We start from the raw sequence: 72,089 nt of genomic DNA, 5'->3' as shown, positions 1-72,089 counted from the left end.
GGCACAAAGGGACTTAGGAGTCCTTGTGCAGGATTCCCTAAAGGTTAATTTGCAGGTTGAGTCTGTGGTAAGGAAGGCAAATGTGATGTTAGCATTCATTTCAAGAAGACTAGAATATAAAAGCAAGGATGTACTGTTGAGACTTTATAAAGAACCGGTGAGGCCTCACTTGGAGTATTGTGAGTAGTTTTTTGGCCCCTTATCTTAGAAAGGATGTGGTAGTCGAATGGCTTGTCATATGAAGAGAATTTGCTGAGTCCTGTATTCACTGGAATTCATAGGAATGAGGGGTACCCTCGTTGAAACTTATTGAATAGTGAAAGGCCTCGATAGAGTGGATGTGGAGGGGATGTTTCCCATGGTGAGAGAGTCTGAGACCACAGTTTCAGAATAGAGGGGCATCCTTTTAGAACAGAGGCCTGCGAATTGGGAATCTGTGGAACTCTTTGCCACAGGCAGCTGTGGAGGTCATGTCTTTATGTATAGTTATGGCAGAGGTTGATAGATTCTTGATTAGCCATGGTGAGAAGGGATACAGGGAGAAGGTAGGAGATTGGGGCTGAGAGGAAAACTGTATCAGCATTGATGAAATGGCAGAGCAGACTTGATGGTCCAAATGACCTATTCCTGCTCCCATGTCCTATGTCCTATGGTCCTATAATTGATCAGTTGGTAAGGCTATGGGTTGAAGTTACAATTCAGAAATGGAGAGCACAAAAATCCGAAGGAATACTGAGGGAATGAATGGAGCGACAACATCTACATACGATACCAAACTCTGACTCCAGCATCCGATCTCAGTGTTATTATATATCCAACTTTTACCGGAACATGTGTAGAAGTCCAAAACAAGCCGATCTATGAATGCCTTATGGCTGGAATTTCCCTGTTTATATGTCAGGTGCATATCACCTTGACCGATTAATTTATTCCTCACCGACGTTATAAAGCAGATTTTCTGATCATTACTTTAATTCTGTTAATGTGTATACAGATGCTGCATTTCTGACAGTTCACCAGGAGACACACATCATTGGATGTGGAGTTTCAAGCCTTTCAGATGAAACGCCAAACCAAAATCCTACCTTCCTCAGAGGATGAAAAGGAGTAAACAAGCTTTTCTAGTGTCCTGTCCTATTTAAACCTCCCCTTGTGGTTACTAAACAGTTAAGTAGTTTCTTCTCCTTGTTGCTTCTTGATCTTGTTCCACAGAAACTAGTTGCCACTCTTCCTACAGAAAAAAATTCCTTAGCCAAGAAATAAAACACATCTGGATCATTGAAGTTATAAAAGTCATTGAGCAAATGTAAGTTTATTTTCTTAAATATGTTCACATGTAAGACATCTGATTTTCTTTTATAATGCTAAGCAGACTTATGAACACAATACTTGTTAAGGGGACTCACTTCATGATTCTGTTCCCTACTGTTAATTTATACTGTTTGTCACATTAATGAAAAAGCAATTAAAAATTCCACTTTGGACTAATGTCAGAATTTATGATGTCATGCCAATTCTTTACAAACTTCTAAGGAAATAGAGGTGCTGCCGTAGTATTGAATGCTGAGCTAAAGAGCAACCTGATGTATGTATCTTTGCTGTCCGTGTGTTCAAGATGCCAAATAATGGCATTTGATATGGACCTGTTGTGCAGATCCAAATCACTTCTCAGGCAGGAGTTGTTATGTTTCATCATTAACCTCTTAAAGCACTTCATCACAGTGGATGTAAGTGCTACTAGGCAATCGTCACTGAAGTAGGTTACCATGTTCTTCCTAGACAGTGGTATAAGTGGAGTCTGCTTGAAGCAGGTGGGTATCTCAGACTGCTGAACTGAGAAGTTGAAGATATTGGTGAACACTCCTGCCAGTTGATCAGCACAGGTCTTTCAATCTCTGCCAAGTACCCCATTTGGGCTGGATGTTTTCTGCGTGTCCACCTCTCTGAAGGATTCTATCACATCGGCCTCAGAGATTGAAATCAGAGGGTCATCAGCGGCTTTGGGAGTGTGTCATGTTTTGATAGTCAAGGTGAGCATAGAAGGCACTGAGTGAGTGGATTCTTCTTGTCACCTATGTCGTTTGATTTCACTTTGTAAGATGTAATAGCATTCAAGCCCTGCCACAGCTGTCAAGTGATGTGTTTGGTCTGGAATTGCCAAGAAGCACTGAGATGTCTTCCCAGAGGTTATACCTGGTCCTTGGTTGCCCGACCTGAATGTCACTGATCTGGCTCTCGGTAGATTGCGGGCCTTATGGTTCATTCAGAGCTTCTGGTTGGACAAGACTCTACATAACAGCATAAGAAATAGGAGCAGGAGTCGGCCGTCTGGCCTGCCGAGCCTGCTCCACCATTCAATAAGATCATGTCTGATCGCCATGGACTCATCTCCACTTACCTGCCTTTTCCTCATAACCTTCAATTTCCCTACTATACAAAAATCTATCCAACCTTGTCTTAAATGTATTTACTGAGGTAGCTTCTACTGCTTCAATGGACAAAGAATTGTACAGATTGAATGATTTTGTGAGGACACACTTGTCTACAACTGTTTTTATAAAGTCCTCTGATGAGTCCTTGAACACAGCCCTGTCTATTGACTTGAAGCAATACTGTAACTGCTCTATTGCCTCCTGTAACCACTTCCTTGTGGTCCTGTTCTCTGGAGCTTTGCTCTTTAGCCTCTGCCTGTATGCAGGTAGGAGAAGGATGGCCAAGTGATCAGATTTCCCGAAACGCAGTCTAGGAATGCACCGATAGGCATTGTACTCTAGCAGAGGTCGAGTGTGTTGTTACCTCAACAATCAGGTTGATAATGCAATAAACTGGAACTGGGGCATTATGGTCAGCGAGGACCACCTGGAGAAATGGGCTGAAAATGGCAGATGGAATTAAATGCAGACAAGTGTGAGTTGCTGCACTTTGGGAGGACAACCAAGGTAGGACTTACACTGTGAGCAGTAGGGAACTGATGAGTGCAGAAGAACAGAGGGATCTTGGAATACAGAACCATAATTTCTTGAAAGTGTATCACAGGTAGATAGAGTCATAAAGAATATTCTTGGGATATCTGCCTTTGTAAATCAATGTATTGAGTACAGGAGTTGGGATGTTATGTTAAAATTCTATAAGACATTGGTGAAGCCTAATTTGGAGTATTGTGTACAGTTTTAGTCATCTATCTGTAGGAAAGATGTCAGGATGCAGAGAAAATCTACAAGGATGTTGCCAGGACTTGAGGACCTGACTTATAGGGAAAGTTTGAATAGGTTAGGTCTTTATCCCCTAGAGTGCAGGAAAATGATAGGAGATTTGATAGGGGTATACATAATTATGAGGGGTATAGATAGGGTAAATGCAAGCAGGCTTTTTCCACTGAGGTTGTGTGAGACTAGAACTGGAGGTCATGGGTTAAAGGTGAAAGGTGAAATGTTTAAAGGAAACATGAGGGAGAACTTCAGTCGGAGGGTGGTGAGAGTGTGGAACAAGCTACCAGTGGAAAAGGAGGAAGTGGGTTTGCTTTCAACTTTTAAGAGAAATTTGGATAGGTACACAGTTGGTAGGGGCATGGAGGGCTGTGGTCCATGTGCAGATCCATGGACTAGGCAGATTAATACTTCGACATGGACTAAATGGACATCAGGGGACGTCTCTGTGCTGTAGTGCTTTTTGTCTCTATAACTCAGACACAGCAAAGCATTGGGATCAGATGGTGTGAACCCGAGGTCCTGAAGAAGTGTGCTGAGCAGCTGTGTGGAGTTCTCCAGTGCACTTTCAATTTGAGTCTCAACCTGGAAAAAGTCCTGACTGTGAGAAAACATCATGTGTGGTCCCAGTACCCAAGAAGGGCCAACCAAAAGTCTTGAATGACGTCACACTTTATGAAGATGCTAGAGAGGCTGGTCCTGGCTTCCCTCTGAGCCCTGTTCAAATCAGCCTCAATCCCCTGCAGTTTGCCTACCAGAGTACGTTGGATGATTGTGTCATGTACCTGCTGAATAGAGCTAAATCCCATCTGAACAAGCAGGACAGCACTGTGAGGATCATGTTTTTGATTTTGCCTTTAATACCATACAGCCCTCATTGCTGAGGGAATGCAGCCTGGCACTTCCATTGTATCCTGGATAATGGACTATCTGACTGGCAGAGCACAGATTCTGTGGCCTCAGACATGGCTGTAAGCAGTATCGGGGCCCCACAGGGGACTGTATTGGCTCCCTTCTGTTTACCCTGTATACCTCAGACTTTAGATACAACACTGAGTCACGTCACCTGCAGAAATTTTCTGATGACTCAGTAATATTTAGATGTATAAAGGAAGGACGGGAGGAGGAATACAGGGACCTGGTGGAAGATTTTGTCAAATGGTGTAAACTGAATCATCTGCAGCTTAACATCAGTAAGATAAAGGAGATGGTGATGGACTTTAGGAAGACTAAACCTGTACTGCTCCCCGTTGCTATTGATAGGTGAGGATGTGGATGTGGTGTGGTGCACCTGGATGACAGACTTGAGTGGAGCACCGTCACAGAGGCTGTGTACAAGAAGAGCCAGAGTTGCCTCTACTTCCTGAGGGGACTCAGTTCCTTTGGAGTATGCAGGCCTCTCCTTCACATGTTCTACCACTCTGTCGTCGCCAGTACAAACTCCTATGTGGTGGTGTGCTAGGGCAGTGGCATCAACACAGGTTATGCCAACAAGCTCAATAAATTGATTAGAAAGACTGGCTCAGTTATAGGAATCAAACTGGACACACTGGAGGCTGTGATATAACAAAGGGCCCTACGGAAAATCCTGGCAATTCTGGACAACGTTTCTTTCCCTCTGCATGCCATCTTAGCTGAACAGAGGAGCATTTTCAGTAATAGACTAAGACAACTGCGCTGTTCTAAAGAGCGCTATATGAGGTCATTCTTACCGTCGGCCGTTAGGCTCCATAATGAGCCAACCTATAGCCAGGGAAGTAATGACGCCCTACTGTTAGAATGTTTGACGTAATTTTTTTTTATTCTTTCTTAATTCTTCTCTAATACTTGCACATCTGTGCACTTGTAATGCTACTATGACACTGTAATTTCCTTTGGGATCAATGAAGTATTTATCTACCTATCTCAATTGGACAGTGGAGTTATATTCTGGACTTGGCCCAAAACATCCATAGATGATGCTTGGCTTGCTGAGTTTCTCCAGCAGTTATATGTGTATCAGTATGTATTTATGGGAGTGGATTTAGTGTATCATTGAAGCAAGCTCATTCAACAATGTCTTACTGACAATATTTGATGTATATTTGGAAGTCCAATATGCTGTTGCTGTGTGTTCAATCTTCAGGTTATATGAAAATCACTAATCCTTCCACTTACTGCAAAAGCCCCATGCTTCCAACAGATTGTGTACATAATCATGCAACTGAGCTATGCAGATCAGGAAGATTCTGTTTTCATAATTTTTAAAATTTTCATTCACAAGACCCTGTTGGCAAGGCGTGCATTTACTGCCATCCCTGACCACAATACAGGAGGTGGTGGAAGGGTTACCTTCTGAACTGCGACAGGCTGTGTGATGAAAGGATATGGAAATAGTGCTCTAAGTACTCACCTCCTCGCAATGAATCTAAAACCTTGACGAACTTCTATAGGTGTGTAATGGAGAGTACACTGACTGGCTGCATTACCACCTGGTTCGTTCGGTTGTCCATCGGAATCCGATGTCGACGTCCACTCCTTTAACTTCCATACCGCCTGGTATAGAAAACCCAATGACTTGAACAGAAAATCCTACAAAAAAGTAGTCGATATGGTTAGTACATCATGAGTAAAGCCCTCCCCACCATCGCACAGATCTACATGGAATGTTGTCGCAGGAAAGCAGCATCAAGCATCAGGGAACCCAGGACATCTCACTGGTGCCTTCAGGAGCCACAGAACTCACACCACTAGATTCTTCAACCATCATGCTCCTGAATCAAAGGGGACAACTTCACTCAACTTTATTTGCCCTATTACTGAACTGTTCCTGCAACCTAAGTACTCACTTACAAGGACTTTTAATCTCATGTTCTCGATATTTATTGTTTATTTACCTATTATTAATATTATTACTGTATTTTTCTTTTTCTTAGCTCAAGCTGATAAAACATGAGGTACAGGCATAGCCAAGTACACAGATTTTTCAGTTGCTAGGAATTTACAGCCTTTTCTATGTTAATGCTATTTTGTAATGACTTTGGGATGATATCAGTTGTAGATAATTACTATCAGGACAATGTATACGCTATTCATGTTCTACAGTCCTTCAATTTCCTCTTTTAGTTCAGCATATTTCCTGTGTTTTTCACTTACTGATTTCTGTATGTTGTGTGTGTCTGGAATGGCTATACTGTGTCTATTAAGTAAGTTGTTCTAGTTTGTTTATCCTGGAATATTCTATCCGGATGATTATTATGGATTGTCCTATCTGTAATAATAGATCAGTGGTAATACAACCTGTTGGATTCTGATTCTAAAACTGGGTCAGGCTTTTGTTTGTAGTAAGGTATGAGGTATTTTATGAGTTTGTATTTTAAAGCAAGAATTTGGTGAATGATATTTGCCACTTAATTGTGCTTGTATAAGCAATCAGATTGAGTTAAACTGCTGCAAGATGCTGTAATGTGTTGGATTGTTTCTGGTTTCTCTTGGCATTTTTTACATTTATCGTCTTGAACTTGTTGGCATTTTATTACGTGTTTTTGATAATTATTTGTGTTAACCACCTTGTTCTCTATTGCCGCAAACACCCTCTGTTTCTAGAGAGAAGTCTCCAACTCTGAGCCAGGTGTTCGATGCTCCCTTGTTGAAATCTTGTCTGCTCAGATTGTGGCGAAGTCTTCCTGCTCTTCCATTGGTTAACGCTTTCTTTTATAGTGATAACTTCTTCATTTTTCTGGGTTGTGCTTTCATTTAATTTTAGTTGCATGCACTTATCAGAATTGCATATGCTTACATGGAGTGCTGAATCCTGTTATCATTGAGGAAAATATATTCTTATAAGCTTTATCTTATGGTTGTGTAATTTTTTATGTCTGTTGTTCCTCTTCGTCCTTCTGTCCTAGGTAATGTTAATCTAAGTATGATCGAGTGTACATAATGTTTTATAAAATTTGTCATTTCAGTTCTTATTTTTCTTTGTAACTTTTCCAGATCGGTTTTGGACAAGATATTATGCAAAAAGAATATGTTAATATAGGTATAGTGAAGGTGTTTATTGCCTTTGTTATATTTTTTCTATTGAGCTCTGTTTGGTGGATTTCCTTCAACCTTGAAAGAAATTCTGTCAAATGATTTTCCTTTATCACAATATTATCTATTTTCCTTGCTTGTTGATATGCCATATATGTCTATGTTTCATATTCATCCATCAGTTGTGTTGTATCCTGTTGCTCTGTTTTATATTCGACTAGCTTTATTGTACCTTTCTTTATGTTTAATGTTCTGCATTTACCCAGTCCAAATTTCACGTTTATATCTTTCAAAAATAGTTCTACTACTTGAATTAATTGTTTTAGCTTTACTGATGAAGGTGCATATAATTTCAAATTATCCATGCAGAGAAGGTATGTCAAGGTATACTTCCTTTGATTGTTTCTGAGACCCTATTTTTGTCCCATTCAGTAAATTAGAGAGTGGGCTTAAAGCGAGACAAAACTATAATGGGCTTAGAGAGTCGCCCTGAAAAGTTCCTCGGTTTACTTTGATAATGATGGTTGTTCTTTTTTGGTTGTTAATAGATAGGATGATTATAGTATGCCAATGCTTCATCAAATGCTGCAGGAATTTCACAAGTATTGGATATATATTTTATATGTATTAAGAACTTTGATTAACCATGAGTCAAATGGGACAGAATCAAATGCTTGTTGGTTGTCAATGTAACAACATGAAAGATTTCTGCTTTTCATCCGGGCTTGATTTAGAATTACAGAATCGATTGTCAGATGCTCTTTACATCTTTTCATTCCTTATGGTATCCTTTATGCCCTTCTGTAAGTATATGGTGGTTAAGTTATCTAAGTGAGTGTTGATTTCTTGTGGGATGCATGATGTTACAATCTTTTATATAGTTGGTAAATAGTTGATAGGACTGTATTTTGATAAGTGATTTGTAATTTCTCCTTAGGTAAGAGATACTTCTACTTTTTGTTGAAGATTCGGGCACTTTTTCAGGACTTTTAAGAAAATTGTTGATATGTATTAACAAGCACAGATGAAAGCAAGTAATTTTTTAGACAATTAATTATGAATATTATCACTGCTGGTAATTTTCTAGTTGTGGGTATTTTATATAGCCATTTTTAGCATATCTATTGTAGTTTCAGGTGTTTGCATTTCTTCAGTCGTGCCAGTGCATTCTTTTTTCTCCCTAATCCAGTTTACTTCTTGATTGTGTGTTACCCTCTTTGATCAGATATTAGACCAAAAGTTCATTATCACTGTGTTTGCTGGTAATTCTGTGCTAGGGTTGGAGGTAGCTTGGTGCATCAAATTTAGTTTTAATGTCCTGTTTAAACTTTTTTCATTGTTCCTGAACTGTAATTCTGTTTTCTTCATCTGGTGCATTTTATGTAACAATTTAGTTTGGCCTTGTATACACCAAGCTTTTGTTTTAGTGTATCTATATTAGTGTTCCCATTTCATACTCAGTTTTGGGTTTCTATTAATGAGTGCCTCTATTCTGGAGCCATTGCACTGCACCATTTTAATGCCGCGTGATACGTTCATTGTGTGTAGTTCTTCAAATGTTTTAAGTTTTCCTAAATACTGTTGAGAGTATTATCAATCTTGATATGTTTTGTTTTGGTATGTAGTGTCTTTTTGTTAGGTCAGTGGCCATGTATTCTGTTAGTGTAATGTTAAATGTTAGGATTATTTTGTTGGTAAGATCAGCTTCCTCATCTGCATTCTGTGGCAGATCTACAACTCTCTCATTGCTATTAACGTCAGGCTGTAGAGCAGTTCTCTTGAAGTAATTCTATTTTCATCATTGCTTTGGGTTAGCATCTTCATTATTCTGTTATATAGCACTGTCCTGGTCTTCAGATCGGTTTCCTTCTGGCTCTTGGTCAACTTCATGTTTTATTTAGTTTAATATGTCAATAGGGATTAAGTTATTTTTATTATCACTCTACATTGATCTACAATTACTGAGCATTTACTTGCATAAAGGGATATTGTGCTATAAACTGTCGATGAAGTTTGTCCCTGTATGCTGTCGTCAGTCTCGAGTTCCATTACTCAATAATGTACACGCATTATGAATGCGGTTACATCTAATGACCATTTCATGCATGCCTTTCTTCTCTTAACTGTTTGAGTAGCTTCAGTTGTGAGTGGATGCTACCCTGAGAAACACTTGCAGCAGTCACTGCCTGTGGTGTTGGTGGGCAACTTTGAACACTAGCTGCATCTTTTTTGGGTTTCCCGGTGCCTGCTGGTCTATTCAGCAGTGCACCACCGGTAGTTCACTTACTGTCACACCCAGTGCTAGCTCCAGGTATGCCCTGGCAATCCCCTGGCAGCGGCTGTATCACACTTTTCCATAGCCATCTCTGTTTCTGAAGTGAAAGCATTTTGCTTTTTATACCTGTACCCAGGTTTTGATTCAGCCACCCCTAACATGTAGAACAGACGCTGACCAGAGCACTGCCCAATCTGGGTACAGACATGCCTGGATTTGTTTCTGTTTTGCTCTGCAGGGGGCATTTTATTTCCCACCTGCCCTGCATATCAGCAGAGCGTTCCCCAATCCACCACCTGAGGAGGAACCCGATGGGGGACAGAAAACCCTTCACGGGTTATTATTACTTGCTTTTTTTTCTTTCTTTTTGTATTTGCACAGTCTTTTGCACATTGGCTGCCTGTACTGTTGGTGCAATCTTTCACAGATTCAATTATGGTTATTGAATTATTGAGTATGCCTACAAGAAAATGTATCTCAGAGAGGGAGAGAGAGAGGGAGAGATCTAACTGTATACAACTCTGAGATTCAATTTCTTGTGGCACGCTCAATATATATAAATTTACTTTGAACCTGATTGACTGAATCCCATAAATCTAGCAAATTTATACCATGCCAATGTCTCTGAATGCGATCCCGTTAATTTAAAAGGTGGTTAAAGGAAAAGGAGAACATGGACTGAAAATTGGAGAACTGATCTATTTTATTCTCTCAGCCACTAACTAATTCAGGACGAAATGCACTTTAAGCTTTTAACATCTCCAGAGTCATTAGTTCAGATCAAGTCAGAGCAGCACTGGAAACATGGATCATTTACATGAGTGCACATTTATGCAAAATAAATAAAAGTGAAGTTGTGATAACGCGTTGATCTTCTGAATGTCAGCTCTACATGTGGAGGTCAGAATAATGATTCAGCTGCACACAGCTGTAAGGGAGTCAGGTATTTAATAGCACTTCAAATAATCATGGATGAAGAACAGTGCAATGTGCAACTTTTAAGTGGATAACTTTCTTGGAAATTTTCTAACCTCAACAAGTATTTCAGAAGAATTGTCCAGAATTATCAAATTCTGATATTTAATTACGTATATCCAACATCAATTATTTTTCCAGATTTTTACAATTCATTAATATTTAAAATTACACTTTTATTTGACATTTTAAAATATTTGTAAACCCTTCTGCTTGAAACATTAAAAGGCAGAGAAGTTCATTCCCCTGTAGGCTGTTATTATTTTGCCTCAGTTGATAAATAAACCTAGACATGTAAATGTTTCTTAAAGCCAATATTGACAGGAATCCCCTTGTTTATATACTGGAACCTGGGTCTGTCTGAGAAAAGAGAAGATATTATCTTTGAACTGCAGGAGCCAACTGAGGGCAAAAGGAAACAATAGGAACCCAAGGTAGTTTATATACCCACTGCTCAGTGCAGACACAGCTCTCCCTTATTTCCATCTCAGAAAGTTAAACCAGCTTTGAAGTCATCAAGCTTTACAATTTGACGACTAAATCACTTTAGCTTCACTAAATGGTCACAACAGACTACAGCAATCAGCAGTTTGTTTGATGTTATGGTTTGCCCCAAATATCCAAATGCTTTAACTCCTGTGGACCTGATCTGGAACCCTAAAAAACGGTATAAGAAGTTCAGTAAAAAGGTCCAGTCTTTGTTACAAAGGCTTTTAAATTTAATAATCTTTCATATGAGTTAAGTAGTATTAAAAAGTAATTCATAAAAGTATCTTATTGAAAATGGTTATGATTAATGGATATGCAGAATTGCAGCCACATTTGCTTGGTTAACTCCTAAACTATTCACAATGATTGAATGTTAAACAACAATGAGCAAGTACGCATCGAAGTGCATTTAACTCATTGTAACATGCATATGGTATGTATTAAATTACTTGCTTTGCTTTAAAATAGAGCATTCCAACCTTTTTCATACTGTGGGTCAATGCCATTAAGCGAAGGGTCCGCGGACCCTCGGCTGGGAACCCCTGCCTGATGAGGGACCATTAAGGGGTTTGCTGTGGAAAATATGAGCAGTTTTAAGTTCTTGGATGTCATCATGTCAGAGGACCTGTCCTGAGCCCAACACTTTGATAGAATCACAAAAAAAAAGCATGCCAGTGACTCTACTTTGTTTGGAGATTGAAGAGATTTAGTATGTTACTAAAAACTCTTGCAAATTTCAGTGGGTGGCATGCTGATTGCTTGCATCACAGCCTGGTATGGAGGCTCCAATTCAGAGGATCGCAAGAGGCTGTAGTGCGCTATAGACTCAGTCAACTCAATCACATGCACACAATGGAGGACGTCATTAGGAAGCAGTGCCTCAAGAAGGCAGCATACATCTCTAAGGACCATCAACATGCAGGACATGCCCTCTTCTTCCTGCTATGATCATGGTGAAAGGGCCGGAGCCTGAAGACTCAATACTCAACAATTTAATAATAGCGTCTTCACCTTTGCATCAGATTTCTGAATAACCCATGAAAATGTGAACACTGCCTCATTATTCCTTCTTTGCACTATTCATTTATTTTGTAATTTATAGTAATTTTATATCTTTGCACTATGCTCTGCCACAACAGATTTTAAATCCTATAAGACAGTAATAATAAACTTGCTTCTGATGCTATAATACTTTGAAGGATGTTACGAAAGTTTTCTTTTTTCCAAGAAGATAAATGTCCTTCTCCTGAATTCATTAACTAATTAGACTACGTATGAATCCTTCCTCTCAACAGAGTTCTTGAGCTAGACCTTGATGATAGGACCAACCTCCAGGCAATGGTTGAAAAAGCAGTAAATTCCAGATGTTTGTCAAAAGTGGTAGTCTGAGAGTTAATGATGGATTTGGAAAGCCGAATCAGTCAGTTTGCCCACTGCTGAACTCCACGTGGAGTCCAGAAGCAGTACTCTGTTTTGCATGGATTTTCCAGCGTTGATCTGGTTTTGGGGGTTAGGTGGGCAAATAAAGTGAAAGCTACCTTGTTTAGGTTAGAACATTACATGACATAGGAACAGAATTAGGCCATTTGGCCCATTGAGTCTGCTCTGCCTTTCCATTATGGCTGTTTTATTATCCCTCACAACTCCATTCTCCTGCCTTCTCCTTGTAAATGTTGACACCCTTACTAATCAAGAACTTCTGTTTTAAATATACCCAATCATGGCATACAAAGCCATCAATTGGTTTCACCAATGGAAAAAGTAAAGTAATATTGTTTAACTTACTTTGATGATTTTCTTAGTTTTTTATTTTATTTTATAGTGGCATCAACATTAGACTTCAAGGCCAGTGGTCCTGCGGTTGAATCCAGCTGGCTCCTTGCACGCTTTCCAGCTGTGCTGGGTTGAGTGTCGAACTTGGCCTTGTAAAAAACAGACAAATGCTGAGGAAATGGCAAAAAAAAAAGCTGCCCGATGCACTCCAAGGTGCGAAGAAAAACAAAATCAAAATAAATTATAGCTTTCCCAATTGGTACAGCCCTTTCCCTAGCTTATCAGGCTATCAAAGGCTACTGGGAAACTCAGATACAGCAACCTGCAGGACTGAGCCTTATAGAGAAAATGCATGAAGACAGCATGGTACATGTGTCCCATATGGACTTTAGCAAGGTTTTTGACAATTGATGAAATGGACCACACTATTAGGACACAGAAGATTCAAAAAGTCTTGGAAAACTTGTCCCAAAATTGACTTGGTGCAAGGAGGCAGAGGATACTGGTCAAGGGGTGTGTTTTTTTCTGACTGTAACTAGTAGTGTACCACAGGGATCAGTGCTGGGACCTTTGTTATTTGTCACACATATGAGTGACTTGGATCAGCGTGTAGGTGGACTGATTAGTCAGTTTGCCGTGACACAAAAATGAGTAGAATACTAGATAGTAAAGAAACGTTTGTGTAAGTGCAGAGAGGAAAATAAATCAGTTGGAAAGCTGCGCAGAGCAGTGATAGATGGATAGTTAATGCATGCAAGTGTGAGGTAATACATTTTGGTATGCCAAATAGAAACCAAACATACAGTCAGTGGCTACTTTATGGGGTACACCAGTACACCTGTTCATTAATGCAAATATCTAATTAGCCAGTCATGAGGCAGCAACTCAAAGCATAAAAGCATGCAGAAATGGTCATGAGGTTCAGTTGCCTTCAGACCAAACAGAATGGGGAAGAAATGTGATCTAAGTGATTTTGACCGTAGAATGATTGCTAGTCCTAGACGAGGAGATTTGAATATCTCGGCAACAGGTAACCTCCTGAGATTTTCAAGCACGGCAGTCTCTAAAATCTATAGAGAATGATGCAAAAAAGGAAAAATCATCCAGTGAGTGGTATTTGTGTGGGTGAAAAAGCCTTGTTAATGAGAGAGGTCAAAGGAGAATGACCGAACTAGCTCAAGCTGACAGTCAGGTAACCACGTGTTACAATAGTGGTGTGCACCTCCGAATGCACAACAGGTTGAACCTTGAAATGGATGAGCTATAGCAGTAGAAGACACGCTTTCCATCCGTGCCGGGTTGAGTGCTGAGCTAGCCACTCGGCCTTGTAAAAAACAAGGGTCGAGTCAGGAACGTTCATACCGTGACCTGGTTAATCCAAAAGGAGCCCAATTCTGACACTACGTGCCAGAGAAGAATGGCTGACTGTCTGGTGTGACAAGCTATGAAATGAACCACAACGTGTTCCACTCCTAATAACGTGGCCACTGTGTGTGTATGGTAAATGGCAGGGAACTCGGGGAGTGTTAATTATACAGGGGGATATTGGGTTGCAAGTTCCCAGCTCTTTGAAAATGGCAACACAAGTGGACTGGATAGTAAGAAGATGCTTGGTATGTTTGCCTTTATATGCCGATGCATTGAGAGTAAGAGTAGGGATGTCATATATGAAATGTTGCTCAGGCCACACTTAGAATATCACATACAGTTCTGGCCACCACACCACAGGATGTAGTAGCTTTAGAGTGCAGAAGAGATTCACCAGGACGGTGGATGCACTCTTCTATCCAAATCAGAAGTTTCCTGAGTCCAATTTCATGCCACAGATTAAGCTGACATTCACACACTATCAGAGGTGTCCATCTTTTAGAAGAGACATTAACCCACAGTTTGTCCATTCTCCCATGTGGACTCTCAATTCTCACCTGTCTCACTGGAATTTAGAATAATGCAGGGGGATCTCATTGAAGCCTACTGAATGTTGAGAGGACTAGATAGGGTGGATGTGAAGATGTTTCCTGTAGTGGAAATATCCAGAACTAGAGAGTACAGACTCAAAATTGAGGGGAGACTTTAGTAAGGAGAATTTTTTAGCCAGAGTGTAGTGAATCTGTGGAATGCTCTGCAACAGACTGAGGTGGAGGCTAGGTTCATGGGTACATTTAATACAGAAGTTGATCTTCTCCTGATTGGTCAGGGCATCAAAGGATATGGCAAGAAGGCAGGTGTATGGGGTTGAGTGGGATCTGGGATTAGCCATGACCAGACTCGATGGGCTGAATGACCTAATTCTGCTCCCATTTCTTATGGTCTTATGGACACAAAAGCCTTTCAGAGGAAGAACAGTGAGTTATCTCTGCTGTCTCATGCAATATTTATTCTTCAATAAACAAGTTATTTGGCTAATGTTCTTTATGGAAGCTTGCTGCTGTATTTCCTGTATTATAAGTTTCAGAGTACTTGATTAGATGTAAAGTGTTTTGGAAAATTGTGAAAGGAATCTCTTATTTGAGATAGGGAGATGTTTGTTAAATGATGGTACCAGGATTGTTCTAATCATGGAGCATGCTTGAATAGCTAAAGAACTTAAAAGGACTTACGATCAAGACGTTTTGATGTCCCATCAAAATATCATTTTTGTAAGATGCTGTCCACAGGAGAAACTCCGGAAATGTGGTACCAATGGGAATAACATTTATTTAGGAACAATACATGCTTCAGAGCTGAATTGCCATGGGCTCCCAGTGAAAGCAATAAACATTTATTGTTGGCTGTAAACTTAAAGTAGAAATATTTAAATCAGTTTTCATGGGAAAAGATGCACTTACATACAAAATGTAAATACAAGCTACACATCAGGGTCTACCAGTGTTAACAGTTTACACACATTGCTTATCAGGTATCTATTTACAAGGACTTTTCTTCTGCCTTTCTAGATAAAGATTCTCACCCTCCAAGAGAGGATGTAAAAGCACGTCAGAGTCTAAAATGGGCAAATACTTGTTTTTAAATTGTGACTGCTAATTCTAGATTCTCTTATAAGAGAAAATATCTTCTTCGTATTCACATTCTCTTCAGTTTGAACAGGATCCTCTTCAGTTTGCGTATAAGGAGAAGGTGGGAGTGGAGGATGCTATCACGTATTTGCTGCACAAATCACTCTCTCACCTAAATGGGGTCAGTTGTGCTGTGAGGATTACATTCCTTGACTTCTCTAGTGCCTTTAACACCATCCAGCCCAAGATCTTAAGGCACAAACTAACGGAGATGGGAGTAGACTCTCACATGGTGGATTGGATAGTGGACTACTTGACAGATAGACCTCAGTATGTGCGGTTGGGAGACTGTAGGTCTGACACGGTGGTCAGCAGCACAGGAGCGCCGCAGGGAACCGTACTCTCTCTGGTCCTGTTCACCCTGTACACATCAGACTTCCAATATAACTCGGAGTCCTGCCATGTGCAGAAGTTCGCTGATGACACGGCCATAGTGGGGTGTGTCAGGAATGGACAGGAGGAGGAGTATAGGAAACTGATACAGGACTTTGTGATATGGTGCAACTCAAACTACCTGCGACTCAATATCACCAAGACCAAGGAGATGGTGGTGGACTTTAGGAGATCTAGGCCTCATATGGAGCCAGTGATCATTAATGGAGAATGTGCGGAGCAGGTTAAGACCTACAAGTATCTGGGAGTACAGTTAGACGAGAAGCTAGACTGGACTGCCAACACAGATGCCTTGTGCAGGAAGGCACAGAGTCGACTGTACTTCCTTAGAAGGTTGGCGTCATTCAATGTCTGTAGTGAGATGCTGAAGATGTTCTATAGGTCAGTTGTGGAGAACGCCCTCTTCTTTGTGGTGGCGTGTTGGGGAGGAAGCATTAAGAAGAGGGATGCCTCACGTCTTAATAAGCTGGTAAGGAAGGCGGGCTCTGTCGTGGACAAAGTACTGGAGAGTTTAACATCGGTAGCTGAGCGAAGGGCGCTGAGTAGGCTACGGTCAATTATGGAAAACTCTGAACATCCTCTACATAGCACCATCCAGAGACAGAGAAGCAGTTTCAGCGACAGGTTACTATCGATGCAATGCTCCTCAGACAGGATGAAGAGGTCAATACTCCCCAATGCCATTAGGCTTTACAATTCAACCGCCAGGACTTAAGAACTTTTTAAAAGCTATTATTAATGCTTTTTGAGATAATGATTTAGATGCATATCATATTTTTTACTGAGTTAAGTATTTTATGTAATTAGTTTTGCTACAACAAGTGTATGGGACATTGGAAAAAAGCTGAATTTCCCCATGGGGATGAATAAAGTATCTATCTACCTTCCTTCCTTCCTTCCTTCCTTCCTTCCTTCCTTCCTTCCTTCCTTCCTCCCTTCCTCCCTTCCTCCCTTCCTCCCTCCCTTCCTCCCTCCCTTCCTCCCTCCCTTCCTCCCTCCCTTCCTCCCTCCCTTCCTTCCTCCCTTCCTTCCTCCCTTCCTTCCTCCCTTCCTTCCTCCCTTCCTTCCTTCCTCCCTCGATTCACATTTTCAATCAAATCACCCCTCACTCTTTTAAACCCCAGACTGTCCTACCCAACCATTCCTCTTACATTAACCTTCCATTCCAAGTATTAGTCTAGTACACCTTCTCTGACGCTTAATGAAACAAAGAGTTCAATACTGAATCTACTCTGGATGTGATCTCATTAATGTCTTGTGTAAGGTAACAAACATCATGATTGTTGAAAACAAGCATCATACATTGATTCATCTATATCAATGGTCAAGTTATACTGACCCAGCCAGTCTTGATGGCAGAAGCCAGAGTAAAGGACAGAATACAGCTCTGCAAAGATACACTTGCTAATCAGACACAGCTCACCTGTTCTAAGAGCTCTTCCCTACAGTATACACAAATACATGTAATATCAAGGCTTAAAATCATTTAAAATTGATTAGGTGTGAAGGTGTTTACAGAAAATCATACCAAATGATTTTTGGTGAAGCTTTTACAAATAAGATTAGAAACAGATAAAGCTTGCGGATGTTTCCTACTGGAAAGTCATTCCAGGCAGGACTTACACAGTGCAGGGGAAAGTGTAGAACAGAGGGTTCCTGGAATACGAATACTTGATTGCATGAAATCAGTCACAGGCAGATAGAGTGATGAAGAAGGCTTTTGGCACATTGGCCTTCATAGGCTAAGACATTGAATGTAAAGGTTAGGAGGTCATCGTGCAATTGTACAGGATGCAGATGAGTACTTGGAGTATTACATACAGTTTTGGTCACCCTGCTATAGGAAGGATGTTATTAAACTGGAAAGTGTGTAGCAAAGATTTACAAGGAAGCTGCCAGGCCTTAAGGAACTGAGTTATAGGGAGGGTTGGACAGGTTAGGACTCAATTCCTTTGAGCATAGGAGTTTGGGAGATGATGTCAGAATACAAAGTCATGAAGGGCATAGATATGGTGAATGTACATAGTCTTTTCCTCATAGACTTAGGGTATCAAGAATTAGACGGCATAGGTTTAAAGTGAGAGTGGAAAGATTTAAGAGGAACTTGAGGGGCAACATTTTTCTTTACACAAATGGAGGTATCAATGTAGAATCAGTTACCAGAGAAAGTGTTTGAGTCAGGAGCAACAACAACATTTAAAAGGCAGGTACATGGATTGGAAAGGTTTAGAAGGTTATGGCCAAATTCTGGCAAATGGGACTAACTTGGATGGGGCATCTTAGTTACCATGGATGTACGGGGCTGAAGCACCAGTTTCTATTCTGTGTGGCTCCTTCAGTATCTGCTGACAGTGCCCCACAGTGAAACATCCTGCACCATAACTTACTTTACAAGCTCACACTCCAAGAATAGATAAGTAAATGCCCTGGAGTTGTACTCTTGCTAAAGTTCTTCCACTTAAATTCAGAAAACAAATCAACTATTTTAGTGTTTTATGGAATACCATAAGGGCATTTTCCTGCAACTCACCTGTGGCTTTAGGATTCATTCGCAACAGAACCGATGAACACCACCTCATTGTTCCTCTTTTGTGCTATTTATTGTTCACTGCAAATTTTTTATAATTTTTTAATGTCTTGCACTGTGCTGGTGCTGTGAAACAAGAAGTTTCAGGACATACGTCAGTGTTTAATTCTGATTAAACATTCCTGTTTGGGGATGACCAATTGATAACTTGTTATGGATTTGGAGTACATTCCATAAATCCAGGTTTTATACGAAGGTCAAATTTAACAACCAATAAAAAGCTGATTAACGAATAGATCAGGGAAGGATAGACTAAATAAATCATTTGCGTAAGCAGTAATCCAAGCTAGAAAGCGGATGCAGAATGCATTCAGTCCTGATGTCCTACAACATCCCAGCCAACTGAGCAGGCATTTCTATTATTTATGTTAATGGATAAAAGAAAAATCACAAGACTGGCTCCTGCTTTATCCAGATACAGACAAGCATAAATCTTGTTTTCAGGAAAAGAAATGAAGGAAGGAATAAAGTGCAAGGTGGACAAAATGATTAAGATTGAAGTAGAAATATGCATAAATGAATGGTGGGGTTAAGCAGGATTGATGGAAACCATTGAAGCTATTTAAGTATTTTTCATATCAGAAAAATTCAGGAAAACATGATTCAGGAAATTCTGAATTACCGAATGTTGTGTGATCTACCCAAAGATTCAAATAACATCAAAAGAAATGTAATATAACAATGTTCTATTCATTATACTTCCTATTTTTCAAATTGTTTTGCAGAGAATGATCACTTCAGGAATTCTTAGCCAACTATATTCTTTAAAATAAATTGGTACAGTGTGCAGCATGTATAATGAAAACTGAGAGCCAATGTAACATCTGTTACTTCTAAGTAGGAAACACTTTAGCTGCAAATTTCATGGTAAATTTCTTTCTATCACATGGTGTGGATATTGCTAGCAAGAAGATGAAAGCAGTTTTCTTTGATCCAAACTCAATGTATGGCTACCGAGGAAAATAGGATTTACCCAGAAAAGCCTCAGGGAGTGGCAGGAGGTGGGAGACTTTCGGGACAGGATGAGATGAAAAGATGAACTCAATTTACCAGTCAATGTCCTTAATGCTAAGTTAAGTAGTTAGACAAGTTAAACAGAGGAAAGATTTAATTTAGTCATGGGTAGATAGGAGGAATTGTAGCTAGCTAAAAGAAAATGTGAAAGGAAATCTCTAGAGTAATGATGGTTATAAACTGCTTCCATTTTATTTTTAAGTCAATTGAGTTGGTCAATTTGAGAAATAAGTATCTAATTCAACATCAGTAGCCATATCCTCTCAAGAAACTTAAATAGAGAAAATTAAAAACAAAATGTGTAAATCTCTCCACTTCATGGCAGATTTTTGAAAATAAATTCATCATTACTTAATCTATATTGTTCTACATGCTGTTGCCATTTATTTATCCCTAAAATTGTTTATTCTCTGTCTGAATTACTTTTATGTGTTTACCAACTTCGTGTGACTTTACTTTTTGTTGGTACTTCAATGTACTTTCTGTTTTCATTCTCTCCATAATCAAAATCTTAAACTGAAGAATCTTGTTCCAGACACTGGAAGGATTTTAAATCAGCAAGAATTAAGGTCAGCACATGTTTACCAAGCAGAGAACATTGGTCAGAAGGAGGCAAGGCTGAAGATTTCTTCTTGGGAGTGATTAATATCAATAATGATTCCACTTTGCGAGGTCTGGAGAGTGTATTGGCTAACTTTGGAATAGGTTACATAAGAGCAGTGGGCACTTCTGAGATGTCATCAAATGAGGAAGTCAATGATTATCCATGACTGTAATATCAAGCTCTGATGACTTAAGCTAAACAAGAAGTGGACAGCAAATGAAACAATGCGGAATGTCCTAGATCATGCAGAAGTCAAAAATTAAACTATTACTTCAATGGAGAAAAACTGCCAATGAGTGCCTTTCAAAGTTCTAAGTAAGTTTATTAATTAAAGGTATGTAAGTATCATCATATATATGAGATCGGATTTCTTGCCAGCATGCTCAGTCAATCCAAGGATCAGAATAGAATCAATGAAAGACTGCACCCAATAGGTCAAACAAACAGCCAATGTGCAAATAATAAACTGTACAAATACAAAAAAAGTAATAATACTTAAATAAGCAATAAATATTGAGAACATAAGATGAGGATTCATTGAAACTGAGTCCATAAGTTACGGGAACAGTTCAGTGACGGGGTGAGTGAAGTTATCCACTCTGGTTCAAGAGCCTGATGGATGAGGGGTAATAACTGTTCCTGAACCTGGTGGTGTGGGTAGTAAGGCTCCTATACCTTCTTCCTGATGGAAGTGCAGAGAGAGCTAGATGTGCATGTATATGATTCACAAAAAGGTTAGTAGACAGTTGTATCAAAAGCAAAGTGTTGGAGTATAGAAATTGGGAACAATTATTATCATGCAGAATAATGGTGAGGCCACAGTTCAAATCCTATGCAGCTTTGGTCCCTTTTAGATAAAAGATATACTGGCTTTGCAGCAGTCTGAAAGAGATTCATAAGGCTACCTCCTAGGATGAGAAAGCAACTAAATTAGTCAGATCTACGTTCATTCAAACTTAGAAGGGGGGTGATCTTATTGAAACACATGTGATCTTTAGGGGTCTTGACAGGGTAGGTGTCAAGATGTTTCCACAAGTAGGAGAATGTCAAGAAAGGGTCATAGTTGGAAAATATGGAAGTGGTCATTTAAAACTGAGGTGCACATGAACAACTTATTGGTGAACAACTTGTTAGCAATTATAAAAACAAATATCAGTAACTTAACTTGCTGGCAAATACTATATGCATACCATGGTGGTTTTAATTACAAACTTCTATCTCTACTGCTTCTATTTGGTGAATTATGTGCAATAACATGGGTGATAAGATGGGTTTTTTGGCTGCCTAATGATTCTATGATTATGTCTAACCTCTGCCACTTTAAGACAGTGATACATCTGAGCATTAACTTTGGAAGGCAAATGCTGTCATATCACATTATGGCTCAGTTTTACATTTTGTATAGGTATTCTGCATAGATGATGTTTTCTCCCCTATATAAGATTAGAGAATAAAGGACTGCTAATGATTTTAGCATATTCCACAACCAATGATACTGGTGAAATATGGAAAATTGCCTTTGTACATGGTATGAATTTGATATTAACAAGAGAAATCGCTCATTGATGTTTGTTGAATGAGAAAAAATAATACAGGCCCCAAATCCAGCATCTTAAAATCAAAATGATATGGAAGTATCGTAACTAATGTTGAGTCTATCTGTGGAAAGTTGGAAGATTTTCAACAGTGAAGTGCTTCTTTATAATTGACACTAGAACAGCAGTCCAGATAGTATTCAAACCTCTGGTGTTGGTGTTAAAAAAAGTTCATTTAGACCATAAGATATAGGAGCAGAAGTAGGCCATTCTGCTCCACCATTCAATCATGGGCTGATCCAATTCTTCCAGTCATCCCCACTCCCATACCCTCCTCCCCATACCCTTTGATGCCCCGGATAATCAAGAACCTATCTATCTCTGCCTTAAATGCGCCCAATGACTTGGCCTCCACAGTCACTTGCGACAACAAATTCCACAGATTTACCACCCTCTGACTGAAGTAATTTCTCCGCATCTCTGTTCTAAAAGGAAGTCCTTCAATCCTGAAGTTGTGCCTTCTTGTCCTAGACTCCCTTACCATGGGAAATAACTTTGCCATATCTAATCTGTTCAGGCCTTTTAACATTTGGAATATTTTGATGAGATCCCCCCTCAATCTCCTGATCTTCAGGGAATACAGCTCAAGAGCTGCTAGATCTTCTTCATATGGGAACCCTTTCATGCCTGGACTCATTCTTCTGAATCTTCTCTGAATCCTCTCCAATGTCAATATATCCTTTTTAAAATAAGGAGCCCGAAACTGCACACAATACTCCAATTGTGGTCTCACGAGTGCCTTATAAAGCCTCAACATCACATCCCTGCTCTTATATTCTATATCTCTAGAAATGAATACCAACATTGCATTCGCCTTCTTCACCACCAACTCAACCTGCAGGTTAACCTTTAGGGTATCCTGCACAAGGACTCCCAAGTCCCTTTGCATCTCTGCAAATTGAATTCTCTCCCATCTAAATAATTGTCTGCCCGTTTAATGCTTCTACCAAAGTGCATGACCATACACTTTCCAACATTGTATTTCATTTGCCAATTTTTTGCCCATTCCCCTAAACTATCAGTCTCTCTGTTTCCTCAATACTATCTGCTCCTCCAACTACCTTTGTATCATCGGAAAATTTAACCACAAATCCATTTATCCCATAGTCCAAATCATTGACATACATCGTAAAAAGCAGCAGTCCCAACACCAACCCCTGTGGAACTCCATTGGTAACCAGCAGCCAGTCAGAATAGGATCCCTTTATTCTCATTCTGTTTTCTGCTGATCAACCAATGCTCCTCCCATGCTAGTAACTCCCCTGTACTTCCATGGGCTTATATCTTGTTAAGCAGCCTCATGTGCGGCACCTTGTCAAAGGCCTTCTGAAAATCCAAGTACACCACATCTACTGCATCAGCCACGGTAATGTCCTCCTTCTATTTGAACATTTCTTCTTATTCCGATTATATCTGTCTTTCACTTCCCTCATTTTTCGCAGGAACTCCAGCCATTGCTGCTCTGCTGTCCTTCCTGCTGGTGTCCCTTTCCAGTCAACTTCGGCCAGTTCCCCTCTCATACCATTGTAATTTCCTTTATTCCACTGAAATATCGACACATTGGAATTGAGTTGATCCTTCTTAAATCTTAAAGCGAACCCAATCATATTGTGATCCCTAAGGGTTCCTTAACCTTAAGCTCTCTTATCAGATCTGCATCCCATGTGGGCTCAACAACAGGCTGTTGTAAAAAAGCCATCCCTTAGACACTTCACAAATTCTCTCTCTTGAGGTTCAGTACTGGCCTGGCTTTCCCAATCTACTTTCATGTTAAAATCCCCAAAAATTATCATAAATTTTCCCTTCTGACATGCCTTTTCTATCTCCTTCTGTAATTTGTAATCCACATCCTGGCTGCTGTATGGAGGCCTGCATACAATTGCCATTTGGGTCCTTTTACCCTTGCATTTTTCTTAACTCAACCCATAGAGACTCTACACCTTCCAATCCTACGTCATCCCTTTCTAATGATTTAATATTATTTCTTATACACAGGGCCACACCACCCCCTCTGCCTACTAACCTATCTTTCTGATACATCGTATATCCTTGGATGTTCAGCTCTCAATGGCAGCCATCCTTTAGCCAAGTTTCAGAGATGGCCACAATATCATACTTGCCAACCTGTAGCTGAATTTCAAGATTGCCCATTTTATTCCTTTTGCTGCGTGCATTCAAATATAACACTTTCAGTCCAGTATTTGTTGCTTTCTATTGAAAATTGTCTCACTGGCTGTGATTATGCCTCATCTCCTGCCTGTCCTTTCTATCATCTCTGTTGTACACTATATTTGATTTATTTCTGTTTTCCCCTTCCTTAGCCCTATCACTCCAGTTCCACACTATCCACAGGGGTGCTCTCTACTATCTGAGCTCTTCCAATCCCTTCCCTGACAGTCACCCACTTATCTAACTCCTGCAGCCTCTGGGTGACTAACTCCTTGTAGCTCCTATCAATCCCCTGCTCACTTTCCCTAACAAGCTGTAGGTTATCAAGCCGCAGCTCCAGATCCCTAACACGGTTTCTCAGGAGTCGTATCTTGGTGCTCCTGGTGCAGATGTGTCCATCTGGGAGACTGGAAGATTCCCAGGATTCCCACATTTGACACCCAGAGCCAAGTACTAACCCTACAGACATGCTCTCTATTCCTCAAAAAAAAAAATGCAAGGAGAAAAACCGAAGTCCACTTACCCACTTACCTCGCCGAAGCCGAATGAGCCAAAGCCCTACCACTCTGACTCAGACCACTCCATCGATGACCGCTCCTTTGATCTTTGGGGAGCTATGTATCACATGCTGGTCTGGAACTTATTACGGCTTTCTTTGAAATAGATGACAAAAAACATATTTAAGATTCTAAAGCAACTGTTAAATGCTCCTACATAAAGTTTTGCTCAGGCAGGAAGTTTTGCTTTATTGGATAACAATTGTTTGGGGTATATGTTTCCAACGTTTAAAAGTAAATGTACACTATGGAGACTTTTAGAAATTTACTTATAGATTTTTCTTTCTAGAAAAATCTCTAGAAGAATATATTCAACTGCTATACATAATTCTGAAAATATTTCCCAAAAAAAAATCTGGATCGCTTTCTGTCAGTGCTTCACAAATGCAGCAATGAATTGTTGGAATTTTCATATCTTTGTCCTGAAGGAATGCTCAGGTTCTGACTAATAACATGAAGAAAGGAAGATGCCTCATTAACTTGTCCTTAACACTTACATTGACATGCACTTTCCTGGGGGAGAGTGGATTGGATAGAACTTGTTCTGCAACTGCAATAGGGGCAAGGCAATATCAAGAAACCATTGTGCTGTCACCAAAGTACAGTACTGGAGTTTACAGGCCAAGCTAAAAAATATTACAGATTGAACTCGTTTGACTGATTTACACTTCAATGGACTCTAGAATATAAGTTCAAATTTAAGTTTAATTATCATTGAAACATACATGAATACAGCCAAATGAAACAGTGATACTCCTTGGCCAAGGTGCAAAACACAGGACCAACAGTCATACACAGCACAGGGCACATATAGCACATATAAAGTAGCAGTAAACATGCAGTTACTCAAAAAAAAATATAGCCCAAGTCCCTGAGTGAGATATCTGGCAAATTGATGGAGCATGGGTGGTTGTTAGCAAGAACAAGCAGTTCTCAGCAGTCTGCAGACAGGAGTACACACACATGCAATCCAGCTTGTCCTACACTGAGCGAACACTGGAGAGCAGCACCAATGGGAGAGGACAGCCCCCAATGCAGCATGGACACCGTCACCGCCAGCATGGTCCTCCATGCACATCGCCTCCAGTGTCACCCCTCCTGGACTGCTGAACAGGAAAGCCCATGACATGAGACCGTGTCCTCACTACAACTGAGGCCATAAAGCTCCTCTACCATTGGTCTCACCAATAAAACCAGTGAACCGGACTATAATATAATATAACCGGACTAGCAATATTTTACAACTAATTCAAGAAAAACGTCCAAGACAATTGCTCGCTACTACACTGCCCACTGCCCTTGTGCAGACCTTTCTGTATCAGGCAGTAACACGGTCTGCATGAAGTTGAGTTCTTCCGCCAACAAGCAATTTGCTAATGGGTTAGACCTGCAGTACTCTCTATTCTTAATGTCTAGCATTGTCTTGCAATCATAAAAGAAAGGACATTTAATAAAGACAAAATAACTTTTGGTTGGCCCTTGAGAGGCTGCTGGTCCAGACCACTACCCTCTTACCTCCAAATTCCCTCCGTTTAGGGAATTTAGGGATCTTCCAGCTATGATATTGACTGTGGTGACTTAATCCATAATATAATATGTGTACACATTTTGTTTCAACCCATGACCTTTCTGGAGCGGTTAGTTTCTAAGTTCAGTGTCAGCTGTTGATCATCTATGTGTTTTCCAGCTTATAATGTACACACGATAAATACTCGAAGTTCTCCTGCCAATACACTGATGAAGCTTTTTCTTCCCATGGTTCATTGAGTTGTTTTCCACAGTGACACAGCCTTTATATTACACCCTTCAGTATAAGTTTCAATACCTTATGTTGGCTTTGTTTGCCAATCTTCCTTTCTCCTTAGTTGAAGAATCACTGTTATCAAAGCACATTTTACCTACCTTAAAGGACCCACAGGATTGTGTGACAGTGAAGGAGAACTACTTCTTCAGGTCTAGGTTGTTTAAGCAAATATTCTAATAAATTCAAGTATCATAAGACTGAAATTACACATCTATTGCAACCAATTAAGCAACCACACATTACAACAAACATAGAAATTGTTTGAAAAATACTTATTTTTGGCTGATGCTTCAAATAGAGCTTTAAAGACAACTTGTTTATCTGCAAGAGGTCCATGTCAAAGTCAATAAGCTAGGGACAATAACTGCTGTATTTCTTCCACAGCTACACAGTGCACAAGCTACGCAGGCACAAAGGGTGTCGGGGAACCATGATAATGTACAGATATTTGAATGTTACTGAGGCCTTCCTCTGATTCGGGTTGACCGTAGATATTGTGTCCTAGCTATCTACGTGATACTCAAGTCAGGGCAGCATGATATGGGCAAGGTGTTTTCCATGCAGTGGGCCCACCTTCTCCACGCAGCTGATGAATCTAAAGGAACGGCAGAGACCGGTACAGTTTGGCACCAGCAGTGTCACAGGAGTTATCAGTCAGTGTAGGACTACCTTACGGACTCCAGCTCCAGAATACTCTTCAGGGCTTACACCCAAAGCTTTTCTCATGAGTGGGTATAGCAAGAAGGCAATAGAGGTTTGAGATCAGAATTTTCCTTCTCCTGGGTAGACCACGATTGGTTTTAAGGTGACAGTAATTCACTGTTGCCATTTCTCCTATTAGTAGAAACAGTTCCACTGGCCTTAGTAGCTAATGAAGGCCAGGAGCTGGGACTTTGTTGTTGGTGGTTATTTGAGATGCATGCCATTAGGAACATCCCCATTACGCCCCCCCACCCCCACCCCAGCTATGACAACCTTAAGGAGCTCTTATCAGAAAAGTTGAAAAATATTTTTCCATTAGAGCATCTACCTTTATTAATTCCAGAGTTCTTGCTTCCATATTGCTACCTGAAACCATCTTTGTATCAAAGATCACCAAGTTGAATGATTTCTCATTTCACAGATGTTGCCTGACCAGCTCAGCTTCTTCAACATTTTATGTTTTATTTCTAGCATCGGCAGGTTTATTTTCATTTTCTACAGTTTTATAAGCATCGGTGCGGGCAGCGGAGCGGGAGTAAGGAGTGCTCGTGATCGACAGACGACTGGACATCGGAGGATCAGCCATTGTAGGTAGGCCGAGACCCTCGGACCTACCTGAGGAGGAAGGTAAAGCTGCGCAGGCGCGGGTGACGTCAGCAGCGAGCGCGGGCTTTAAAAAGCGGCCCACTTTCAGGAGCGGGCAGCGTTGCTGCGGGCAGCGGAGTGCGCAGAAGCAGAGTGCTGGGCTTCGGCGCAAGAGGACTTCGGCAAGAAGCCTGCTTTTCATTATTCTGACTAATCTGGGATCAGGTAATGGGGGAGACAGTTAGAGCAGTGGTGTGCTCCGTATGCAGTATGTGGGAGGTCAGGGTCAACACAGTTGTCCCTGATGACCACACCTGCAATATGTGCATCCAGCTGCAGCTCCTATCAGACCGAGTTAGGGAATTCGAGCAGGAGCTGGATGAACTACGGATCATTCGGGAGGCAGAGGCAGAGATAGATAAGAGTTATCGGGAGGCAGTCACACCGAAAAGGCAGGAGGTAGGCAAATGGGTGACAGTCAAGAGAGGCAGGGGGAGCTGACAGAGAGAGAAGAGCACCCCTGTGGCCGTTCCCATCAAAAATAAGTATACCGTTTTGGATACTGTTGGTAGGGATGACCTACCAGGAACAAGCTGCAATGGTCCTGTCTCTGGCACTGAGGTTGGACCCTCGACTAGGAAGGGGAGGAGGGAAGAGAAGACAGCGGTATTGATAGGGGATTCTATAGTCAGGGGGGCGGATAGGAGATTTTGTGGGGAAGATCGTGAGTCTCAGATGGTATGTTGCTTCCCTGGTGCCGGGGTCCGAGACATCTCAGATCGGGTGCAGGTTATTCTCGAGAGGGAGGGCAAGAATCCAGATGTTGTGGTCCATGTAGGTACCAATGGCGTGACGTAGGATGAGTGAGGGGGTCCTGCGTAGGGAGTTCAGGGAGTTAGGTGCAAAGCTGAAGAGCAGGACCTCCAGGGTAACAATCTCAGGATTGTTACCTGTGCCACGTGTGAGTGAGGCAAGGAACAGAAAGATTATAAAGATTAATACATGGCTGAGAGGATGGTGCAGGAGGGAGGGCTTCAGGTTTGTAGATAATTGGGCTTTGTTCCAGGGAAGGTGGGATCTGTTCCGAAGGGACGGTTTACACCTGAACTGGAGCGGTATTAACATTCTTCCAGGGAAGTTTGCTAGTGCTTCTTGGGGGGGGGGTTTAAACTAAATTTGCAGGGGGCGGAGATCCAGAATGTGAGAGAGGATAGCGAGAGGAAGAATAAAGGACAGGTGGGGACTACACGGTTCCGGAATATTAAGTGTGTAGTAGTGAAAGGTGAGGCGGAAGAAGTGATAAGGAGGACACATGTACAGAGGGATGGTCTGACGGAACATGGAGTTAAATGTGTTGAAAGAATAAGTAAATTTAGGAAGGACAACAAAATTCTAGGGGCATATAGCCCGATGGGAGTTCGGGGAGCTGGGTTAAGCACAATAGGCAGCGATTCAAACAGAGAAAGGAGAAATGGGCTAAGAATTCTATATCTGAATGCACGAAGTGTCAGAAATAAGGCGGATGAGCTTGAAGCCCAGGTGCAAATGGGTAACTATGATGTTGTTGGGATAACGGAGACATGGCTGCAGGGAGATCAGACCTGGGAAATGAATGTACAAGGGTATACGTGCTATCGTACGGACAGAAATGTGGGCAGAGGGGGTGGGGTGGCCCTGTTAGTGAGGAATGAGATTCAGTCCTTTGCAAGGGGGGACATAGGGTCAGGAGAAGTAGAGTCTGTGTGGATAGAACTGAGGAACAGTAAGGGCAAAAGGACCCAAATGGGTGTTGTCTACAGGCCACCAAACAGTAGCATGGATATTGGGTGCAAGTTGAATAGGGAGTTAACATTGGCATGTGGCAAAGGTAATGTCGCAGTAGTTATGGGGGATTTCAACATGCAGGTGAACTGGGAGAATCAGGTTGGTGCTGGACCACAGGATAGGGAGTTTGTAGAGTGCCTACGGGATGCATTCTTGGAACAACTTGTACGACAGCCGACCAGGGACAAGACTATTCTGGATTTAGTGTTACGTAATGAACAGGATTTGATAAGCGATCTTGCAGTAAAGGAGCCATTAGGAGGTAGTGATCATAATATGATAAGTTTTTATCTGCAATTTGAGAAGGATATGGGCAGCTCAGAGGTGTCAGTGTTGCAGTTGAACGGGGGAAACTATGGAGCCATGGGGGAGGAGCTGGCCAAAGTTGACTGGACGGATAGCCTAGCAGAAAAGACAGTGGAACAGCAATGGCAGGTATTCTTGGGAATAATGCACAAGGTGCAGAATCAGTTCATCCCCCAGAGAAGGAAGGATTCAAAGGGGGGAAAGGGGCCACAGTGGTTGACAAAGGAAGTCAGAGATTGCATAGCATTAAAAAAAAAAGGAAGTATGACAGAGCTAAGGTGAGTGGGAGGACAGATGATTGGGAAGTTTTTAAGGAACAACAGAACTTAACTAAGAAGGCAATACGGGGAGAAAAAATGAGGTACGAACGCAAGCTAGCCAGGAATATAAAGGAAGATAGCAAAAGCTTTTTTAGGTATGTGAAGAGAAAGAAGATAGTTAAGAACAATGTTGGGCCCTTGAAGAATGAATTGAGTGAAATTGTTATGGGAAACAGAGAAATGGCAGAAGAATTTAATGAGTACTTTAGATCTGGTTTCACTAAGGAAGACACAAGCAATCTCCCAGATGTATGGATGGGCCAAGGACATAGGGTAACAGAGGAAATGAAACAGATTGACATTAGGAAGGAAACGGTGATGAGAAGACTGATGGGACTGAAGGCTGACAAATCCCCAGGTCCAGATGGTCTGCATCCTAGGGTACTAAAGGAGGTGGCCCTGGAAATTGCAGATGCATTGGTAATCATTTTCCAATGTTCCTTAGATTCAGGTTCAGTTCCTGAGGATTGGAGAATGGCTAATGTTATCCCACTTTTTAAGAAAAGAGGGAGGGAGAAAGCAGAGAACTATCGACCTGTCAGCCTGACATTGGTGGTGGGGAAGATGCTAGAGTCCATTATTAAAGATGAAATAGTGGCATATCTAGATAGCAGTGATAGGATTGGGCCAAGCCAGCATGGATTTACCAAGGGTAAATCATGCTTGACTAATCTGTTGGAGTTTTTCGAGGATGTAACCAGGAAGTTAGACGGGGGAGATCCAGTGGATGTAATGTACCTCGATTTTCAGAAGGCATTTGATAAGGTCCCACATAGGAGATTGGTGGGTAAAATCAAAGCTCAGGGCATCGGGGGGAAGACATTGACATGGATAGAAAACTGGTTGGCAGATAGAAAGCAAAGGGTAGCGGTGAATGGGTGTTTCTCGGAATGGCAGGTGGTGACTAGTGGGGTGCCACAGGGCTCGGTATTGGGACCACAGCTGTTTACAATTTACGTCAACGATTTAGATGAAGGCATTGAGAATAACATCAGCAAATTTGCTGATGATACTAAGCTGGGTGGCAGTGTGACATGTGATGAGGATGTTAGGAGAATTCAGGATGACTTGGATAGACTGGGTGAGTGGGCAGATACTTGGCAGATGACGTTTAATGTGAATAAGTGTGAGGTTATCAACTTTAGGAGTAAGAACAGGAAGGCAGATTATTATCTGAACGGTGCAGAGTTAGGTAAGGGAGAAATACAAAGAGATCTAGGAGTCCTTGTTCATCAGTCACCGAAGGTGAATGAGCAAGTGCAGCAGGCAGTGAAGAAGGCTAATAGAATGTTGGCCTTTATTACAAAGGGAATTGAGTACAAGAGCAAGGAAATCCTCTTGCATTTGTACAGAGCCCTGGTGAGACCACACCTGGAGTATTGTGGACAGTTTTGGTCTCCAGGGTTAAGGAAGGACATCCTGGCTGTAGAGGAAGTGCAGCGTAGATTCACGAGGTTAATTCCTGGGATGTCTGGACTGTCTTACGCAGAGAGGTTAGAGAGACTGGGCTTGTACACGCTGGAATTAAGGAGATTGAGAGGGGATCTGATTGCAACATATAAGATTATTAAGGGATTGGACAAGATAGAGGCAGGAAATATGTTCCAGATGCAGGGAGAGTCCAGTACCAGAGGGCATGGTTTGAGAATAAGGGGTAGGTCATTTAGGACAGAGTTAAGGAAAAACTTCTTCTCCCAGAGAGTTGTGGGGGTCTGGAATGCACCGCCTCGGAAGGTAGTGGAGGCCAATTCTCTGGATGCTTTCAAGAAGGAGCTAGATAGGTATCTTATGGATAGGGGAATCAAGGGATATGGGGACAAGGCAGGAACCGGGTATTGATAGTAGATGATCAGCCATGATCTCAAAATGGCGGTGCAGGCTCGAAGGGCTGAATGGTCTACTTCTGCACCTATTGTCTATTGTCTATAAGTCAAGGAAAGAAAGAAAAAATGGGAAAAAAGTCACAGATATCCCCCCCTCACCCATCCGGACAGATAATGCAGAAGATGGCTGGTGTGTGAGACACAGGGTGGGTAACTTGACTTAATAGGCTTCTTTTACCACTTAGGCTGTGCACTTCCAAAGCATGGCAGAGAATCCTTACACCATTCTGAATGCTCCTTTTCTACCTAGCAAAGTCAAAGGCCAGAGATTCACAGAAATTGATAGGGATATTGAACTTCAAAGAAGATTTCAGCATATCCTCAAATCTTCTTTCACCCGGTAATCACCAATGAAAGCTAGGAATAGAGGGCTGGGAATCTAATGCTGGCGTTAGGAAACTTTGTGTCCAACCCAATGTGGTTAACACAGAAACTAGAGCACTGATGCTGAGCACGATGGCAATGCAAAGTTGCAATATGCCTTTAAAATAAAATCCACTGGGAGTGGAGATAATATTCAGGACTAAAGGAGAACCATTCAACAGTGACGACTCTCCAGAAGCAAAGTCACCCTTACATTGAACTGCATGGTGCAAACAATTTTGACAAGGTCAAAAGGTTCATGAAATTGGCTTAGTGGAAGGAGTCAGCAGCTTGTAGTGGAGGGCCGTTTGAGATTGAAAGCCTGCAGCCAGTGGTGTGCCACAAAGATCAGTGCTCATTCCACTGTTTTTTGTCATCTATATTATGCAATTTGAACAACTGTGTTTAAATTGTCAGTGAATTTGTACATGGCACAAAAATTGGTGATGTAGTTGAAATTGTGGTTACTGTAATAGGTTCCTTAAGGTTGTTATAGCCAGGGGTGGTAATGGGGATCAGTTCTCATTACCTATTAAATAGTCCCAATGCTGTCCATCTCAAACAGCCTCTGACAAGCAAGTTCAACTTCTGGCTTTCATGTGTGGCTTAGCTGCTAAGCCTGGCAGAACAGTTTCTACCGACAGGAGAAGGAGCAAATGTAGGTTACTGGCACCTTAAAACCAGTCACTTCAGACAAATGGGGCCGATCAGCCATGATTGGCAGCTCATCTAGAAGGAAAGTTCTAATCCTAAAGCTCTGCTACTTTGCAGCTATACCCACTCAAAGTGAAGACTTTGGGAGTAAATCCAGAGGAAAAATCCAAAGCACGAGTACCCAAGGCATTGACTTCCATACTGGCTGGCAACTCCTGTGATGCTGCTGTCAACCATCTCTATGGGTCTCTGCCATTCCTTTAGATTCATCAGCTGCATGGAGAGGGGGTGCCTGCTACATGGGCAACAGCTTGCTCTCCTTATCATACTGTCTGGACTTGTGTATCACATAGACAGATGGGACACAACATCCATGGTTGACCCGGAACCATGGAGGGCCTCAGTCAAAAGTGAATAGCTTATCCATGATTACAACATGATCTAGGTGAACTGGGTAGAAGTTGACCAAATGATGACAAATGTAATTTAACACCGACAAATACATGGTGTTGCATTTTGGTCAATTAAAATAGGGCAAGCATGGTGGGGCCCTAGAGTGTTACAGAACCAAGAGAGCTAGGGGCAAGGTAGACATGGCAGTAAAAGAGGCATTTGACAAGTTTGCCTTCATCAGTCAGGGCATTGAGCACAGAGTTGGGATGTTAAAAGGCAACTGTAATAGTTAAGAGAGACTAGTGCTGGAAAGAAAATGCTGGGGAGATTCACAAAGATGTTACTGGGACAGGAAAGCTTAAGTTAGAAGGATAGGCCAGGGATTTTTTCCCCCTCTGGAGAATAGAAGGCTGGGGGTGACTTTAGAAGTTATGAAGGGCATAGACAAGGTTGATGGACATTGTTCCCCAGGGTAAGGAAGTCTAAAAGTAGGGGACTTTGATCTAAGTTGAGGACTTTGATTTTAAAAAAGGGATTACAGTGTGCATATAGAATGAATTGCCAGAGGAAGCTGTAGAGACAGGCACAATTACAGTACTAAATGATATTTGAACAGATATATGGAGATGGTGAAAGATTAGAGCAGGGGTTCCAAATCTGGGATCCAGAGACCCTTCAATTAATGGTAGGGGCAATGGTATAAAAATGGCTGGGAATTCCTTAGTTAGAGAGATTTGGACTGAATGCAGGCTATCTTAGGTAGACAAACTTGATCAGTGTGTATGAGGTTGACAAAGTCTGTTTGTGCTGAATATTTTTATGCCTCTAACATGTCTGCACACTTTCAGACTCAGGGCTCCAAGAAATCACTAAAACATACAAGTTCTTATTGTACTCAACCATGCAAATGCACATTACCAGTTTTATCTCTATTCTTGTCATGATGGTTATTAGTTTTAAAGAAATTTTGCTGGTGTGTTCAGTACATTCTGGCTCTTTAGAAAAGGGAAACAACCATAAAAGTCAGAAGTTAATTTTTGAAGGACTTTACCCTGAAACAAATCCAATTTGAATGCTTCAAACGTAACCAGCCCAGTGGCTGGCAACGACCATGAAGCAGCAGGATTCTTTCCCATCATTCTCTAACTCACTCAGCCCAAGCCAATTTCTTAACTTGAAAAAAAATCCAGCAAAGAAAATCTCTAAGACCACATGCTGCTGAAATTTCATTTATATTCCAAAGGCAAAAGCCTACAGTATTAAATAACTTTCAGTGTGTCTTTTGCACATTGGATGTATTTTTGCGTGCAGTTTTTCTGTTGATTCTACTGTGTTTTTTACATTTACTGTGAACGCCCACAAAAAAACTCTCAGGGTGACAAATATGTACTCTAATAAATTTACTTTAAAATGGCCAGTCATGAAATAAAATACACTAATATAACAGTGTATAACCAAAATTTATAATTATACCTTAACATCCAGTATTAATAATTAATCCAGAATTATCCAGTCAAGATGGCACCAGCGTACAATGCTCCCTTGATCAGCACCTTCCAGATAGCAAACAAAATTATCTTTTTTATTTCTCTTGACTGTTTTCACCTTAAATGTGCACCTGGGACTGGTAGAGCCCGCAATTTACAGTTTGGAGATTGTTTGAGTGATCCAGCACGTTGCTGTCTCTGAGAAGATTCCGGGAAGCGAGCGCGTACTTGGACAGCCTCAATGCATAGAAACTTTGAGATGCGGCGTAAGCTGATATCCGACTCCATTTTGCCATTTGAAGCGTCCATCAATCACTGATTAAAGCATTGGGGAAGAATGAGACATTGAGGCGAATGCAAAAGGCAAGTGAGAGCTCAGCACCAACTGCCCTCCTTTCGATCGCTGCTGGAGAAGTAATCTGTGAGCAGCCTGTCACTGTGTTGCTTGCTGTGGCAGACAGCTAGGCCTTTACACTCCTGTGGTGTCCCTCTCTTTCAATGAATGTTAGTGATATTGCAGGCTGGTGTCGTGGTTCCCTGTTTATGGATTGAACTATTGCATATATGGACTGTAAGCATTTTGATTGCCCACTCCTGTTCCGTTTTCTTGCGCGAGGGGAGGGTGTTTGATGGTTCTTGTTCTATCAGTGTTTTGCATGAGGGGAGATGTTTTTCTTTGAGGTCTATGTTCCTGCTCCATTTTGTGGAGGGGAAGGGGAGGGTTGATGATCAGGATAACCTTTTTTGTATGGGGGGGGGGGGAAAGAGACAGGTTTGGTGGTTTCCACTGAACAACTTTCACGCTCTTTCCTCATTTCATGGCTATCTGGAGAATACAAATTTCAGAGTTGTATATGAATACGTGCTTTGATAATAAATGAAGCTTTGAGTGAGTATAGAAACTAGAACATTGTTTCAAGTCATATTTCCATTCTTTGTACTTTGATTGCTAAAATCACAGAAGTCTTCATTTTGTTTACCAATGTAATAGATTTTTCAAATACTCATTCATTTTATATCTATTAAATAGTCAAATTACTTATGCTTTAAGAGAGAAAAAAGATATACTCTGGGAAATAATTGAGTTATATACTTATATATTTGTGGGTAAAAAAAAGTAGAAAAGTTATTATTAAAAGGATTGTGATCTGTGACAAAACTCAACTAAGGAGGGAACCCTACATTAGAAGCAACTTCCTAGGTGCATTTTGCAATAGCCAAAATGTAAAGTTTCTTCTGCAAATCTATTGCTTTAACATATTACAGGCTGTCCCCATGTTATGAACACCCCTACACAAGCTCCCACATCAAATTTGAGGGTGGTGTGCATACATTCAGTCCTACAAATAAAAAATGACTACAAAAGTGGAAATTTTTCTATCAGCCATGTGCTTTTCATTAAAATACAGTGGAAGCATGAGTTGAGTGATTTGTGCATTTTCTGACTTCATCCATTTCTTCCCCTCCCCCCCCCCCCCCCCCCCACACACAGAATAAACAGTCAACAATTTATCCAACCCCTTCATCAAGATTGGAGAGCACAGGGGCAGAAGCTAGAAGGAGTACAGCTGGCAGACAATAGGGGATATGAGGTTTTTTTTTTGGGGGGGGAGGCAAGATGAAAAAAGCTGGGAGGTGATAGGTGGAAGAAATAAAGTGCTGAAGGAATCTAATAGGAGAGGACAGTGGACGTTGGAAGAAAGTGTGAAGGGAAAAGAATACCAGAAGTTAGATTAACCTTCTGACATGCCTGACTTTGAGTTCCTCCAGCATTTTGTGTTGCACAAAATTAGCCCCCTTTATTTAATACAAAGCTGCTTAAACAGTTTTGCTCATATTCCCATTGCAAGTGATAGTTGCAGAATTCTATTTGCAAAGCAACAATCACACACAATAGGAAAACAGGAACTTTAACCACTGGGATGAAAAAATACAGGTATACAGCTTTCCTGTCAAATTTGAAGATAAATAATTAATGGCAGATTAAATTTGAATCATCTTGCTCCACTAGTTTACCAAAATGCATTTAGTTATTTGAATAAAATCCACAATTTTCACATTGCACTCATGCACATTATATGCCACATGAAAAGTATACTTTCTTGATTTTTTCCCTCTCATCATGTCTCAACAGGTATCCATTCCTTTACTCATTACACCGATATGTACAAAGGAAAGGTGGTAATCATGAAGTCATCAAGTCTAAGCCCAATCCACTCCTTCAGTGTTCATGCAGGTTTATTCCCAACAGTCCTCGTCTACTTTCCCCATCTGTTTGATTCACTTTATTAGTTCCAGCTGACCACAACCAACTTGGAAATCAATCTCAGACCCTGGTGTCTTTTAAATAATGTTTACATAGATAATAACTAATGCAAATATAGAATACCATTCATAAAAGCAAATACATATTTGGAGCACAACAAAAGGAAATAAAATAACCAATCTTAAAATTCTCTGGCTAGCCACTCATCTTTGATCCATCACCAATCCTAGCTCATCCAAGAATCTGTTGGAACCCTTCAACTCCAGCCAGGTCTCTTGTCGACAATGAATTTCCAGTCCAGCAGTGCAATACTGTGAAATCCAACCCCCATTTCCAGACCCTTCTGTGGTCTTGCCCTTTCTTTTCCCTGCATTTTAGTTCTACCACCCTCATATTTACTGGAGCAACCTTGGACTCAATCACTCCAGCACGAGAGGCCACGCTTCAAGCTCTATGGCCACCAAGTCTGTAATTCTCAAGACTTGAAATTGGTTAGCAAAATACTTGCAGTCTGTCTACATGGACCACCTTGGGCTTTATGTTGCATGCAATTTTTACTTCTTCCCACTCTGACCTGTCCAACTTCAGTCTTCTCCATTACTATGAAAGGGGTCAAACAAACTGGAACAACAACATCCCATATTCCATTTGGGTATCTTACAACTCAAATTATGCATTTTCCAATTTCAGGTAGCACACACCAAATGCTCCCCTCCTACACAGATCCACCGAGTTCACAACTGCTCTTTCCTCAGTACTGATGGAGGATCTCAGCTAAAAGCAGAGACCTGCTGCTTTTGATTCCACAAATACTACTTGACCTAAGATTTTCCCCCCAGTATTTTTGTTTCAGAGCTCCCTTTCTACCACTGATTTAAAACCCCCATAATTGCTACTCTTAAAAGCACAGTGGTTAACAAACACTTTACAACACCAGCGATCCAGGTTCAACTCCGATCAGTGTCTGTAAGGAGTTTGTATGTTCACCCCACGAGTTTTCTGCAGCTCCTCCGGTTTCCAAAGACATACAGTCAGGATTAACAAGCTGTGGGTGTGCAATGTTGGTACCAGAAACATAGCAACACTTGGAGCTGCCCGCACCACATCCTCAGGTTGTGTCGGTAATTGACACAAGCAACACATTGCACCATTTCAATGGACACGTGGAAAAACAGAGCAGAAAAAAAACACCTAATCTTTAGAACCTCTCATTTTAAACAAGGTGTCCAATTGCTAATGCTATGGCAAATCTCGAGATATAAAGATGTCCTGAAAACAAGAATGTTCTTGTTTAAAGTCCACCCCCCCCCCACAAGGTAGGTTCAAACAGAAATCCTGCAAAATTTTTACAACTATGACTTTATTTTATCAGCATTTTTACTTCAGTTTTGTAAAAGGTGTATCCACTATATTGAGTTATCCACATTTCTTTCAAAAAGAGGGCTCTCCACCACAATGGCCTTTTATACCACTTCTTAAGAATTGATGGCTGCTGTTTAAAATTAACCTGCCTTACTGTCCATCAGCATTATTACTCGGAGACTCAATCTTCCTTCTTGTTATTTAAACTGACAAACCAAGCAGCAAAGTGTGAAGTATTCAAAGTAGTTCTGGAGCTCGGTGGGTCACCGCTGCCGCATGAAAGATTGCCGCACTTCCCCCGGAGGCAATCAGCAAACACGCCATTCCTGCGGCAGCCAGCAGCTGTTAACAGCTCGCACTGAGATCCATCAGTGGCACAGCTGGGCCGGAGGGAGCTGGCTCCATGCCTGAGGGGCCTCAATTGGACCCCTGTCTACTTCAATCCTTTCCTGCAGGAATTGCAGCTTTACAGACTTCTGACAGACAGCCATCGATGTCTCATTCGCGGATACAAACGCAAGTTTCTCGGTGATTCAGACAATTCCAGCGCGGTGCCTGCAGCTTTTAAGGTCGGCGCTAGCTTTCTTAATTTGCCTTCACTCATGTGATGCAGACCACAAGCTTCTAAGGAATTTACGCAACCGCGATGGAATTTTCGGTGCTTGTTTATATAACTAACATCTCTTAAAACAATTAGAACTACTCAGTTTCAACCACTACCTGGAAAGTTAATACCTTCTCTCAATGCAACATTAAAATTGTACTGTTTTGTGTCTGTATACATTTGGTTTTCACTAATTTTTATGCTTTACCTTTGCTTGCTGTTTTAAAGTGCACTTCCTTTTAGAGAAAATACCCGGGTCTCGACACGATCGTTAAGAAGTGAAAAGTCTCTATTTTTGATCAGCCCCCATCATAATTAACATCCTGTAGAACTGACAGGAATCTGGCTGCAAACTTTTATTTAAAAAAAACTACTTGGGAGCAGAACATCTGGTTGTTTTGATTACTCATCCTTAATCAGACTGGTTGTCTTTTTTCCTGTTTTCAGGAACTCCCACTTTTAAATAGCTTATCATTTCGCAGTGAAATCGTGACACGTTTGAGATCTTGAACCCCAGATGAATTTACCAGCGCTAATAAAAGTGGTAAGTCAAAAGTTAGAATAGATTCTTTGGGTGGAACAGAACCAGATAAAATCGGTTGAATGTATTAAAATGCTTAACAGGAATTAAATGGATGACTTCTAGTATTTTTAATACCAAAACAAAAAAATGGCATTTAATGCACTGTATCAGGTAATCATTAGACTATGACACTTTATTCTGATGAGTGGAGATGGTGCAGTCTCAATTGCTTCACATTCAACAGCTCACATACCGTAATTAGTTTTAACTGTTACTATCTCCAGTTCAGTCTTGAATTCAGGAAGCTAGTTATTATTAGCAAGATTGTGCACATTATGAAAAGAGAACTAACTAAGCCTGCCTAAATTAGACAGGGATGAATGGTTCTGGTCTCTTGTTGGTAACTTCCAGACCCTCCCATTCCATCAAAATTCAACAATTCTATTTTTACATCATTGTGGAATCACATTTGCCAAAGGGAAGGCAATAGGTTAAGGAGACAGATGACCCATCAATATTTTGAGGGGTACCTAAAGCATCAGCCTGTCTGTCACACCCATAGCAACATTAGAATTCAATGCAAATTTTTTTTAAAAATGGAATAGCATTTTAAGTATTTTGCTTTACTTTTCATGGTATGTTTCATATATTCTTACATTAAAAGCCTGCAGGAGGGGTTTAAGGCAAGGATTCTTTAATGTACTGTTAGATGCTCAGCATTGTTCAGAAACCCATTGCTGGAGTAGTTCAGGCCATCAAGTTAATTCCTCACATCTGAACCAGGTAAATTCAGACTGTGAAGTGTGCACAGGAGCAGATTGCAAAAAACAGCCCTATGGCAGTAATATTTGCTCCAATGAACTGCGCCAGACACAGCCAATAAAACACACAGCTTACTACAACACCGTAAATTAGATTAATACAAGAAACTGTATTACAAAATATTGAATATGGTTCTTACTAATCTCCTCCGCCCAAGCCAAACTGTGCACATTAGGACCAGCAAGTAATAAGTCGTAGGAAGTAGTTCTGAACTTGGATGGTAATATAACATCAGCAATATTTATTCAGCTTTCGGATTTTCTTTTCTTTTGAATTCAATGAATCCCAATGCTCCTTCATAAGATTGTTATGTAGCTCCACCTGCATACTTGCCTAATATTGGCTATTTCATTGACTCATTGAACATTTCTACCTCCCCCTATAATAAGTGTGTTGCATTTGTATGCTGTTCCATAAATTTCAGGTCATTTAATTATTCTGTGATTTAATTACTTAATCTAGTGATTAGAAGCAGAATTCAAAGGAATTTAGGGATTAATCAAATGTTGTCATTTGTAACTACAAAGGATTGTAAACAGAGTAACATGGACTGGCAAAATACACCTAAACTTGAATTAAACTATGGATTGTAAACTTCTGCTTTATCAGGGCTATAAATGTTGGGGCAAAGTCCTTGTCCCTGGCAAAATCAATTTGAACTAATATTGAAATATTAAGCTCACAATGTAAACTCAACTTATACTTTCTACTGGCTGTAGATGACTGTTTGCTTAAGACCATAGGACATTGGTGAAGAATTTAAAACTCAAAGTAAATTTATTATCGAAGTACACCATATACAGCACTGGGATTCACTTTGGAAGATGTTGGAGTTGATTATTAAGAATGAAGTCTCAGGGTACTTGGAGGCACATAATAATATAGGTCGTAGTCATCATGATTTCCTCAAGGGAAAATCTTGCCTGACAAATCTGTTGGAATTTTTTCAAGGAATAACAAGCTGGATAGGCAAAGGAGAATTGGTTGATATTGTGTAGTTGGATTTTCGGAAGGCCTTTAATTTTTCTCAGCTCAAGCTGTAAAAACCCGAGGTGTACGCATAACTGAGCACACTTATTTTTAATTGCTAGGGACCTTCAGATTATTCTAGTGGTGTTTAGTATTGTGTCTTTCTGGACATTTGCATGAATATTTCTGTGTAGGCCTAATTGTTTAAAGCTATTACTTAGTGACTTTGGGATAATACCAGTTGTAGATATTACTATTGGGACAATGTACCCTGTTAATGTTCCGTAGTTTTTCAATTTCCTCTTTTAATTCAGCATATTTCTGGTGTTTTTCTCTTTTTGATTTACGTATGCTACGTGTGTTTGAAATAGCTATAACTATTAAGTAAGCCGATCTTGCTTGTTTATCCTGCAATATTGTATCCAGACAGTTAATATGAATTGTCCTATCTGTAATAATGGATCAATGATTATATCATTTGTAGGACAATGACTCTAATACTGGATCATGCTTGTATGGTATCTTTTATGAGTTTGTATTTTAAAACAAGATTTTGGTGAATGATGTTTGTCACTTGATTGTACTGGTATAAGTAATCAGATTGAGTTAAACTGCAGCAGGATCCTGTAATGTGTTGCATTATTTTGGGTTTCTCTTGGCATTTTCTGCATTTATTGTCTTGCATTTATTGGTCTCCTATTATGTACTTTGATATGTTTTTTGTGAACTATCTGGTCCTGTATTGTCACAAGGAAACCCCTCTGATTCTGAGAAGAGGTCTCCAACTCTGAGCCAGGCGTTCAACGCTTCCTTGTCAACATCAAGTCTGCTCAGATCATGGGGATGTCTTCCATTTGTTCACTTTTACTTCTGTAGCAATAATTTCTTTGGTTTTCTATGTTGTCCTTTCATTTAAGTTCCGTGGTGTGTACTTAACAGAAATGCTCCTGTGGAGTGCTGAATCCTGTTTTCATTGATGTAAACATATTCTTAGAAGTTTTATCTGACTGTTGTGTAATTTTTAATGTCTTTTATTCCTCTTCCTCCTTTTGTCCTAGGTAGCACTAATCTTTCTGCATTGGAGTATAAGACATAGAAACATCGAAAACCTACAGCATAATACAGGCCACAAAGCTGTGCTGAACATGTCCTTACCTGAGAAATTACCTAGGGTTACCCATAGCCCTCTATTTTTCTGAGCTCCATATACCTGTACAAGAGTCTCTTAAAAGACTTTATCGTATCTGCCTCCAGCACTATCGCCAGCAGCCCATTCCATGCACTCATCACTCTGCGTATTAAAAAAAAACCCACTGATATCTCCTCTGTACCTACTTCCAAGCACCTTAAAACTGTACCATCTTATGCTAGCCATTTCAGCCCTGGGGAAAAAAGCCACTGACTATCCACATGATCAGTGCCTCTCATTATCTTCTACACCTCTATCAGGTTATCTCTCATCCTCCGTCGGTCCAAGGAAAAAAGGGCGAGTTCACTCAACTTATTCTCATAAGGCATGCTCCCCAATCCAGGCAACATCCTTGTAAATCTCCTCTGCACCCTTTCTATGGTTTCCACATCCTTCCTATAATGAGGCGACCAGAACTGAGCACAGTACTCCAAGTGGGGTCTGACTAGGGTCCTATATAGCTACAACATTACTTCTCAGCTCCTAAACTCAATCCCAAGGTTGACGAAGGCCAATGCACCAAATGCCTTCTTAACCACAGAGTCAACCTGTGCAACAGCTTTGAGTGTTCTATGGACTCAGACCCCAAGATCCCTCTGATCCTCCATACTGCCAGGGGTTTTACCATTAATACTATGTTCTGTCATCATATTTGACCTACCAAAATGAAGCACTTCACACAAACTCCATCTGCCACTTCTCAGCCCATTTTTTTGCATCTTATCAATGTCCCGCTGTAACCTCTGACAGCCTTCCACACTATCCACAACACTTCTAGACTTAGTGTCATCAGCAAATTTACTAACCCATCCCTCCACTTCTTCATCCAGGTCATTTATAAAAATCACGAAGAGTAAGGGTCCCAGAACGTATCCCTGAGGTACTCCACTGCTGACTGACCTCCATGCAGAATATGACCCGTCTACAATGACACTTTGCCTTCTGTGGGCAAGCCAGTTCTGGATCCACAAAGCAATTTCCCCTTAGATCCCAAGCCTCCTTACTTTCTCAATAAGCCTTGCATGGAGTACCTTATCAAATGTCTTGCTGGAATCCATATACACTACATTTACTGCTCTTCCTTCATCAATGTGTTTAGTCACATCCTCAAAAAATTCAATCAGGCTCGCAGGGCATGACCTGCCTTTCACAAAGCCATGCTGACGATTCCTAATTATTTAATGCCTCTCCAAATGTTCATAAATCCTGCATCTCAGGATCTTCTCCATCCACTTACCAACCACTGAAGAAAGACTCACTGGTCTATATTTTCCTGGGCTATCTCTACTTCCTTTCTTGAATAATGGAACAACATCCGCAACCCTCCAATCCTCCAGAACCTCTCCCGTCCCCATTGATGTTGCAAAGATCATTGCCAGAGGCTTAGCAATCTCCTCCCTTGCCTCCCACAGTAGCCTGGGGTATATCTCATCCGGTGTCAGTGACTTATCCAACCTGATGCTTTCCAAAAGCTCCTGCACATCCTCTTTCTTAATATCTACATGCTCAAGCTTTTCAGTCCACTGTAAGTCATCCCTACTATCGCCAAGATCCTTTTCTGTAGTGAATACTGAAGCAACATATTTCTTATGTACCTCTGCTATCTCCTCCGGTTCCATACACACTTTCCCACTGTCACACCTGACTGGTCATAGTGTTTTATTGTTGTTCTTTTTTTTTTCTCTCAGCTCAAACTGGTAAAACCTGAGATATGGGCATAGCCAAACACACTCATCTGTCAATTGCTAGGAATTTTCGGACTATTCTAGTGGTGTTTATGTGGCTTTTTTAAGATTTACATCAATATCACTGTGTAGCCCTACTTGTTTAATGCTATTGCATAGTGCCTTTGGGATGATACCAGTTGTAGATATTGGGATAATATATACCTTGCTTATGTTCCATAATCTTTCAGTTTCCTCTTTTAATTCAGCATATTTCTGGTGTTTTTCCCTTACTGATGATTATCATTCACTTATTATTATTTCTTTGTACAGTTTGTTGTAATTTGCACATTGGTTATTTGTCCTGTTGGGTATTGTCTTTCATTCATTCTATTATTTCTTGTATTTACTGTGAATGTGGGTAAGAAAATTAATATCAGGATTGTATATGGTGACATATATGTACTTTGATAATAAATTTACTGTGAACTTTGATTTTTGAACTATGCATCTTTCTTAGTGTTGAGACATGGTCACCGCCTATCCAGAATACAAAACACAAAGCAAATATTTGAATATACCAATGGTATGCAAAGAGAACTTTGCATTATGGGATGTTAAACAATGACTTAACATATGGCTTGAGGTGTTATAATATCATTGGTACATTTCAGAATGAAAATCAGTGTCAATAACTATATCTAATCACATTTAATAATTCATACTTATTATCCTCCTACCAAGCCAGATTGCCTAGAATTCTGATAGATGCCTGTATAAATTAATAAATAGGAATGTTACAAACTTCCAATTGTTTATATCCAGGATATGTCCAAAATTCAGTCAAATATAATTTATTACTAATATATCTTGATTGGATTATTTATATAGTGATTCAGATTTCTTTAATAAATCACCTTCCACAATCTATTCAATTATAGAAAATGGGTTTTACTTCGCAGTTCTTTGCTTGGTTCCCACATCAGATTATCTAGCCGTTTCATGGCAAAGGTTGTTCTGGATCCAGTGGGTCAATGATTCTAGTTTGTATGGGCCATCGTCCATGTTTGGACAATAGAAGAGGTTGAAAGCTTCAAAATGATGTAAATACACTTATGGAGTGAAGGTTGCAGGTTGTCATAAAGCTGAGGATGTCTTCATGCACTCAGTAAACACTCACAAAGAGAACACAGAAAAGGGAAAGAGACCACCATAAGAAAGAAATCACCCATCATACCTAAAGGGCCTTTTAAAGTGATTATCAACTCTTTACCTATTATTACTGGTTGATTTCTTCTTCTGGCTATATTTGTGTTTGATAAGGAACTTTAAGTGGCAAAATTATAAAAGGTTTTTATTTGATTTTGAGGGCCTCTGCACAAACCAGTTGCTCTTAGACAAAATTAAAGGCATGCCACTTAAACTGCAGCATGCCTGGGACATGAGCAAAGGGCGCAAGGAGTTCGAATGCAGCACTAAAATAAAGAAGTGGAAAGGTTCTCAGCAAATTATTGCACCCAAGTCTCCACTGAGTCTCTGTTTTTTATTAAAGATATCCTTATCGATATCTACCATGCAATGCAGTCATGATTGCTACTGGACATCTCTTCAAGACACACTTTTGTAATAACTGATGCAGTGATAGCTTCAAAAAGTTTAATGTATTTGGATTATTTGGATTTGAAGATGTATGCATATTCAATGATTACAGTTTACCCCTTGAGCAAGTGAAATCATTCTAAGTCAGCTATATATAGTTCCTTCTCTTCTGCCCACAGCCTGCAGGCAGCTGGTGCATGTGGCTCTGCTAAGACTGCACCTTTCCCCTTGTGTCTGGAACCATTGACAGCATGCACACCTCAGTAACTCCTATTTTATATTTATCCTTTTTCATAACAATGCTCAATCTACTTCAATGATGATCAATAATGCAAAAATGTTTTCCTATCATTACCTTCCATTTGCAAAATCATTCCCTAAAATTAAATGCAGAATTGCACTTGATTCTTCTTAAACTGGCTGCATAATGGCTAAAAGGTATTCTGAATTAAATTTAACAATGTTGTGCCCTCCATACCTTTTACACTGGCATATTTAAAGTCTCACAATAACTGCCAAGTGCTTTGACATTTGGCAGAAATATCTGCATAATGTTGCTCTTTTCTCTGTATAGAAATGTTTGGGGGTCTATAGTATATAACCAAAGTGTGATTTCCCCCCCCCCCCCCATTTCTGCTTTGTAACTCTACCCACATGGTTTCTATTGATGATCCTCCTAACATATGCCCTCTTAAGTTCATGACTCCACCGAACATTGCCCATTTCCTTTTCTATACTCTGTCTCATCTGAAAACACTGCTACCAGGAATATTAAACTGTGTCATTGCACTTTAAGCTAAGATTCCTTAAATGCTATAATGTCACACTCTGTGTTCCCAACATATTACCGGTAGCCATATTTATGATTATTCTTGCATTTGGGTAGAATCAGAAACAGGTTTATTATCACTGTGTTGAGTGAATAGTCATGACCATTAGTAGGGGAGTCTAGGACCAGAGGCCATAGCCTCAGGAAGAACATTACTTTAGATTGGAGATGTCTAAATATCTTTAGCCAGAGGGTGACATATCTGTGGAATTCATTGCGACAGATAACTCTGGATGCCAAGACAGTGGTTATATTTCAAACCAGAGTTTGATAGGTTCTTGATTAATAAGGGTTTCAAAAGTTATAGGGAGAATCTGGGAGAATGGAGTTGGATGGATAATAAATTGACCATGACTGAATGGCAGGACAGTCTCGATGGGCCGAAGGGCCTAATTCCACTCCTGTGTCTTCTGGTCTAAAGTGACAGTTTATCGCTGAGCACAAAGAAATGACTGGCGTCTTATTGGAGCAGAGATCACTGCAATGCTGTGAGGTTCTCAGAAGCCCTTTAGATACAAGAGTCCACCGCCTCGGTTACTGCAGTCTGAACTTCCTTGGCATCTAGCTAGCTTTGCCTGAGAACAGCTTGTGTTTTCACAGCAGGCAGTCAGAGGCATTGGAGGTAGTGACATCAGCAACGAATGTAATAACATCAACACTAGATCCAGATGTGTCTGAAAATAATTGGCAACTGTTTCCATAATGGAAAAGATGTGTGAAAGTTCTCACAAAGCTGTACTCTTCTCTGTTCCTTGACATTGATGCAAACCTTTTGGTGAACTTCCCAATGCACTTAGTATATATTTAATTGTGCATACTCAGCCATCTTCTGGCAAGTTTGCACTCGCACCATGCTTGCCTGTCTCCGTGCCCCTTAGGAGTGCAGACACACTTCCCTCTGTGTTGTCCTCTAAACCATGCACGGCTAGCATCTGAACTGATGACAATATAGTTTTCTTTTTTTGTCTTAAAACAAAATAAAATGCCAAATGTTGGGAATCTGAAAGGGAAACAGAAAATGCAGGAAATGCTCAACAGGTCGATCAGTATTTGTGTAGAGAGAGAAAAATGGTTTTAATGTAATGTCATTGTCCTGAAAAGTTAACAGTAGTTCTCCCTACAATTCTGCCTGAGCCAGTCCAGCTTGAAGAAGTCTCTGAATAACTACCACCAATGTATCACCTGTGGAACCGGAGGAGCCAACACCCTTGACCACTCTTATACCACCGTTAAGAACGCTTGCTGTGCCATCCCAGTCCCATCACCAGGCTTTTCTTTGACTCCTGGCGTACAGGAGGAGACTAAAGACCAGAGCATCAATGGTGAGGGCCAAGAAGGGTGGCACGGTCAACACAATGCTCTACAGTACCAGTGATCCAGTTCAATTCCCGCCTCTGCCTGTAAGAAGTTTATCCATTCTCCCCATGACCACATGGGTTTCCTCCCACAGCCAAAAACGCACTGGTTGGTAGGCTAATTGGGCATTATATATTGCCCTGTAATTACGCAGGGATTAAATCAGGGGGGTTGCTGGGCAGTGCAGCTTTAAAGGCTGAAAGGACCTATTCAGCTCTGTATCTCAATCAATAAATAAAGATTATGCTTAAGGGAGGCAGAGGAGCACTTATAGGACTGGATAATATTTAGGGATTCATCTTTCATTCTGAATGAATACACTGCAGTTGTCACTGACTTCAAGAACTATGTGGGTGAGTGCATGCCTCTAAGAACATACCAGAAAAGACAAACCAAAAGCTGTGGATGAACCAGGAAATACGTAGTTTGCTGAAGGCCAGATCTGTGGCATTCAGGACCGGTGATCCAGAACTATACAAGAAGTCCAGGTATGACCAACGGAAGGCTATTCTGATTAAAGTTAGAGGCAGAATCAGATGCATGTCAGCTCTGGCAGTGTTTGCAAGCCATTACCTCCTACAGTGCAAAACCTAATATCATGAATGGCCGTGATGCTTCACCTCCAGATGAGCTCAACATCTTTTATGCATATTTTCAAAGAGAGAATTAAACTACGTCTGTGCAAATTCCTGAAGCATCTGGTGACAAAAGTGATTTCTGTCTCATAGGCTGACGTCAGAATATCTTTGAAGAGGGTGAACCCTCACAACGTATCAAGCCCTGATGGTGCACCTGGTGGGGCAATGAAAATCTGTGCCAGCAAACTGGCATAGATGTTCAAGGACATCTTCAATCTTTCACTGTTGCAGTTGAAGGTTCCCACTTGCTTCAAAAGGGTGACAATCATACCAGTACCAAAGAAAAGTAGGGTGAGCTTTCTCAAAGACCATCGCCCAGTGGCTCTCACATCTACTGTGATGTTAGCCACGGCCACAATCAATTTCTGCCTAGGCAAGGACCTAGACCTGCTTTAATTTGCCTATCGCCACATTAGGTCTACAGCAGATGCAATCTGACTGGCTCCCCAATCAGCCCTGGACAATAGCAATACTGTACCTACATCAGGCTGCTGTTTATTGATTACAGTTCAGCATTCAATACAATCATACCCTCAGTACTAACCAACAAGCTCCAAAACCTGAGCCTGTGTACCTCCCTCTGCCACGAGATCTGAGACTTCCCCATCAGGAGACCACAGCCAGTGCGAATTGGAAATTACATCTCCTCCTTGCTGACAATCAATATTGGTGCACCTCAAGAATGTGTGCTTCGCCCATTGCTCTACTCTCTCTACACTCATGACTGTGGCTAGGCACAGCTTAAACACACCTATAAATTTGCCAATGACACAACTGGCAGATTTTCAGATTGTGATGAGGAGGCGTACAGGAGTGAGGAAGATCAGCTGGTTGAGTGGTGTGACAGCAACAATGTTCCACTCAGTGTCAGTATGACCAAGGAATTGATTATGGACTTCAGGAAGGGGAAGTCAAAGGAACACACGCCAGTCCTCTTCTAGGGATTAGCAGTGGAATGGGTGAGCAATTTCAACTTCCTGGATGCCAATGTCTCTGAAGATCTATCCTGAGCCCAACATATTGATAGAATTACAAAGAAGGCACAACAGAGGCTAGATTTCATTTGGAGTTTGAGGAGACTTGGTACGTCACCAAAGACTCTTGCAGATTTCTACAGATGTACTGTGGAGAGCATTCTTGCATTTGAGCAGTGCCTCGCCCTCCATACCAGACAGTGGTGCAAGAATGCACCAAGTTCCCCAACAACTCATGCCTCATCATTTATACATTGTATAAGTGGCAGTTCATTATTTCCTAACTTTCCCTCATCAATAATCATATCCTTACACAGTTACTTGTGTCAAATCGTGCTAAATTACAAAATTATTCTTGTTATGTTCCTGTGCTCCCTGAGCTTGTGGCATTTCCTGACGATTCGTGCCTACTTCTTACTGCTATCATCAAGGAGAAGGTACAGGAGTCTGAAGACGCACACTCAACACTTCAGGCACAGCTTCTTCCCCCCGCCATTAGATTTCCAAATGGACAATGAACCCATGTACACTACCTCACAGATCATTTCTCTTTTTTTTTGCTCTTTTTTGCACTACTTATTTAATATATATTTTTATGCTAATTAATAGTATTTTAATTTATAAGACCATTAGACCATAAGATATAGGAGCAGAATTAAGCCATTTGGTCTATTGAGTCTGTTCCACCATTTCATCATGACTGGTCTAATTTTCCTATCAGCCCCAATCTCCAGTTTCTTCCGCATATCCCTTTATGCCCCGACCAAAGAATTCCACTGATTCATCACTCTCTGGCTAAAGAAATTCCTCCTCATCTCTGTTCTAAAAGGATGCCCCTCTATTCTGAGGCTGTGTCCTCTGGCCTTAGTCTCCCACCATAGGAAACATACTCCCCACATCCACACTATCAAGCCCTTTAAATATTCGATAGGTTTCACTGAGGTCAGCCCCTCATTCTTCTGAATTCCAGTGAATACAGGCCCAGAGCCATCAAACACTTATCATGTATTGTAATGTACTGCTGCTGCAAAACAACACATTTCACAACATATGCCAGTGATTTTAAATCTGATTCTGATTATGTGCAGCATTTCTATCTTCGTGTACAAAATTATTCTTGTTATGTTCCCGTGCTCCCTGAGCTTGTGGCATTTCCTGACAATTTGACACAAGTAACTGTGTAAGGATATGATTATTGATGAGGGAAAGTTAGGAAATAATGAACTGCCACTTATACAATGTATAAATGATGGGGCATGAGTTGTTGAACTTGGATGCAAAAGGGGGCATTAGATATGAAAAATCATTCACTGTCTACAATTTCAGTCATGGCTTCACCAATGGTCACCAAGTAATGTCTCCAATCATCCCTTTTGTGGGATTAGGATGTGCAAGTGTACGTGGTCCTTTCAGTTTGTACATGACTCTCCAGCTATTCTCTAACTTGTTCTGCATTAAGTCAGGAAAATCTCTGTGAGTGCCGAGGTGAAGTAATTTTTGTGGTTGAAAAGTTGGCAGGGTGTACAATGTGTGATTGTGCTTCTGCCAGGACTAAGTGGAATGGTATGCTGATCAAATGAATGCTCGTTGAGCTCTGATAGCAGGTGGTTGATGTGGGTGTGGTGAGCTGAGCAGTCTCATGCTGTGATGCAGTTGACCAGACTGTTACATTTGAAGATGCATTCTGTAATCTTAGAGTTCTGATGTGTGGCACTTTGTCAAAGGCCTTCTGAAAATCCAAGTACAACATCCACTGATTTTCCTTTGTCTATCCTCTTGTTACTTCTTCAAAAAATTCTGACAGATTTATCAGGCAAGATTTTCCATTAAGGAAACCATGCTGACTATGGCCTACTTTATCATGTGCTACCAAGTACCCCAAAACTACATCCTTAATAATCGACTCCAACATCTTCCCAACCACTGAGGTCAGATAAATTGGCCTATAATTTCCTTTCTTCTATCTCCCCGTTCTTGAAGAGTGGAGTGACATTTGCAGTTTTCCAGACCTCTGGAACCATGCCAGAATGTATTTATTATTGAAAGATCATTACTAATGCCTCTACAATCTCTTCAGCTACCTCTTTTAGAACCCTGGAGTGTAGCCCATCTAGTCTAGATGACTTGACTACCTTCAGACCTTTCAGTTTCCCAAGCATCTTCCCCCTAGTAATTGAAACTTCACACACTTATGCCTGCTTACACTCTTGAACTTCAAGCACACTGCCAGTGTCTTCCACAGTGAAGCCGGAAAAAAATACTTATTCAGTTCATCCGCCATTTCCTTGTCCCCCATTAATACAGCTCCAGCACCGTTTTCCAGTGGTCCAATATCTACTCTCACTTCTCTTTTACACTTCATAAGTCAAGACACTTTTGGTATCTCTTTAACATTATAGCTTACTTCTTATTCCATCTTTTCTTTCTTTATAACATTTTTGGTTGCTTTCTGTTGATTTTAAAAAGCTTCCCTATCCTCTACCTTTCCACTAATTTTAGCTCTATTCTCTTTGGCTTTTATGTTGGCTTTGACTTCTCTTGTCAGCCATGATTGTTTCTTCTTTGGAATTTTGCACCTTTTGGAATCTTTGGAATTGCTCCCAGGAATTTTAGCCATTGCTGCTCTGCCATCATCATTGCTATTGTTCCCTTTCAATCAATTTTGGCCAGCTCCTCTCTCAGTCTCTGTAATTCCCTTTAGTCAATTATAGTAATGATACATCTGACTTTAGCTTCTCCTTCCCAAATTGTTGGGCGAATTCTATCATAATAAGATCACTCACCCCTAAGAGTTCCTTTACCTTAAGCTCTCTGATCAATTCTGGTTCATTGCACAGTACCCAATCCATAATAGCTGGGCCCATAGGGAACTCAACCATGAGCTACTCTAAAAAGCCATTTCATAGGCATTCTAAAAACTCCCCCTCTTGGGATCCAGCACTAACCCTTATTTTCCCAATTAACCTGCATATTGAAATCCCCCATAACTATCATAGCATTACCCTTTTGATATGCATTTTCTATCTCCCCTTCTAATTTGTTGACCACATCTTTACTACTGTTTGCAAGTGTGTATATAACTCCCATCAGGGTCTTTTTACCCTTGCAGTTTCTTAGCTCTAGCCACAATCCTATGTCACCTCTTTCCAAAGATTTGATTTCATTTTTTACCAACAGAGCCACCCCAGCCGCCTCTGCTACCTGCCTGTCCTTTCCATACAATGTGCACCCTTGGATGTTAAGCTCTCAACTGTAATCTTCACTGAAAGGCACAATTCAGTGATCTCCACAACATCATACATCCCAATCTGTAACTGTGCTACAAGTTCATCCATCTTGCTCCGTATATTGCATGCATTCAAATGTAACACCTGCAGTCCTGTATTCATCACCCTTTTCAGTTTTTCTCCTTTTACATTGCAATCCGTCCCATTCACTGCAATTTTGCTCTATCATCAGCCTCTCTTTGCTAGCAACCTCACTACACACTACCTCTGTTTGTAAACCAGCTACCCCATGCTCAGCTCTATTCGTTCTCACCCCCCTGCCAAATCATTTAAGCCACCTCCCCACCCCCCCCGTACATCTCCAGCAAACATGGCCACAAGGAAATTGGTCCTCCTCGGGTTCAGGTGTAAGCCATACCCTCTTGTACAGCCCATTAAAAGCTTCTTAACACCAAGGTTGGTAGAATTCAGCACCAATGAAATGGTTAAAATAATGAACTTTGAACAATGAAGGGAACGCCATTGACGTGAAGATGAATCTACATCTACCTAATGTCTATTCATTTCTAATGAAGGTCTCAAGTTGTTTTCATATGAACTTAAATTTTTTTAAATCTTCTTTTGGTATATAAGGAAACAAAAGCCTATTTGTATATTATACAAATTAAAACTGCATAAAATGCATTCCAATAAATCACTGCCAGGATTGGGTTGAACGAATGAAGTTTGGGTAACGTTGCAAGAGAACTCCATATTCTTTAAATTTGATCACATAATTTGCAGCACCTTTTGAACAGATGAGAAGACTTCAATTTAGCATTTATTCAAAAGGATGGGAGAAATGATATTTATCTTTATCAGTTGCACAAATCAATGACAACATACTACTCTCTTCTTTCACAAAACCTCCAGGTTTTCTTTTCCATTGATTTCATTCAGGAGCAGGGTTCCTGACCTTTTTTTAATACCATGTACCAATACCATAAAGCAAGGGGTCCATGGACCCCAGGTTGGGAACCCCTCTTTGGGGGGGATGTAACTAAATTGACAGTTTACTTGTCAATTGAACTAAAGACAAATTTCTCTGCCAAAATTTACTCCAACAGACAAAGTTTTAATCTTGGTAATAGAATAGATTTCTTTTGGCCTGGTTCCTGTCCATCACCTGAGTGGAAAGCATGAGGGGACCCACCCAGCTTCTTCCATTTAAATTAGCAGAAATACCAATCTGGCATGACTAGTTTTCAAATCAACTGTGATTAGGTGCAATTAAATACACGTCCAGGATGTTTACCCTATAATCTTGTGATCTGAACAGAACCAGGTCCTGTTGACAGAAAAACAAGGAATGATCCTTTAAGATCAGCCCTGTTGAACCTTACACAGGTCTGAACAGAAATTTAAACTTTATCTGTGCCTTATCTTTCAAGCAAATGTTACATACAGTGCTTGGTGTTAAATGCTCCCCATGAATACATTACTAATCAATCTGGATAAAAATAGATCTGCTTGTTAATCAGAAGTAATCTGTTTTTATGCCAGATTTTGGGGAAATCATCTATAAACTGTCAAGCTGTAGATGTCGGTATTTATTCTGGTGAAAGGATGTATACAGGCTTTATTAGGCAGATTTTTTTATCTGATTGCTGAATACCATAACTTAATCTTATTGCTGACGTGCAGGTTTTGCAGTGATCGGATGCTGACAGTGTCACTTCACTGACAGGTTGTAGCACTCCTGATGCTATGGCGGCTGTAGAACGACTCAGACACAGAGGGAGAGGGCACACAGCTTGTTAGTCCTACTGGAGGAGGTCCAGTGGTCGTAGTGAGGAAGGGATTACAACCTGCGTTTTTATTGCTCCTGACCCTCATCTTCCAGCTGACCTCCCCAGTCTCAACACCTCTTCAGATTCCTTATCCAATACTTCAAACCTATTGACAAGACATTTTATAGTCAAATATTTTTCTGTTTTGTTTCCTATAAGGTGTTAAGTAAGGTGATGTAATGCAGCAGTTAGCTTTTACATGTTTACTGAGAATTTTCAGAATATATCCTGATTCATATCACCAGGTTCAGGAACAATAACGATCCCTCATCCATTAGATAGATAGATAGATAGATAGATACTTTATTCATCCCCATGGGGAAATTCAACTTTTTTTTCCAATGTCCCATACACTTGTTGTAGCAAAACTAATTACATACAATACTTAACTCAGTAAAAAAAATATGATATGCATCTAAATCACTATCTCAAAAAGCATTAATAATAGCTTTTAAAAAGTTCTTAAGTCCTGGCGGTAGAATTGTAAAGCCTAATGGCATTGGGGAGTATTGACCTCTTCATCCTGTCTGAGGAGCATTGCATCGATAGTAACCTGTCGCTGAAACTGCTTCTCTGTCTCTGGATGGCGCTATGTAGAGGATGTTCAGAGTTTTCCATAATTGACCGTAGCCTGCTCAGCGCCCTTCGCTCAGCTACCGATGTTAAACCCTCCAGTACTTTGCCCACGACAGAGCCCGCCTTCCTTACCAGCTTATTAAGACGTGAGGCGTCCCTCTTCTTAATGCTTCCTCCCCAACACGCCACCACAAAGAAGAGGGCGCTCTCCACAACTGACCTATAGAACATCTTCAGCATCTCACTACAGACATTGAATGATGCCAACCTTCTTAGGAAGTACAGTCGACTCTGTGCCTTCCTGCACAAGGCATCTGTGTTGGCAGTCCAGTCTAGCTTCTCGTCTAACTGTACTCCCAGATACTTGTAGGTCTTAACCTGCTCCACACATTCTCCATTAATGATCACTGGCTCCATATGAGGCCTAGATCTCCTAAAGTCCACCACCATCTCCTTGGTCTTGGTGATATTGAGACGCAGGTAGTTTGAGTTGCACCATATCACAAAGTCCTGTATCAGTTTCCTATACTCCTCCTCCTGTCCATTCCTGACACACCCCACTATAGCCGTGTCATCAGCGAACTTCTGCACATGGCAGGACTCTGAGTTATATTGGAAGTCTGATGTGTACAGGGTGAACAGGACCGGAGAGAGTACGGTTCCCTGCGGCGCCCCTGTGCTGCTGACCACCGTGTCAGACCTACAGTCTCCCAACCGCACATACTGAGGTCTATCTGTCAAGTAGTCCACTATCCAATCCACCATGTGAGAGTCTACCCCCATCTCCGTTAGTTTGTGCCTTAAGATCTTGGGCTGGATGGTGTTAAAGGCACTAGAGAAGTCAAGGAATGTAATCCTCACAGCACAACTGACCCCCTCTAGGTGAGAGAGTGATTTGTGCAGCAAATACGTGATAGCATCCTCCACTCCCACCTTCTCCTTATACGCAAACTGAAGAGGATCCTGGGCGTGCCTGGTTTGTGGCCTCAGATTCTGTATTATCAGCCGCTCCATGGTCTTCATCACGTGCGACGTCAAGGCAACAGGTCTGAAGTCATTCAACTCCTTTGGTTGTGGTTTCTTCGGTACCGGGACAATACAGGATGTTTTCCACTGTCTGGGTACTCTTCTCTGCTCCAGGCTCATGTTGAACCAGAGGAGATAACTTCACTCAACTTCAATTGCCTCATCATTGAACTGTTCCTAAAATCCACGAACTTACTTTCAAGGACTCTTCATCTCATGTTCTCGATATTTATTGCTTATTTATTTATTGTAATTATTTCTCTTTTTTTTGTATTTGTGCAGGTTGTTGTCTTCTGCACATTGATTGCTTGTCCATCCTGTTGGGTGTGGTCTTTCATTGATTCTATTATGCTTCTTGGATTTACTAGTATGCCCATAAGAAAATGAATCTCAGGGTTGCTTATGGCGACATTTATGTACTTTGATAAGTTTACTTTGAACTTTGAAGAACTGAAGATAGTTATTATGCCTTGTAACTCCAGAAACTAATCAAAAGAAAAATACGAAAACCCTGAGATGCATGTCAGCTTCATTTTTACTACTTTTTTTCTTGTATTTGTACAGTTTGTTGTATTTTGCACATCACCATCAGACGTGATCTGGTGGTATCAGAAACGATCTGGCTAGCGTGGATTGGGACAGGCTGTTTTCTGGCAAAGGTGCACTTGGTAAGTGGGAGGCCTTCAAAAGTGAAATTTTGTGAGTGCAAAGCTTGGATGTGCCAATCAGAATAAAAGGTAAAGATGACAAGTGTAGGGAACCTTGGTTTTCAAGAGGTGTTGAGGCCCTGGTTAAGGAAACAAAAAGAGGTGCATAGCAGGTAGGAAAAAATGAAGTGTTTATGGAGTACAGGAAATGCAAGAGAGCACTTAAGAAAGAAATCGGGAGGTTGCTAAAAGAAGGCATGAAGTTGCCGTAGCAGACAGGGTGAAAGAGAATCCTAAGGGAATTTACAGATATATTAAGAGCAAAAGAATTGCTAGGTACAAAATTGGTCCTCTGAAAGATCAAAATGTGTAGCCAAAACAGATGGGGGAAGATGTTAAATAATTTTTTTGCGAATGTATTTGCTTGGGTTCAGACACAAAGTCTATAGTAGTGAGGCAAAGCGGCATCAACTTCATGGACTCTATACTGATTACAGAGGATGGAGGTGTTTGCTGTCCTGAGGCAAATCAGGGTGGATAAATCCCCAGGGCTGACAAGGCGTTCCCTCAGACCCTGTGGGAGGCAAGTGCAGAAATTGCCAGGGCCCTAGTAGGAATATTTAAATCATTCATCATGGGAGGTACCGACGAATTGGAGGATAGCCAATGTTATTCTGCCATTTAAGAAAATCTCTAAACAAGCTAGGAAATAATGGGCCAGTGAATCTGACATCAGTAGTGGAAATGTTATTGTAATGTAATCTAAGGGACCAGATACCTGTTTTCAGTCCTCAACTGCTTCAATCCAAAATCTGTGTACCTCTCTGCTTCCAACTTCATGCTATCTCTCTTCCATTCTCTCTCTGTTTCTCTTTTATGTTTATTATGATAGAGAGGAGAGCCATCAAGTCCATGCCAGCTCCCAACAAAGTGGTCCCATCACTCCCAACCCTTCTCTGATTTCCCTTTACACCCCATAACTTATTTTTTTGTGCATGCTGATCTCTAGGAGTTATTTACAGTTCTCAATTAACCTGAAAACAAAAGAGAACACAGATGCTGAAATCTGCAACAACAACAACAACAACAACAACAAAAGAATGCTTGAAGAAAGAAGGTCAAGCAGCACTCATGAAGACAAAAGGAGGAAGTCAACATTTCAGGTCAAGACCTTGCATGAGGATTGAGAGGGAAGAGGAAAGATTGCCAGTACATATCAGTGTGAGGGAGGTGGGTAATCAGAGGAACCAGATGGGGAAGGAATGATGTGTAAATGGAATTAGGCAAGGAGTGGAATTGGTTAGGATGGTGGGGTGAAAAAAAGAAAAAGAAAACTAGGAGAATGGATTAGTGTGTGTAGTTATCCAACACTGGAAATTTCAAAGTTCTTACCGTTGCTACCCAAGCAAAAGTAGAGATGTTGGCCTTCCATTTTGCATTTGGTCCCTTCATTAGTTTTGCTGTATGACTTTGTTGCATCTTTCATGGGACTTCAATAACAGTGAGTGATCATCTTCGTCACTTTTCTGGTGATGGCAAGACCCTGTAGGACATGATAATGTGGAATGCTGCAAGTCCCATTCACTGATTTATTGGCATATGGCAGGATAGTTGTGTGGCCTCAGTCATAGCAGGGACTAGGGTTCAAGCCATGGTGTTGCTTGTTTACAGCCGCCCAGGAGAAAGGAGTTGAAGTTGGTACACTCCATCAGAATGCCAAAGGTGGTTTGGCATGGCATCCAAGATGGAGTCGGTCCCCGCTCTGCAGGAGAGAAGCCATATTGTGTTCAACTGCAGACTGCTGCAACATTCATGGACTCAGGGTCTTGGACTATATATTTTTTCTTGTGTGGCTGTATTTTACTGATATCTTGCATGTGCTTGCTATCTTATATGTGCTATGTGTGCCTTGTGCAGTGTGACTGTTGGTACTGTGTTTTGCACCTTAGTCCAGAGTAATGGCATTTCTTTGGCCTTTACTCATAGGTATTCATGTATGGTTGAATGATTATTAAATTAGAATTTGAATGATATCATCCACCGTCTGGAAAAAAAATCAATCTGTTCAATATAAAGGGCAAATATCTGAGCCCATTTGTATCTCTCAAGCTTCCCAGGGTATTTACCATCTCCAGCACATGTCATCAACTCAGTTCTACATGAAATTATGGATCTGTAGTCCCAGATTCCTCTGTTCTAGTACACTCCTCAGTGTCCCACCATTCACCATGTACAAACCCCATTTCCAGAAAAGTTGGGATATTTTCCAAAATGCAATAAAAACAAAAATCTGTGATATGTTAATTCACGTGAACCTTTATTTAACTGACGAAAGTACAAAGAAAAGATTTTCAATAGTTTTACTGACCAACTTAATTGTATTTTGTAAATATACACAAATTTAGAATTTGATGGCTGCAACACACTCAACAAAAGTTGGGACAGAGTTAAAATAAGATTGAAAAGTGCACAGAATATTCAAGTAACACTGGTTTGGAAGACTCCACATTAAGCAGGCTAATTGGTAGCAGGTGAGGTATCATGACTGGGTATAAAAGTAGCGTCCATCAAAGGCTCAGTCTTTGCGAGCAAGGATGGGTTGTGGCTCACCCCTTTGTGCCAAAATTCGTGAAAGAATTGTTAGTCAGTTCAAAAGGAACATTTCCCAACGCAAGATTGCAGAGAATTTAGGTCTTTCAACATCTACAGTACATAATATTGTGAAAAGATTCAGATAATTCAGAGACATCTCAGTGCGTAAAGGGCAAGTTCGGAAACCGCTGTTGAATGCGTGTGATCTTCGAGCCCTCAGGCGGCACTGCCTAAGAAACTATCATGCTACTGTGACAATTACAGCCACCTGGGCTCGGGAGTACTTTGGAAAACCATTGTCACTTAACACAGTCCATCGCTGCATCCAGAAATGCAACTTGAAACTGTATTACGCAAGGAGGAAGCCATACATCAACTCTATGCAGAAACGCCGGCGAGTTCTCTGGCCCCGAGCTCATCTCAGATGGACCAAAAGACTGTGGAACCGTGTGCTGTGGTCAGATGAGTCCACATTTCAGCTAGTTTTCGGAAAAAACGGGCATTGAGTTCTCCGTGACAAAGATGAAAACGACCATCCTGATTGTTATCAGCGAAAGGTGCAAAAGCCAGCATCTGTGATGGTATGGGGGTGCTTCAGTGCCCACGGCATGGGTGAGTTGCATGTATGTGAAGGTCATTGACTCTGAGGCAAGGCGTGTATTAGGATTTTAGAGAGACATATGTTGCCATCAAGGCGACGTCTCTTCCCGGGACATCCATGCTTACTTCAGCAGGACAATGCCAGACCACATTCTGCACGGGCTACAACAGCGTGGCTTTGTAGACACAGAGTGCGTGTGCTTGACTGGCCTGCTGCCAGTCCAGATCTATCTCCCATTGAAAATGTATGGCACATCATGAAGAGGAGAATCAGACAACTGAGACCACGGACTGTTCAGCAGATGAAATCTAATATCAAGCAAGAATGGACAAAATTTCCAATTGCAAATCTACTACAGTTAGTATCCTCAGTTCCAAAATGATTAAAAAGTGTTATTAAAAGGAAAGGTGATGTAACACAATGGTAAACATGCCTCTGTGCCAACTTTTGTTGAGTGTGTTGCAGCCATCAAATTCTAAATTTGTATATATTTATAAAATACAATTAAGTTGGTCAGTAAAGCTATTGAAAATCTTTTCTTTGTACTTTAGTCAGTTAAATAAAGGTTCACGTGAATTAACATATCACAGATTTTTGTTTTTATTTCATTTTGGAAAATATCCCAACTTTTCTGGAAATGGGGTTTGTAAATCCTACACTGGTTTGTCCTGCCAAAGTGCAAAGCCTCACACTTGTCTGCATTAAGATTCCATCTGACATTTTTCAGTGCATTTTTCCAGCTGTTCCAGATCCCAACACAAGCTTCGATAGCCTAACTCGCTGTCCACTACGCTTCCAATCTTGGTATTATCCACACATTTGCTGATGCAGTTTACCACATTATCTTCTAGATCATTGATTAAATGACAAAGATCAATGGAATCAGCACAGATCCCTGCAGCACACTCCTAGTCACAAGCCTCCAGTCAAAGAGGATGGTTGCCACTCATCTATTACCACTCTCTAGCTTTTCCCACAAAGCCAACGTTAAATCCAATTACTACTTCATCCTGAATGCCAAGTGACTTAACCTTCTTGAGCCATCTCCTGTGTGGCACCTTGTCAAAGGCCTTGCTAAAATCCACATAGACAACATTCACTGTCTTTCTTTCATCAACTCTCCTAGTAATTTCTGTATAAGATTTGTGTTTCTTTCTTCCTTAACAATATTTATTCATGGAACATTCACCATAGTTTTTTGTTCATTCGAGTCCTTGAGCCTGCTTAGCCAGTTCATAAGATCTTGACTGATCAGATTGAAACCATTAGTCCAGAATCCCACTAATTTTCAGTAGTCATTCATTCCCTATCAACAATAGATAGATAGATAGATAGATAGATACTTTATTCATCCCCATGGGGAAATTCAACATTTTTTTCCAATGTCCCATACACTTGTTGTAGCAAAAACTCATTACATACAATACTTAACTCAGTAATAATATGATATGCATCTAAATCACTAACTCAAAAAGCATTAATAATAGCTTTAAAAAAGTTCTTAAGTCCTGGCAGTTGAATTGTAAAGCCTAATGGCATTGGGGAGTATTGACCTCTTCATCCTGTCTGAGGAGCATTGCATCGACAGTAATCTGTCGCTGAAACTGCTTCTCTGTCTCTGGATGGTGCTATGTAGAGGATGTTCAGGGTTTTCCATAATTGACCGTAGCCTACTCAGCGCCCTTCGCTCAGCTACCGATGTTAAACTCTCCAGTACTTTGCCCACGACAGAGCCCGCCTTCCTTACCAGCTTATTAAGACGTGAGGCGTCCTTCTTCTTAATGCTTCCTCCCCAACACGCCACCACAAAGAAGAGGGCGCTCTCAACAACTGACCTATAGAACATCTTCAGCATCTCACTGCAGACATTGAATGACGCCAACCTTCTAAGGAAGTACAGTCGACTCTGTGCCTTCCTGCACAAGGCATCTGTGTTGGCAGTCCAGTCTAGCTTCTCGTCTAACTGTACTCCCAGATACTTGTAGGTCTTAACCTGCTCCACACATTCTCCATTAATGATCACTGGCTCCATATGAGGCCTAGATCTCCTAAAGTCCACCACCATCTCCTTGGTCTTGGTGACATTGAGACGCAGGTAGTTTGAGTTGCACCATATCACAAAGTCCTGTATCAGTTTCCTATACTCCTCCTCCTGTCCATTCCTGACACACCCCACTATGGCCGTGTCATCAGCGAACTTCTGCACATGGCAGGACTCCGAGTTATATTGGAAGTCTGATGTGTACAGGGTGAACAGGACCGGAGAGAGTACGGTTCCCTGTGGCGCTCCTGTGCTGCTGACCACCGTGTCAGACCTACAGTCTCCCAACCGCACATACTGAGGTCTATCTGTCAAGTAGTCCACTATCCAATCCACCATGTGAGAGTCTACTCCCATCTCCGTTCTGCTTGTACATCCTTTCTGCTTGATTCTGCTTCCACCATCCTTTGAGGAAGAGAGTTCCAAAGACACTTGAGCTCTGTGAAAAATGTCTTGTCTCGTCTCTGTCTTAAATGGCCAACCCTAATGACATCATATTCTAGATTCTCTCCACACGGACCATTTCAAGAAACTTTTCAGAATTTTATATATTTCAGTCATCATCTCTTACTTGTCTAAACTCATTCTAAGCTGTCCAACCTTTCCTCATAAGCCAGGTATCAGATGAGAAGAGATACTCAGAATTGCTTTTGTAATATTTACAACATTTTTCAAATAGGGAGCCAAATATTGTACACAATACTTAAGGTACATTCTCAGTAATTTCATGAATAACTGAAGTATAAACTCCCTACTGTTGAATACAAATAATAGCAATAAACAATAACATTCTGTTGACTATTTTGGTTATTTGCTCTATCTGCATATTTCCCTTAGACAAATAATGCACTAGCACCCCAGAGTATTCTGCATCTCAAAGCTTTTCAATCATCACTATTGTATAACATGCTTGCTTTTACACTTTTCCTGCCAAAATTGACAATTTCATATTCACCTACTGTACATTATATTTTAATTGTCAAATCTTTGCCATTTCACTTGTCCTATTGATTTCCATCAATACCTTTTTTATGCCTTCTTTACAATATACTTTCCTATGTCTCTTTGGAAATTATCGGTAAATGTTTTAGACCTTCCCAGAAACTCACGCTGTGGGTTTGATATCTTAAAACAATTATGACTGCCGAGCAAGGAAGATAAAGAAGCTTTGGCTTTACAACATTCAGTTTGATACCCTTCCAATTATTGGAGAACTTGTTTCAATAAGTCTTTATTGCTCAATAAAAAAAAGTAAGTAAATAAGAAAGGCATATTAGGAAATTTCATCAGCCAGAAATATATCATCAAACACCCAGGTTGTTTACAGATACACCACAAATCAAAGCTTAGTGAAACTGAAAGAATCAAACGTATCATATCCCTGAGTCAGAAGTTTTTAACACTTCATATCAGATTTGACCAGATACCCAGATTAAGCATTCACTGATGTTCTCAAGCTCTGAAGTGATGAGTGAGATACTAAGAAAAACAATTAACTGTAAGCTAAAGCAAAGGTTATTTTAATGCATCTAATTGTGCAATAAAATTTATTACTTTGCTAAATTATAGCTATAACAATTAGAATTATTTATTTGTGAATAAAAATATTTATTGAAGAAATTTTTAATATTTAAATCTTCCATTTAAGTTCAAAAGCTTGTCTAAAAATTGTGCATTTTCATTTATAATTGATATTTAATTTTGAGTTTAAATTTTTTTTCCATTCAATCTTGGCAGCACAAGATTGTCACATCAGTTGAACATATAAATCTGAGTATTCCTAATGGTTCAGAATACAATTAGATAAAGGTTGCATACAGTCAGAAGAAATTGTGGTGTCACTGTAAACATCCAAACACTGTAAACATTGATCATAAGATGGTTTGCTTGGTTTGATTGAGTGAAAACCCTCATTAACAAGATATAAAACAACTGCCGCTGGAAACAAAGTCATATAATCTTGCTTTTGTGAAATCATCATACCTAGTATAATATGGACTGCAGTCAAGGCCACTGGCAAAGTGCTGATTAAGGAAGATTGAAACACGAATAGTACAAATAATTCAGCCCATGACTATTTTATGAGTTTGAGATGCAATCTTTAAAAATACACTGTTCAATCATAGTCTTATTCTAAAGCATTTTTAAAATGTTGCCTGAGTTGGATTATCACTTTAATTCACATAAAAACAAAACCAGGAGAGAAAAAAACACCCACACAAAAATCCCATCGGCTAACCGATAGTAGGTGTTTATGTCAAGCAATTTAAAATCAATGGCCTTGTGTCTGACTCCTACCTGCATAACTGCCAAAATGTTGTTAATCATTAGGCATGTTGAGACAATTTGGATAAACATCTCTGTTCCCCTGATGAATATTCTCAAAGGGTTAATCCAATTAGCCCTAGTGACAGAGGTTGGTTATAGTGATGATCTGAGCTCATTTGTCATGCTGGAATGATTGGCAGCAGAAACTGTTCTGGACAGTTGTGGCGGAGTGAGTGGGCAGGGAGGAAAGCTCCACAGATGGGCACCCTTGCTGAGGTGAGGAGCCGGAAAGCAGGTAGCAGTCAAAGAAATGTGAATGTTTGATGGTCCCTGCTGGGGCGGTGAGTGACGGCATGAAAGATCTCCCGGAGACAGGGAATGAAATAGTTAATTTAATCAGCACTGTCACTGCAGTTTTCATGTTAATTGCTATTTACATTTTAATTCATTAGAAAATGGACACACCCACACAGGCTGAATAATACATGGCGGCTAATACAAGAGTTTCAGGGCATTTCAGGCAAATCTGACAACATTTTCTTTTCAGTCCGGTTTTCAAAGAACTTCTGGTAATGAAACCTCACTTTTATTGTTTAGAACTGCTATAAAAGTATTCCATTTAAGAACAAAACACACAAGTGCTGAAGAAACTCAGGCAGATCTATGGAGAGGAATAATCAGTCGATGTTTTGGGCCAAGAACCTTTTTCAGGAGTGGAAATAAGGAGTGAATAAGCCAAAAAAAAAAAGCATTTTCTCAATGTACCAATTTATTTGAAACATTAGGCATTATTGACTTGGCAAAACAAATTTAGGCAGCAAGTGTGATAAGTAAAAGTTAAGGCATCTTTGATATTCGTTAGTGTGTTCACCCTTTATGAGACATAGCAGATGAGGCTGTGAATTTTTGACTGAAGTTCCTTTATGCAAGAGGAATTTAAGCAGGCATACCTTTTGCTCCTGAGGTTTTGGTGTTTCTTAGTTGAAATATGAAATATTTACATAGAACCATACAGCAAAGGACAAGCCTTATGAGCCTTAGGCCTGTGAGTCTGACATCAGTTGTGTTAAAGTTATTGGAAAGTACTCTAAGGGACCTGATATAGACAGGGACTGATTAAGGATAGTCAGCACAGCTTCAAGCATGGTAGGTCATGTCTAATCAATCTTATAGAGCTTTTCAAAGAAGGTACCAAGAAAATGGATGTTGACTACATGGACTTTAGTAAGGCCTTTGACAAGGTCCCACATGGGAGACTGGTCAAGAAGGTTCAGTTACTTGGCATTCAGGATGAGGTAGTAAATTAGGTTACACATTGGCTTTGTGGGAGAAGTCAGAGAGTGGTAGTTGAGGGTTGTCTTTCTGACTGCAGGCCTGTGACTAGTGGTGTGCCACAGGGATTGGTGTTCGTTCCTTTGCTGCTTGTCATCTATATCAGTGATCTGGATGATAATGTGGTTGACCGGATCAGCCGTTTTGAGAATGGCACCAAGATTGGAAGTGTAGTGGACAGTGAGAAAGGCTGTTGTGGCTTGCAGAGGGATCTGCATCGACTGAAAAATGGCAGATAGAAGTTAATGCAGACAAGTGAAAGGTTTTTGCTCTTCAGTAGGACCAACCAGGGTAGGTCTTACACAGTGAATGGTAGAGCACTGAGGAGTGTGATAGAACAAAGGGATCTGGGATACAGGTCTATAATTCATTGAAAGTGGTGCCACAGGTAGAGAGGGTTGTAAAGAATGCTTTACGTTGGCCTTCATAAATCAATGTATTGAGTACAGGAGATGGGATGTTATGTTGAAGTTGTATAAGATGTTGGTGAGGCCTAACTTTGAGTATTGTGTCCAGTTTTGGTCACCTACCTACAGGAGCAATGTCAACAAGGTTGAAAGAGTAAAGAGAAAATTCATAAGGATGTTGCCGGGTCTGGAGGACCTGAGTTATAAGGAAAGATTGAACAGGCTAGGACTGTATTCTTTATAACATAGAAGATTAAGAGGAGATCTGATAGAGGTATACAAGATTCTGAGGGGTACAGATACAGTAAATGCAAGCAAATTCTTTTCCACTAAGGTTGAGTGGTTCATGGGTTAAGGCTGAAAGGTGAGAAGTTTAAGGGGAACATGAGGGGAAGCTTGTTCACTCAGAGGGTCATGAGAGTGCGGAATGAAGTGCCAGTGCCAGTGCCAGTAGTGCATGTGAACTTAATTTCAACATTTAAGGGAAGTTTGGATAGGTGCATAGATAGTAGAGATATGGAAGGCAATGGTCCTGGTGCAGGTCAATGGGAGTAGGCTGTTTAAATGGTTTCACCATGAAGTAGATTGTCCAAAGGGCCCGTTTCTATGCTGTACATCTGTATGAAGTCTATGAACAGATCCACACTGATTTAATTAGTTTTACCAAAGTGACTAAACCCATGACTCCTACATAATTTAATCCATCTTTCCCACATGTTGACCATATCCCTCTCCTCTCTGCATATTCATGTGCCTATCTAAGACCTTTTAAAAGCTCCTATGCTGTCTGCCTCTACCACCACCCTGGCAGTGAATCCCAGACCTCCACTACTCTCTGTTTAAAAAAAACATTTGACTCGTACTTCTCTTTGGTACTTTTCATGTCTCGCTGTATATCAATGCTCTGTAGTATCGGACTTCTAAATCCCAGGGAAAATATGATGGCTGTCTATTTACGCCTCACATAATTTTATAAACTTCCATTGAATCTCCCCTCGGTCTCTGCTGCTCTAGAGGAACAGCCCAAGCGTATTCAAACTCTCCTCATAGCACGCGCCCTCCAAGTTACCATCTTGACAACTTCCAAAGCCTCCACATCCTTCCTGTGACCAGACTTCAATAGATATAACGAAATGACTGCCGTCCATGATCTTGACCGCAGCTTGCATGCCACTATTGCCTGACTGAAATCAGGCACTTGAGACATTGCATGCTGCCATCACCAAACAAGAAACAATCCAACTCAACGCATTCCAAATCATAGCCAGGGACATCAATCATCAAGCTTGCCTGAAGAAATCTCTGCCCAATTTTCATCAACATATAACCTGCAGCACATGAGGTCCCACGCATTCGACAACTGCTATACTAGTCCTTTGGATCATCTCTGCCATTATAGAGAGACTTTCGACTTGCATTAGGGAAAATACATCAAGAGGAGTGTCCTCTTTGATAAATTTTTCAGATATTTCCTTTCCCATGGGTAAATGGGACAATCCATCAGCATCTCCATTATTGATTGGCTTCTTAAATTCAATCTTTTAATTGTGTCCTCCAACAAACAGAGCACATCTCTGTATTCATGCTGCTGCTGCTAATGGAACACCCTTTTGTAGACTGAAAATAGACCTCAAAAGTTGAAGATCAGTAATGATGGTAAACTCTCTCCCATATAGGCACTGGTTGAAACCAGACTGAAGGTCCCTCCATCTTTTTATGCATAATTTTTCTCTGCAGCGGTAAGGGAACGTGATGCAAAGGCTATGGGACATTCATTTCTATCGCTCATAACGTGTGACATGACTGCACCTATACCATAAGGCGAGGTATCGCAGACAAGCTTCACTGGATGATATGGATCAAAATGTGTGAGCACAGTGTCTGACAGTACCATTCCCATTGCCTTTTGGAAAGCCACCTCAAATTGCTTTGCCCATTGTCATTTCTTCTGGATCTACCTAGTGAGTTCAAGGGAAGGAGCACAATAGACAGGTTTGGCAGGAACCTGTGACTGTAATTGACACATCCTCAGAAGTGCAATTACTGTGACATATCCTTTGGCTTTTGGACATCCACCACTGCTTGAATTTTCTCAGCACATTTGTGTAATATCTGGGCACAATGGTGTGACCACAGTAAATGATGCTTGGTTTAAAGAATTCACATATATTGCCTCACGCTCTAAGCCCATGATTTACTAATCTTCTTAACACTGTCTTGGGATTTTGGTAGACATTCCTTGTCATCCCCACCAGTAATAATGATGCCATCCAGGTTACACTGAGTGCCTGAACAGTCTTTCAGCCCCTGGTTCATAATTCAGGTGTGGATTCTCCTTCAGAAACAGGCCTATTACAGTGATAAAGCACTTAGTGAGTGTTAATGGCGAGTAACACTCTGGACCCTTCTCGCATCTCCATCTGTAGGTAGGCAAAGTACACTGCTGAAACGCTCCCCTCAAGAAAGGTTTGCAAAGATACCCTTTATCCTGGGCAGTGGGTGGTGATCTACTTTCAATACTGGGTTGATGAAGGCCATAAAATGACTATAGGTTATGACATACTGATCCTTCTTTGCTACTGGGACAACCGCCATTGCCCATGGGCCCCACTCAAACTTGGAAAGATTTCCTTCATTCTCTAGCTCACCAGTTACTTTATCACATACGGTATAAAGAACCAAAGAGCTTTGTGCATTTTCATTTAACATTATTTTACCCTTTATATGTTTTGAGTTTTCTAATGCCATCCTTGAATACTGCTGTGGCATCATCCAGTACCTTTCTTAATTTGTTTTTGGTTGACTCTTTTGCAGGGGATGTGGCATGCAAATTGTGAATGGATCTCCAATCAAGTTGCAGTTGTTTTGGCCAATCATGTCTGAACAATGCTAACCCTTCTTTGTTTTTATCACATACAAGCCCAATGTGACTTGTTGGTTGTTGTATTTCACTGTTATGAATGTCAGTACTACAAGAGCTACCTTTTCTCCAGTATATGTCCTTAGTTGAATATCTGCAGGTTTCATTTCATTATCTTGAAATGCCGTGGAGTCACTTTGTGGAATGACTGAAACAGCTGGGCTGTTCACTTCGGGTGTAAACTATATTTCTTTTCTCCTGTACTTTTCACATTGTAAATCTTAAGACCACGTAGTCCTGTGTCACCCTCGTCATTATCAGATTTTTCATCAAAAGCATGTAGATTAGTGCTATATTTGAAACTGCAACCTGACTTTAGTAATTTATCTTTTTATCTTCCCTGTACATTCCACCTATAATTGTCTGCCATCATGCTCTTTGTACAGTATGTGTCCTACCTTGTTGCATTTGCTGCAAGTTTCACCTTTAAACCTGTATTGGTCTGGTGTATGTTATCCCCTACCACAATGGTAACAGAATTAGTTCGGCCATGCAGGTTTCTGTTTAGATGTTGCAATTTGTTCACATTTGCTTTTATAATTTTGTCTCACTTACCAAACCCATGAACTTGCTTCCTTGTAACAAGCCTCCACTCAGAAATCAAAATAATCCGAATTTCTATTGAGCTGTAAAATTCCGACAGTGCTTGTGTTGAAGCATAAAAGAGAATGAACCTAACACTGAAAGACTTCTGTCAGCCTATGCCAGCAAAACAAAACTGCAACCCAACATGAATCTTTTTGGGAGGTACTTCCAGGCAAAGGTAAACATCAATGATGAAATTCACCAGCATCAGCAGTGTATTTGGCCATCGGAAGGGATAGTGTGTTTGAAAATCAAGACATCATATGTGGGCAGTTGTGATCTCTATCCTGCTGTACACTTGTGAAAAACGGATTTGCTACAGCAGACACCCAAATGCACAGGATGGTTGTCACCAATCCTCTAAATTCATTGGCAGGATAAGCAAACTAACACAAACATCTTCTCCTAACCTATGCCCCCAGTACTGAGGCCCTAAACGTGCTTAGCTGGCTTTGTTGAGCAGATCACATAATTTTTGTACACAATACCAAACCAAACCATCTAACTCAAGTTTTGTTAAAGGAAGCAGTTTTAACAGGTGGATAGTGGTGTTCTCAAAGTCTCCTTATCCAGGTATAACATCCATAGGAATCCCTGTCCCACAAAACTCAAAATGGGGAAGGGGTATTCCAGATGGCATTGAGAACCTGGAGTCCATACACAGGAAGCAGTCAGAAACCTAGTGTCGCTCGTGAGGTGGCACCAGCTTCCAAACTTACAATACACCCTTTCAAACCTATCTGTGACAGAACTTGCAGTTCCCCTTTTGGCCTTATTAGTCATTTCATAAACCACAGTCTAAAGTGGAAATATGTCCTTCTTAACTTTAATTGTCTAAAAAGCCAAGCAATATAAATTTGGAATGGAAATTAATGATAATAAAGTACTGTTTGAAATAAGTTTCTGAGTAGTGACAGGTTGGAAAAGGAAATAGGAAATATCGTATGGAGTCGTATTATTGAAATACTAAGCAGTTCTCTTGCCTGCAGTGATCTGGAGACAGGGCCAGCGGCCTGATGGCCGAAAGCTGGTTCTAAGAGAAAAGATCTATTACAGAAAATTCCTGTTTGAGTGTCGAATTTCCCTGCATTCTTAACCTGCAGGCAGCAGGTTATGGTATGCAATGGAGATTAGAATCAGATACCTTCTGTATCAATTAGAACGACACATGGCAAAATACACTAATTTACAAGCCAGGACAAATTTAGATAACACTTCTGTTGCAGCAGGATCATATTGTAGCAAAACTAAAGGAAAACGCCTCCACCCAGCTGCATGCTGTAAATTCACTCCAACACAAACAATGTCAAGATTAGAGTGAAAAGATCTGGCTGCTTCATGTGTTAAATAACGACTGGAAGCACTGACTCACGTTATCCTGACCGAGAAATATTGATTTCTAATGCTTACCTGTGTCTGAGGTTCACATGAAAATGTTATACTGTTCTAGTACATTGTATACAGTATATGTCTATAAAATAAAATCATACTTGATGACCTGCGACAAGGACAGGGGTGTCAAACTCATTTTAGGTCACGGGCCGGATTGAGCAAAATGCAGCTTCATGCGGGCCGGATCAGTCGGACACGTGCGAACGCAGCTTTCGTTGCCTCCGTTTTTTCAGCCTGCTCTCATGTGTCTCAGTCTCTGCTATAACTACAAAGTGTTTCACTTTACAAATTCCGTTTCTTATGAAGAAGACTGCCGAATAAACACTAAAAACCCTGAAAACCTGGTACCTGAATAAACTCAGCATTAGCCATATCATACGCCATAGGCGCTTCGATTACTGGGGCCAGCTTTAATAGTAATTAGATATTATCTCACGGGCCAAAGATAATTCCACCGCGGGCCGGATTTGGCCCGCGGGCCTTGAGTTTGACATATATGATCTATAACATCTTGTTTATTTATTGTGAATTGTATTCCAAAGCCAACATACTTTATTTGAATGGGTGCTGTGGCAGTCTTGGATCCATTTTATTTCCTTTCTAAAGCACTGCATATCCCATCAATTGTTCCGCACTCATCTTCAGTAAGTGGAATCTAAAGGATTCACGGTGGGGGTGATTCATCAATTGATATTTCACCTGGAGTGCCAAGCTTGGCTGAGGACGAAGTAACACAGTCAGCAGATTGAGAAAAACCAATCCAGAACTGCATGTCCGTTGGCGGGTTTGCAGTTTAAATATAAAACACCTTTACACACGTGGT

The 72,089-nt window shown here is 40.7% G+C and overlaps 1 long non-coding RNA gene across 1 annotated transcript; it reads left to right on the top strand.

The window, feature by feature from the left end:
• The first annotated feature begins 38,996 nt into the window (after positions 1 to 38,996).
• Positions 38,997 to 71,335, top strand: LOC140725553 (uncharacterized). The gene is made up of 4 exons (XR_012098373.1): positions 38,997 to 39,172; positions 39,708 to 39,804; positions 68,107 to 68,237; positions 69,184 to 71,335. It is a non-coding gene; the product is annotated as an uncharacterized lncRNA (long non-coding RNA).
• The last annotated feature ends 754 nt before the right edge of the window (positions 71,336 to 72,089 follow it).

The sequence above is a fragment of the Hemitrygon akajei genome, chromosome 3, assembly GCF_048418815.1.
Source record: "Hemitrygon akajei chromosome 3, sHemAka1.3, whole genome shotgun sequence".
Lineage (NCBI taxonomy): Eukaryota > Metazoa > Chordata > Chondrichthyes > Myliobatiformes > Dasyatidae > Hemitrygon > Hemitrygon akajei.
The sequence above is the reverse complement of the archived record's forward strand: the minus strand, read 5'-3'. Positions and strand labels throughout refer to the sequence as shown.